This window comes from Macrotis lagotis, chromosome 1 (assembly GCF_037893015.1).
Source record: "Macrotis lagotis isolate mMagLag1 chromosome 1, bilby.v1.9.chrom.fasta, whole genome shotgun sequence".
NCBI classification, from domain to species: Eukaryota; Metazoa; Chordata; class Mammalia; order Peramelemorphia; family Peramelidae; genus Macrotis; species Macrotis lagotis.
Genome location: NC_133658.1, coordinates 2,450,516 through 2,520,677, shown reverse-complemented (window position 1 = coordinate 2,520,677; position 70,162 = coordinate 2,450,516). Strand labels below are relative to the sequence as shown.

At 51.6% G+C, this 70,162-nt stretch overlaps 1 protein-coding gene across 1 annotated transcript; it reads right to left on the bottom strand.

Moving 5' to 3' along the window:
• Positions 1-25,676: 25,676 nt before the first annotated feature.
• APOB (apolipoprotein B) lies at positions 25,677-55,474 on the bottom strand. Its single transcript, XM_074194849.1, has 29 exons — positions 55,289-55,474; positions 54,819-54,857; positions 54,067-54,182; positions 51,732-51,877; positions 51,380-51,533; positions 50,669-50,824; positions 49,256-49,380; positions 48,747-48,832; positions 48,011-48,236; positions 47,151-47,378; positions 46,815-46,932; positions 46,571-46,717; positions 46,130-46,341; positions 45,563-45,800; positions 45,096-45,272; positions 44,415-44,606; positions 43,793-43,960; positions 43,170-43,381; positions 42,650-42,835; positions 42,076-42,197; positions 41,555-41,765; positions 41,020-41,195; positions 40,756-40,931; positions 39,922-40,052; positions 39,264-39,646; positions 30,967-38,475; positions 29,917-30,031; positions 29,547-29,757; positions 25,677-27,663 (listed from the first exon to the last, which is right to left on the bottom strand). Exons 1-29 carry the CDS (start codon positions 55,338-55,340, stop codon positions 26,092-26,094), a joined length of 13,584 nt encoding a protein of 4,527 aa, XP_074050950.1. The 5' UTR covers positions 55,341-55,474; the 3' UTR covers positions 25,677-26,091.
• Between the last annotated feature and the right edge of the window lie 14,688 nt (positions 55,475-70,162).

The following is a 70,162-nucleotide window of genomic DNA, read 5'->3' as shown; positions in this document are numbered from 1 at the left end:
CCCCATGATTGTAAGCTCCCTGAGGGCAGGGACTTTCTTTGCCTTTCTTTGATACCCCTCCCCTAGCACTCAGCACCAGCTCCCAGTATATAGTTAGTGCTTAATAAATGTTGATGGTTGATTGACTGTCCTATGGAAGACTGTCTTGTCCCAGAGGGCAGATCCGGGAGGGGGAGGTCAAGAAAACCTTCTCAGCCTTAACATCTGGCCCCGACTCCCCGAACCCCCCAACACCACCTCAGATCAAATCATATCAACATTATCATGATGAGCTAGCCAGGCAACCAGTAGGGAAGGGAAGGGAAGGGAAGGGAAGGGAAGGGAAGGGAAAGGGGGAGGAAACAAGCATTTATTGAGCACCAATGGTGTACCAAGCACCATTATACTATTTGATCCTTACCACTGTGGGAGGGAGGGGTGGTTCTTATCCTCATTTTTACAGTTAAGGAAACTGAGGCAGGCAGCAGCTCAGTGACTTGCCCAGAGTCTCACAACTAGTCAATGTCTGAGGCCGGATTGGAACGCAGGTCTTCCTGCTTCCAGAAGCTTCTATCAGCAGCACTATCCACCTTTATTCAGCTCCTACAATGTGCCAAAAATAAAGGCAAACCCAGGCCCTGCCCTGAAGCAGCTCCCAGTCTGATGGGGAACCACCAAGTGGACAACAAGTGGGGGAAGGGGGGATGATGGGGGGGTGGAACTGGGGAGGGAGAGTGTTCCAGGGATTGGGAGATCCCTGGGAGAAGTTGTGATAAGGGACCAGGTGCAGGCTGGCATCAGTGCCAAAGAGTGATCCAGAGGAGGTCGGAGCTGAGAAGGGCCCTGGAACCCAGGCTGGGGGATGTCGGGGTGAGAGGGACCCTAGGACCCAGGACAGAGACCATCAGGGTGGCAGTGACCTTGGAACTTAGAATACAGGACGTTGGGGTGGAAAGGGACCTTGGAGACAGGATGGGATGTCCAGGTCAGGGGGCACAGGACATCAGCGTTGAGAAGGGCCTTGGAACATTGGACAGGGGGACATTGGGGTTGGGAGGGACCTTGGCCCCAGGATGGGGGTGTCAGGGTCAGGGGGACCTTGGAATTGGGGTGTCAGAATTCTCCTTCAGTGATGGCAAAGATCAGGTGATGGGGGCTCATCCCTCTGGAACCCCTTAGCTATGGGGACCTGGGGAGTCTCTGCCCAGGCTGGCCTCTTCCAAGGCCTGGATGCTCTGCCTCTCCCCTCCATTGGTGGGTGGGTGAGCGCCTCGTACCCCCTCTGGGGTCACACGCAGCATTGGAGGTGTCCCTGAGGGAACGCTGGGGTTGCCCTTCTCTGCTTCCTGGGGGCGAGGAGGGAATATCTTGGATGGGAGCTTTGGGAGGGATCAGAGCATCACAGAATGAGAGGGGGGCACCAATGAGGAAACTGAGGTGCAGGGAGATGGAACCTGCCCAAGGTCCCACGGGGTCAGTCCCAGGACTCGCTCGGTCGGTGCGGCTCCCTTGGGGGACACCCACTGGGAGGCAGCCTGGGACTGTGGGCAGAGCCCTGGACGGTCATTCTCCCCCGGGCTGCTGAACTTCAGATGGGTCTCAAGTTCTCATTTGTTGGCCAGTGGGCCTCCCTCCCCTTGCCCAGAGACGCTCCAGTGAGGACCACCCGGAGAAATGCCCGAAGGATGCTTTGGAAGGACAATGGAAGCGGGGAGGGGGCCAAGATTTGGTTCAGGGGGAGTTCCTCTCAGCCTCCGCCCCTTCAGAATGTGAACTATGGACCAATGAGGTGGACCAAGTCATTCCTTAGCCTTGCAGCAGCCAGGGACATCAGGATGCTGGGGATCCCCTGCCTCCTGGGCACCCCTAGAGAGCTGGGCAGCCCCTGCTTCCTGGGCTTGGAGATGGGCCCCCTCGAGGGGCAGGGTGGAGTCCTGAGCCTAGATGGAGGAGGGGCTTGGCCCACCCCCCCTTTGAGGAAAGGCTACCATGCCCCTCTGGGCTCTACAGAGAAAGGGCTCAGGCAACACCTTGCCCTCTTGGGCAGTCAGTCAATAGACATTTAACTGGACCTCAGTTTCTTCCCCTGTTAACAGACCTGCCAAGATATTCAAATGAGAGAATATCCTTAAACATGGGAAGAATGTAGAAGGTGCGATCAGCTGATGAGCCTGAGGCCGACTGAAAGGAGCGGCACCCTGGCAGCCCATGCCCACCCGGGGGCCCTCTCCTGGAGGCTTTGGCACCCTTGTTTCCCTTCAGCTGCTAATCCTCAGGGTCAGCCCCCGTGCATTCTCCCTACCCGGCACTATGGGAAAGGAAGGGGCCTTGCCCCAAGCCCCCCGGGCTCTGGGGGGACCCACCCTGACCACATTCCAGTACTGCAGATGGCAGTTGCCTGGAGGTCTGCTTCAGAATCCTGGAAAGGGCGTCATTAATCATGGACTCCCCGTAGGTCCCGGTCCCTGACCCTCGAGGCCATGGTGGATGTGTGGGGGTGTTGGCGGGGGATGTCTAGCTCTGGTGGGTGATGTAAGAGAGGTTTACAGAGAATTTTGGGGGGGATCCCCAACCTCCTGTCTCCTCTCTTGCTTCACCCCCCACAGATGCTGGCCAGCATTGCCTTCAAGGGAGCCAGTCTGAGAGGCCAGGAGACACTCGAGATGCCAAGTGCCTGTGCCATAGCGTATGGCACCCCTACCCCTTTAGGGAACCTTGAAGCTCCTCAGGCTTCTGGCCCCCTCCCTGCAATACCCAGTCTGCTACCCCCACCCCTTCCCCAGCCCTGGGCCAGGGTGCCAGCATCTACCCTGAGCAAGCCTGGATCTGGACTGAACCTGACTGCTCTCCGAGACTTGGACACCTCTGACCATGAGGTCAGGGTGGGAGATTCGAGGAGACCCCCTGGGGGGGAGAATTAGAGGAGGTTCCCCAAGGTAGGAGGATTAAGGAAGATCACCCAAAAGTGGGAGATTAGAGGAGACCACATGAAGGTGGTCAAGAAGAGATATTGGGCCTTAGGGATGTGGAGTAGCCCAGGGAACTGGGGACCCTGGGGAGACCAGACTTTGTAGCCCCCAAGGCATCCCTGACTATTTGGGGTCAACTCACAGGACCAGGGACTGAGTTGAAAGGACCTTCCAAGGTCACGATCCTGACACCTCATTTTACAGAGGAAAAAACTGAGAAGGGAGAAAAGAGGAAAGGAGGATGGAGGGAGGAAGGAGGGAGTGAGGGAGGCGGAAGGAAGGGAGGGAGGAGGACGCCTGGGAGTCCAGGAGGGATAAGGTCGTGGAGGACTGAGCCGGCCCGTGGCTGGTGGGCGGCTCCAGGTGCTGAGGGAATTTTAGAGAGGAGAGAGTGGCCCCAGAGCTCAGATCCAGGGGCTCTTTTTTTTTTCTGTGTGGTCTTAAGCTAGTTTCCTCAACTGCACAATGGGGACAGCAAGCCTGGGGTCTCCCCTCCCCACATCTGCTCCCTGGATGGTCCTTCCTTGAACAGGTGACCTCCCTGATGTTGGCACTGCCCATGCCTCCCAGCTGGCACCTATCTCAGCCCACCCTGACCTTGTCATCTGCTTCTGCCCACAACACCAGAGGCCTGGGCCCCACCATGGTCCCATCCAGAAGGACTCAGCTCCTTTATTCTTGGTGACTTTGGGGCAGATAGTGGGTGAGCCCAGCTTGCCCCTGACCATGGACTTGGCCCCTGGACTTGGGCTCCCGGAAGAGGAGGCCACCTGAGGCTTCCTGACTGAGCACCCCTCAGACTGTGGTCAACCAGACTGGGCAAAGACTTTGGGGTGCAGCTCCTTGGGTCCCCCTTCCAAATGAGCTCACATCCATGGGGAGGTGAGGGAGATGCCCCTGGAGGTGGCCAGCGGGCACTGAAGGGCTGGCTTGGGGCCTCTCCTGGCCAGCTGATCCCCTCCCCTCCCCTCCCCCTTGCCCTCAGTATTTCGACACTAATGTTTCTCCCACGTTTATTGTGAGTTTTCTTCATTTAGTGCCCGCTGGCTGGCAGCGGGGGGCCAGGCGAAGGCGGCATCCTCGAGGTGCGGAGGGAGGCCGGAGCAGCTGGCTGTGCCCCCACTTTATTAACTCCAGACCTTGGTGACTGAGAAATTTCATTAGCTCGAGTCAAAGGCCCCGGCTCCATGCGTGGCCCCGGAGCAGGCAGGCCCTTTGTGTGGGTCTGACCCATGTCCAAACGGATTACCGCCGCAAGGGAGCCCGGGCCTGACGTTCAGCCTGGCAGGCCCAGGGGCGGCGGCGACCCTGGACAGACGAGTGTGGGAAAGCCCTCCCCTGCCACACATTCTGGGGCTCGGGCAGCCCCTCTCCTAGCAACGCCAATGGGGGCCGGCCTGGAGGAGCCCCTACCCTCCCAGGGCCGGCGAGGCCCAAGAGGGAGGGTGGCCCCGAAGCTCGGGGGCCCCCTTGGAGGCCTGCACCAGAGGCTGGAGGGTGAGGCCCGGGCCCTGGACGAAGGGTCTGACGCCTGGCCTGCCTTGGCCCCTCGGCCTCCTCCTCTAGTCTAGGGACCCTCTCCCTCTTCACCCTTGGGCCTAAGCTTCTTCTTCTCCTGAGCCGCTTCCCTGCCCTCCTTCCCATGAGCTCGCAGACCCCCAGGCCCACCCCTACCTGAACGAGAGCCCCCCCATACATGGGCTAGGAGCTTCCATTGACGGACCCGGCCGGGCCCGAGGATGCAGATGGGGGAGGGGGCATCCCTGTCCTCAAGATGCTCCCCCTCTGTGGGGCCAAGGCAGGTCAAGAGAAAGCATAGAGGAGGGAGGTCCAGACCAGGGGCAGGGGGCAGGGGGCATGCTTCCTGACCCCTGGAGGCCCCCTCAGGAAGGACCTGCTCCAAGGTGGCTCCTTAGGCTGGGGGGGCTGGCGAGGGTGTCTTGGGGGGAGTACCAGCCTGGACAGAGCCACGGAGGGAGGAAAGAGGAGGCCCGCCCAGAAGTGACCCGATGGAGATCTGTGGGAGAGGGAGCCCTTGCCCGGGCCTGAGGAAATGCGGGGAGCCCCGGAGATTCTTGATCAAGGCAGTGAGGCGGTGGGATCGCTCCAAGGCTGAGCAAAAGCTCTGTGACCTGGGAAGGAAAGGGGGAGACTGAGGCAGGGAGACCATCAGGGGTCAACACACTGGGGCAGGAAGGAGGGAAGGAGACCCCACACCCATGTGGGGTGGCAACTATGAGAAAGGGGCTCCTAGGAGAGCTGCTGTGGCAGAGCACGAGACCTGGGGTCACAAGGGCCCGAGTTCGAATTTGACCTCCGACACTCTAGCCGTGTGACCTGGGTAAGCTTGCCTCGGTTTCCTGCTTTGTCAAATGAGCTGGAGAAGGAAACGGCAGAACCCTCCGGAGAGCAGCAGCCTTGACTGGTCGTCAAACCCATCTCTCTTGGCCTCCGTCTCCTCACCTGTAAGACAGAGCCAAGAATGGGGGTGCCCTGAGGTGGGCTGAGATGATTGGGAACAGCTTGGCCAACGCCGGGTCAACTGATCACCCCGCTCCAACCAGCACCAGCCTCTGCCTGAAGGGGAGCAGCCCCCCCCATGCCCCAGTGTTGGGAGATGGTTGGAGATGGGGGCAGAGAACCCAGAGGTGCTTCTGCTGGGGAGGGACCGGAGCTGGGGGTGACACAGGGAGAGGGCTGCAAGCAGGGGGGCCAGAAGTCACCCCAGGCCTGAGGGCCCTGGGTCAGATTATTTAGGGATAAGGCAGGAGGCATGTGGAGGAAGTGGGTGCTGGAGGATGGGGAGCTCTGTGGGGGGAGTGGAGGCTGGGGCGCCCTCTCCCCGCAGAGGGGACCTCCTGAGAGAATGCTGGGAAGAAAGGGAAGGATGACTGAGACACACATAGGAAGCAGACAGGCGAACCCAAATCAATGCGTTCAGTCTGACGCCAGGACCCCGTTTGGGGCTTGGACCCTGCAGTGCTTCTCCATTTCCTTCTGCCCATTTGTCAAATGAGGAAACTGAGGCAGGCAGGTGAAGAGGCTTGCCCAAGTAGGGCAGGCTTTGAACTCAGGGAGTTAAGTCTCTGCTTCCATCCCCAGGGTTCTGTGCCCCCCGCAAGAAAGAGAAGGCTCCCCATCCCCAGGGCTTGGGCAGGTTTGCCTAGAGACTAGCTGTCCTGGGGAGGAGGAGAGGCCAAGGGCAGAGCACCTGTTGGAGGCTGTGTCACCTTGAACCCATCCTGTCCCCTCCGGGCCTCACTGTCCCCATGGGTAAAGCCAGAAGGTTGGGCGAGGGAAGGTCTACCGACCCTCTCCATTCCGGGTGGAAGGAGCTGTCCAGCCCAGAGGGACTTTGTCTCCCCCCCACCAAGGCTGGGTTCCTCTGGACACTCCCATCGTGCCCCAGCAGCCTCTCCATCCAGGCAGATCATCTTGGCCTGGGACTCCACCTCAGAAGACCCTCTGCCCCCCATTGGAGTCCAAACTCTCCTATTCTGGGACGGTCTGTATCCTCCAGGCCAGGGCAGGCTTGAGAAGCAGGCAACGAGCATGAATTATGGACCTGCTGTGTACCAAGCTCTGTGTTAAAGCCCCAGACAGGATCCCTTGGAGCTGACTGAGCTTGAAGGGTCCCCCCCCCGAATCTGGGCCAAGTGGGAAGAGGCCCACTCATCCACCTCAGACCTCTCTGGCGGGCTCCTTAGGCCCTCCTCACCCAAACTTCTCTTTCTACTGAATCCCCCAGGGAGGCATTTGTTGAGTGGCAGGATCCCTGTGGAGGGGGCAGCTGCTGCCAGGCACCTGGGGTGGGGTTTGTTCCCGGGACCAACCGACAGGTGAATGGGGCCCGGCTCCTAATACACCCCCTCACACTCCCATCCTGCCTCCCTTGGCTCTTGGAGGCTCTGCTGGTGGAGTTCCCCTCCATTCACCTCAACCATATTCTAGACCCTCGGTGCATGACCCCAGCGGGGTCCACAGATGCATCACTGCCAAGGTGGCCCCAAGGTCAAGGCAAGCCAGTGCAAAGGTCGCATGGGGTGAGAGGGGAGTAGAGCATGCCTCTGTGGAAGCGACCCTCAGCCAAGGAGGCTGGGGCTTTCCCGAGCCCAAGACTAGGGCTCCTTCCATGCCGTCAAGCTGCCCAGGAAACAGTGGGTGAGGAACCAGCCAATCAGCTATTGTTTATTGCCTCCTCTCTGCAAAGGACAGAACTACCCCGTGCCCAGTGCCAGGATAAGTAAGGAGGCAGGCAGAGAGCCCTGAGCGGTCTGGGACAAGCCCGGGTGATCCAAGGCTTTCCTTGGATTTTTTTTTTGCAAGGCACATGGGGTTAAGTGACTTGCCCAAGGCCACACAGCTAAGTAATTATGAAGTGTCTGAGACTGGATTTGAACCCAAGTACTCCTGACTCCAGGGCCGGTGCTCTTTCCACCGCCCCACCTAGTTGTCATCTGGACTTTTAAGGAAGGAAAGTTGGGGCTTCATGTCAAAGGCCAGGGAGCTTGAGGCTCAGAAGCTGGTTGGCCAATATCCAGAAAAGGAAGCTGCCATTACCAGGTGCCAGCCTGGTGCCCTCGGGGACCAGTCCTGCAGACTAACCTTGCTTCCATTTTTGACAGGACTTGACCAGCCATCAAGAGCATGTGGTGGGGACTGTGAGGAGAAAAACGTGTGTCCACGTGTGTCCACATATGTGCATGTTGGGGACATGTGATTATGCATAGTGAATGTGGATCCGCCCCAAGCACTGAAGAGCATCTCCCACATTAAAGATGGCAGGAAAGATGGAGGGAGGTGGGCTAGGTGATAGAGCAGGTTCAGGACGGCTGAGTCTTCACTCAACAATTATTAAGCACTTACTGTATGCCAGCACCCAGACCCGCCCTCAAGGAGCTTACATTCCATTTCTGAGAAACGACTTGTGGAAGGGAAGTAGAGTCACGAAGGCCGCAGTCACCTTAAGCCTGCGGAGGACCCGCAAAGGCATAGCATAGGGGGCAGGATCCTCTGTACTCATCATTCCGAGGGGGGAGGGAATCAAAAATGTGCAAGCAGACCAAGGTGACCTAAGGCCCTCAAAGTCCCCTGGGATCCTCATGATGTTTGAAGATCATAAGGAAGGGCCCTGGCACCCCGATTTGGTGCCCAGAACACAAGGAACCGCCTGCCATGTTGGTCTGGCATCACTGGGGGGGTAGGGCAGGAGACGTGACCACCAAGTTTTGTAAGGGGTTGGGAAAGCTGAGACTGGTCCAGAGTCCCCTGGGGTGCAAATTAGAGAAAGGCACCCAGCTCCCCCCACCCCGGTTCAGTACCCTGTCTTCTGAGAGGGAAGGCTGGTTTTTCTCCGGTCACTGTCTGAGGGTGGCTGGGCCAGCGGGCGGCCTGGTGGGCAGGCATGTGGGGGTGGCTGCTCCCCTCACCCTGGGCTTTGGGCTCCAGGTAGCCGGGCGCTCTGCTGGGCCGGCGAGCTCGTTTCCCTGGTCAGAACACACGCTTCCTGTCAGTTTTTATGTCCGGCCCGGGCTTGCCTGGTCCAGGGGCATTCTGTTCTCGGAATCTCTTGTTAAACTATTTCATCTAATGAAGTTTTTACAACCAGATCTGCTTCGTGTCAGATGCTCCGGGCCTGGGCAGCCCGGCCTTTGTGGGAGGCCTCCAGCACAGACTCCGAGCTGGAGGGGCTCAGAACCCCTCCTGGCCCCGATGCCTTAGGAGGCTTCCTCCCCAGGGGATCTACCAATGGGTCACTCTGCTCCCTTTGAGTCCCTTCAGTGGCGAGCAGCTCACTACCTCTCCAGGCAGGGTGTAAGCCAGACTGAATCCTTCTCTTGTCCAATCGGTGACTGCAAGACAGATCTCATGTCTCTGAGCCGCTCACCAAGTGTCTGCACTTGTCTCATCGCACCTTTCTTCAGGTGCCCTTCCTGCTCCAGGCAGGCATCAGAGGCAGTGCCAGTGGGGTCCTTGGCATGGCCATTGAGCCAGTAACAGGCTCTCTGGGACACTGGCATCTCTGGGCAGATGGGGAGAACCAAGGGGGGCTCCTAGCATTATCTTCTCTAGTGTCACCAGCTTGGGGCAGGTGAGGGCGGGGGGGGGGGGGCAAGTTATTCTAAAGTTTTCAAAAAACTTTTCTCATGACTGACTGAAGAAGGGAGGCAGGGAGGGAGGGAGGGAGGAAGAGGTAGAAGTGAGGAAAGCAAAAAAGAGGGAAGGAAAAAGGGGAGAGAGAGAGAAGAAGGAGGCGAGAAGAAAGAAGGGAGGAATGAAGGTTCTTTAAACAGGACCTACTATAAGACAAGAACTGTGCCAGGTGTCTACAAATATGATCTCATTTGATCCTCCCAGTAACCCTGGGAGGCAGGTGCTATTCTTATCTCCATTTTACAGTGGAGGAAACTGAGGCAGATTGTGATTCAGTGAGTCAGTGAGTCGTCCATGTATAAACTAGTAAGTATTTAAGGTCAAATTTGAACTCGGGTTTCCCTGACTCCAGGTTCAGAACTCTATCCATCGGGTCACCTAGCTGCCTCTTAACCTCATTTACAGGTCAGGAAACTGAGGGTGGGGGTGATATCAACCAGCTGGCTCAGGGATGTACTATGAGTGGCAAAGGTACGACGGGCTCGTCCTCCCACCCCTGCACCCCCCTTTAGCCTTCTCCTGGAGAGGGCAGCAGCCTTCCACAGACTCCCCACCAAGGAGCCATTCTGGACTCCTCACTCCACTCATGGTGCCGAGGCCTGTTGATTCTCCCTTGACAACAATCTCTTCACTCCGCCGATGTCCCCCCACTACCCCCACCCCCAGGCTGGTCTCATCACCTCACCCTTGGACCATTGCAATAAACAGTCAGGTGTTTCAGTGGATAGAAGCCTGGATCTGGAGTCAGGAAGACCTGACTTCAAATTTGAACACATATGTATGACCCTGGATAAGCCATTTCCCTCTACCAGCCTCAGTTTCCTCATCTATAAAATGGAGAAAATAACAGCACCTACTTCCCAGGATGGTTGTAAGGAACAAATGAAGATCTTATTTGGAAAGCTCTTTGCGATCCTTAAGGTCCCCCAGAAATGGGGGTTGTTCCCCTTTGGCCTTGGCTTCAGGGCTTCCCTTCCTATTACTGTTCTATTATGCTTTTCCCATAAAATCAAATACAAACTTTTCCGTCTGGAGTTTCCCTTCCCAACTTTGATCCAATCTGATCTTTTCTCCACACAGGTCATGTTTCAGTCAACCTTGTCAAATGGGTTCTGCCCCTTGCACAGAAGATGCCGTCTCCCATCTCCAGGCCTTTGCTCATACACTTCTTCATGTCTGGAATGGCACTTCAAAGGCAACTTTCCTGAGCACCGCCAAGGGGAGGTTTCCTCCGTCCATCTGTCTGTCTCTGTCTGTCTCTCTGGTGCACACACACACGTGCTCGCTCTTGCCCTTGTTCTCTCTCTCTGGCTGTCTCTGTCTCTGTCTCTGTGTCTCTGTCTGTGTCTCTGTCTCTCTCCCTTTTCTTCTCTCTTATATCTCTCTCTCTCCTGGTTCCTCACTGGTCCTTGCCGGCAGAGACTGTCTCCTTTTTGACCTTTTGTCCCTGTATGGAGCCCAGGCTCTAGAACACTGAGGAAGGCAGGAGGGAGCCAGTATTTCTAGATTATTAAGGAATTTACAATTATGACTTCACTGGATCTTCCCAACAGCCCTTGGCAAATTGGAGTTATTAAAAACCCCATTTTACGAATGAGCAAACGGAGATGAGAAAGACAGGTTAAGTGACTTATCCAGGGTCCCACAGTCAGGGACCATCTGAGGCTGGGTTTGAACTCAGGTTTTCCTGATTCCAGGTCTGACCCTCCCATCATTGTCCCCTCTTCCTGACTGCCCTTGGCTCTTTCTCACTAGCTCAGAGACCCCTCCCCAGACCCTGCCTCTACTCCATCCCTCCCATGTGTCCCAAGGACAGGAATGGACTTGCCGGGCGACCCCAATGGCTAGGTGTGATGACCAAGGGAGAACTCCAGGGTTTCTCCCCTCTCCTGAGGTTCTTGAACTTCTGGGGTTGCAGAGCTCCTGCCAGAGGGAGGGACCTTGGACATCATCGAGGACACCCCGTTCTCACTAGCCAAACAGGAAGCTGTGGTCCTAGTAGAACAAGGGACTTGTCCAGAACATGCAGTGATGTGGGTCTGAGGCAGAATTGGGATCCAGTTCTTTCCCACTCCAAACTCTGTGCTGGGAATCTGAGAATGTAACTGGGACCAATGGACTCCTCTGGATGCAATAAACACTTGCTCAGAGATGGTGGCAGGGTCCTGGAGGTGCACTGGGGGAGGGGCACAGGGATGGAGAACCTGTCACCCTGCCCCCCCAACTCACCAGCCAATAGGAGAGTGACCATAGACCACAACCACAGGCCACAGGCCACAGGCCTTGGTCTATGGGAGCCAGGGCAGAGGGATCGGAAAAGCTAGCTGGGGCATCAAGGCAGCCCCTTGGGGGAGGGGATCCTGGAGAGGCCCCTGGGGGATGGCAGCATGAGAACTGGGACCCCAGGCCCAGAGGCAGGTTGGAGGCCTCCAGAGCTCCACAGGAAAGACCAAGAATAGGCGGCAGAACCACCAGAAAAGGGAAGTATGCACTGTCCCAAAGATTTGTTAGAGGGCCTGCTGGCCACTCCCTCTTGGGGGCCTGCTCTCAACCACCTCCATCTAATGCACAAGAATCTCGTGAAGCCCCCAGGAGGGTGAGGAGGGGCCTGGGCTGGAGCAGCTGGCACCTCCAACTCAAGGAGTTGAAGATGGGCAGAGATGGACATGCGTGAGAACAAAAGGAAGGAGCCACCTGATGGGAGACCTGAAGCACCAGGGCAGGCCCCACTCTCCTGGGGCAGGCGATATGTGTCCAGAGGAGCCAGCCTGCCCTCTCCCTTCCCCCACCAGCAGAAGGATGAACTCATCTGGCCAGTCAGACAGCTCAGGGGAGGCTAGGCAGGAGCCAGCAGAGCTTTGGGAGAAGGCCCCAAAAGAGAGGATTCCTCTGGCAGCTGGCTGAGGGGTGGTGGGAGAGATGAGCAGGGCAGGGGAGCTCCTGCACCCATCAAGTGAGAGGAGACGTGAGCAGGTTCTCTGTTTGTGAGGGGGGAAGCAGCAGCATCTGGCAGGTGAATGGGGAGAGAAGAGCCCAGAGGACATTACCTGGAGCTAAGCCTCCGAGCACCTGGATGGAGCCAGGGAACGTTTCCAGCCATTTCTGGACCCCTCCCTGTTGTTACTCCTCTGCACTTGTGCCTGAACACCCAGGAGGTTCTCCTCCACCCTGGAAGCCTGTCCCAGTGACTATTCCTTATTTTTTGTTGTGTGAGTGGGATTTACAAGGCTTGCGCAAGGTCATAAGTGTGTGAGGTCAGATTTGATCTCTGGTCTTCTTGACTCCAGGGCCAGTGCTCTATCCACTGTGTTACCTGGCTACCCTCCCAGTGACTTCTCACATCCCCTTGGTCAGGACAGCCCATGCCTCAGCAGACTTTCTCAGTCACCTTTGGCAAGAGAGTTCATCTGGATCCCTGACCCCACTTCTGACCTTGGAAGCATCCTGGCTTGAGAGGCTGGGCAGGTAATGAAGCAACAGGCAGGAGAGTGGTGTTGTTGGCCTGCTGTGACCACTGCCCAGTGTGGAGACTCAGTTTCCTCATTTGTAAAAGGACAAGATTCCCCACCCCCAATAGGCTGGAGGCTCACCCTCTGTTCTAAGGATGAGGTTTGATTCTGCTTTTTAGGTCTGCTTTCACTGAGAACCTTTCAGGCAAGGTGAGAGAGGGGAGTGTTAGAGACCAGGACCCAGTCAGAAAGGAGAAGTGGTTCCAGGGCCTCACTTCCCCAGGAGCATTCATAGGACAGCAGGCGATTACTGTTAAGTGCCTGGTGGGTGCCTGATGCTATGGTAAGCTTGGGGGATAGAGAGGAAAACAAAAGACAGTCCCAGCCTTCAAGGACTCACAATCTAATGGGGGAGACAGATAGAAGATAGATGGAGAGATGGTAGATGATATGCAGGTAGGTGGATGGATGGATGGATGGATCAAGAGACATGTATAAATAAACCAACTGTATGTAGGACAAACTGTCAATCAACAGAGGGAAATCACTGGAAGTAAGAAGGATTGGAAAGATTTCCAGTTGAAGATGGGATTTTACTTTGACCTTGAAGGAATCTGGAGAAATTAGGAGTCAGTGCAGAGAAAGGAGAGCACTCCAGACAGGGAGGATGCCAGAGAGAATGCCAGGAGCTCAGAGATGGAGGCTCTTGTGGTTGGGATAATTAGAAAATAGTGTTTGTCACTTGACTGAAGAGATGGGAGGGCCTAGAGTTTTTTAAGGCAATAGGAGCACACAGTGTCCAAGGCCACACAGCCAGGAAATTATTGTCTGGGTCACATTTGAACTTGGGTCCTCCTGACTCCAGGGCTGTGCTCTATCCACTGTGACACCCAGCCATCCCTAAAATGGAGGAAATCTAGGTTTGGAAGGACTTTAAATGCCAAATATTTCACCCTGAAGACAACAGGAGCTACTGAAATTTATTGAGCAGGAGGTGACCCGGGGGAGATGAGCTTTGGGAGAAGACTTTGAGGACTGAATGCAGGATGTGTGTGTGTGTGTGTGCACATATGTAGATAGACAGTGTGTGTATCCAGTCACTTCTCTGATTTCACCACTGGATTGCAAATCCCTTGGGGGTGGGGACTGTTTTCGGCTTCTTTTTGTATCTTCAGTACTTAGCACAGTGACTGGCACACAGCAGGCGCTTAAAGGTATCAATTGTTTGATCACACTGGACTGGGGTGTGGAGAGACTGGAGGCAGGTAGAGCCCTCCTCCAAGGTCAGGTATGAGGAAGCCATGAGGGCCTGCCACAGGGTGGAGGCAGGGACAGAGGAGAGAGGGGGGATTGCAATACAGTGTGAGGCGGAAAGGACAGAGATGACCTGGAAGTGAAGCTGCCCGGAGAGGGCGGAAGGGAAACTGACCAGAGAGGCCAGAAGAGAAACTGACCAAGGAGTCCGCAGAGGTGAAATGGACCAGAGATGCAGGAGGTGAAACGGACCAGAGATGCAGGAGGTGAAACGGACCAGAGATGCAGGAGGTGAAACGGACCAGAGATGCAGGAGGTGAAACGGACCAGAGATGCAGGAGGTGAAATGGACCAGAGATGCAGGAGGTGAAACGGACCAGAGATGCAGGAGGTGAAACGGACCAGAGATGCAGGAGGTGAAATGGACCAGAGATGAGGGAAGTGAAATGGACCAGAGATGCAGGAGGTGAAACGGACCAGAGATGCAGGAGGTGAAATGGACCAGAGATGCAGGAGGTGAAATGGACCAGAGATGCAGGAGGTGAAATGGACCAGAGATGCAGGAGGTGAAATCCACCAGGTGACATCGACAGCACTACTGGGCAGGGCGTGTGTGTGTAATAACACTGTGTCCAGAGTCACTTCTGGGTTGGGACTGGGAGGTTTTGTAGGAAGTCATTTTGGGGAAAATATCATGAATTCAGAGCAGCTTCCTGAACTCTCCAGACTTCTAGTGTCCCAACAAGCCCTGCCTTGGTTCCTGACAGTTGAGTAGTGGCTTTCTCAAAGCATAGTCTCTAGGGTTTTACATAGAATAGGCAGCAATGAGCAGAGTGTTGCCTCCTTGGAAGGAAGCTCTCCCTCAGAGGACCTCACCCCAGAACTCCCAAGTGCTTAGTTGTCATCACTGGCTGTCCAAGAATTTGGTTCCCTGCTTATAATATGGAAATTAATAGCCTCCCTAGTAATTGGTTCATGCCCATGCCACCTCCTCCATTGACTGATGCTTCCTCTCCCACATCCAGGCTTCAGTGGGGTCCATGCCTGTGACCTGGGCAGGTGTCTCTCTCTTGAAGGGCTACTCTGAATTTCATGACAATTCTCCAAGTTCTTGTGGTCTTGCCAGAGGCAGACTGTTGTTTGGAGTGGGCTGAGCTGGGCCCTGCCTGAACAGTGACCCTTTAGGTGAAGAAGAACTCCAGCTCAGTCCCTGCCAGTGCACCTAGCCTCCTGGCTTTTATGAACTGGGCAGTCTTACTCGTTTGTGAGTGTGTGAGTGGCCTCCCACCAGGGGCTCCAATGTACTGAAGGGAGTGTTGACCTCTTAATGGGAAACAGCAGGGAAGGAGATGAGCTAAGAGGTAGGCTCTGGCGCTGCCCATTCGTCTTTGGTTATTGGACACTTTTAGAGGGAACATCTGTCTGTCTGCTCACTCCCCTCGGTGCAGGCACCATTGGAGGGCTGGCTCAGCCCGCACCCCGACAGAATCATCAATCAGAGACTGTGGAACACACCAAGGACAGATGTCAGCATGACTGCGGGGGCATCAATGACAGCCAGCTGCCCTGTAATGTGGCACAGCCTGCCACAAGGGATGCCCATGGCTTTTTCAGGGTAATAGCCCCCCAAATCACAAAGGGACTTAGAAATCAAGGATCCTCCTCCCTTGAAACATTGATTGTCCCTGCGTATTGATGCCTTGGTTGCTTGCCTTTGAAGGATGAGCACATCCTTAGCCTTGCCCAGGCCATGGGAGGTGAGAATTCAGAACCAGACCCCCCATGACAGGTCAGAAAACCAGAGATCACAGCCCAGAGAAGATCCCAAAGGGGCCAACACATGGGTCTCCTCCCTCATCCTCTCTTTCTTTCCTTCAGTTTTAAACTTCAGACTCTCATTTTATTAAAGGAATAATCATGTTTATAGGAGGGCATGCCTGTCCCTGAGCTCATAGATCCTTGGGGAGGGATGTGAAGAAAGATTTTGGCTCACTAGGGGAACTAATGGGTAAAGACCATACAAGGGGAAAAGCTAGCTTCTGGTTGTTGTTAATGGTACTTCTATGGCAATTGATGCCATCAGACAATCAGCAAACCTTCAGGGCTTCCCTTGGGTTCTCACATCTGCTGCCTTTCCATACCTCCCCTCCCCCCACCAGCCCCCCTCAGCCTGGAGCCTCCAGGGGCTCTCCCAGCTTCTCTGTCTCTAATAGACCTCCCCCTCTACCCCAAACCAGTACCTCCTCTGAGTGTCTTCATTCAATCACCAAGCTTCAGATCCATCAGTCTGTTCCATAGCCATCCTTTCATCCCTCTTTTCTTCCTCAAGTCCTCTCTCATCCTGAGGCCTCCAGGGGTCCTCCCAAACCATACAGTCCTAGTAGTCTCTATCTCCAACAGACTTCATTGTGTCCTCCTCCCCCCATCCCAAAGCAGTGCATCCTCCAAGCATCTCCATGCTATTCAATGAGCAGTGACCAATCTCTGGGTCCACTACCCTATCCACTAGACATCCTTCCATCTGTCCTTCTTTCCTTCCATTGCTATCACCTCCAGGCATAGCCTTGGTTGGCTTCCTATGCATTCTCCATGCTGCTGCCATTCTCCACTCGAATCCCATATAGGAGTATCTATAGCCCGCTTGTTTAAAGATACAGTAAAACTCCAGCACATGGGTGAAAAAGTCTGAAGTCCTTATCCTGGTATTGGGTTGACCTTTCCAAATATCTTTCTCCACTTGTACAGACATGCCCTCCCTTTCAGTCAAACTGGTAGTCTCCCTGATCTGCAAGTGTTTGGCATATTCCTGTTGCCACATCTTTGCATAGGGCAGTCCCCTCATCTGGAGCACCTATTCTTCTGCTCCATCCCATCCTTCACTCCTCTCTGAAGCCTTCTTTGTCTACCTCAGCCCACAACAAGCTCTCCTTCCTCTGAGATGCCATAGAATATCCTCTGGGCCCTGGACCCAGACAGTCTTGTTTGGCAAGTATCCTGGGGATGTTTCTTTTTTCTCCTCAGTGAGAATCCACATTCCTTAAGGAGTGGGTCTCCTTGATACTGAGACTCTGAAAAGGGAACGTTGGACTTCAGGCATCAAGTGATCTAGGCAGACCATGCCAGAACATACAAAAACAAGATGGAGACAGTATGAAATCATTGAGAGAACAAGGAGCCCAGAGGCTGAAGGAACTGAGCTTTAAGCCTGACTCTGACCCTTCCTAGCTATGAGACACTGGCCCAGTCACTTCGGGTTTCAGTTTCCTGATAGGCAAAATGAGGTGCCTGGGTCCATGTCCTCAAGTCCCCTTCCACCTCCTGATCTAGGTCTGTGTAAGATCAGTTCTCATCCGGATCCCTATTGTAGAGTAGCTAAAAAGGAGATTCAGACTTTTTTATCCCTGAAGCAGCCCCAGTCCTCTGGGAGCCTCCATTCTAAGACTGAAGATAACTCATCAAAATATTGTTTTTATTCCACCTTTGTTTTAAAGAAGACCAATGACTTCATGGCTAGTGACTTGACTTCCTTGTGAATTAGATTGAAGTGAAGCGGAGTTGAACAAAGTTGTCGGCCTCACTTTCTCTTTCAGAGTAATCAGAGTCTAGTAGCAGGACAAAAGTCAGAATGCCTAGTAATGGACCGGGTTGCAGTGGGTGACCTTGGGGCCTTCCGAGACTGTGGCCTTCCACAGCAGCTGCTTCAGCCACTTTTGTGGGTATTGGGAGAAATTGCTCTCATTTGCCTATTTGGGCATGTGAATTCTTCTCATACTTGGGGTGGACACCTCCCTAATTCTCCTATGGGTTTGAGGCCTGTTGGTTGCTTTTAATCTGGTCTGTGGAGAGAGTTTTACCAGGATGTAACTGCTGCATATATTACAGTTTAATTAAGCCACAGGCAAGAGGTGGGTAGCAGGTGGACCCCAAAGTTGGTTAGGTAATTCTAAAAAAGATTTGGCAAGCTCTCATATCACAGATGCTAGTCCTCCCTTAACACCCTATAGACTGCACCATCAAAATTTAAAAGGGAACTGACAAGGGGAGGTGATGAACAGACCCAAAGTGGAGCTTGGTGTGGAAGTCTGAGAAAACATGAGAAAAGGGAGGAGGGGAATACGGGTCGGCCCTCCACAAAATGGATGGAGCTTCCCAATGGGAGAAGAGGATAGCTTGGTAGAGAGGTGTTACAGTGTGGGGGAGACTGCAAGTAGAGTGGGATGTTCCAGAAGGAGGAGGTCCTAGGGGCTGAAGGAAGTTCCAAGATGAGACGAGACATGACTTTGAAATCCAGAAAGTATTAGAGGTGTTTCCTCCCCCTGGGGGCTTCAAGCACAGGCTAATTGCTCACCCACGAGGTTTATTAGAGTGAGGATTCTTGTCCACCTGCAGAAGGATTACACACCTTCTCACAAGGCTGATACTTATTGACTGACTGCTAAGTGACTTTCATCTCTTTCTTCTTGTGAACCCCTTAGCTTCCTTTTAAGGACAATTCTTAATGGACTCCAACTACCTGATTTCCTTCATCTCCCCCTCTTACTCTGCAACTCCCTTAGAGAAAGTCTAAAAGGCTAAGTCCTCTGGGCAGCCTGCTAAAGGTCACACCAGTCCTCACCACAGAGCTCTTTTTTTTTCTAAGGTTTTTGCAAGGCAAATGGAGTTAAGTGGTTTGTCCAAGGCTACACAGCTAGGTCATTAAGTGTCTGAGGTCAAATTTGAATTCAGGTCCTCCTGACTCCAGGGCCGGTGCTCCATCTACTGCGCCACCTAGCTGCCCCATGCCTCAGAGCTCTTTGTAGAGGTCATCCATTAAACATTTATTAGATATTTTTTTGGGGGGGTCTTGTTTTACTCCTGAATTTGTATTGCTTAGTTCCTGGCATTGGGTTTCAAGGACCCAAGAAGAAATGCAGAATTGAAAACCAAATTGAATCTAATCCAGTTCCCTGCTAAAAAGACTTGATCTCCTCTGCTATATTCTGAACAGAATTTATTGTATCTTTTTTTGTTTTGGTTTTTGCAAGGCAAATGGGGTTATTGGCTTGCCCAAGGCCACATAGTTAGGTAATTATTAAGTGTCTGAGGACAGATTTGAACTCAGGTCCTCCTGACTCTAGGGTCATTACTTTATCCACTGTGCCACCTAGCTGTCCCAATTTATTGTATGCTTGAACATCTCCAGGATGGGGAGCATACTAGCTCATGAGGTAGTCCATTTCATTATTGGAAATGTCTGAGTGACTGGGGTGAAATCTCTTGCCTATGACTATTTTTTTCCTTTGCTCTAAGTTCTACCTTCTAGAGCAGTGATGTCGAACTGAAATAGAAATGAGGTTTCACTTTATTCTACATGAGGATCCCTAAAATCCTCACATTAACTTAGAGATTCTCCCATTAATGTTATTTATGTTCTATTAATTTTGGTTTTGTCTGTATTTACCAATTATATTTTCATCCTATTTGGGTTAAACTTGTGAGTTTTTCCTGCTTCAAGGACTTGGGAGTATGATGCCTCTTGTCTAGAGCTGCTGAGAACAAAAAAAACTGAGGGATTTAAAAGACAAACCTGAGTTGAGGCTCATTGATTGGGGAATGGCTAGATGAGCTGTGCTGTGTGATTTTGCTGGGTTATTAGATAATGTAAAACAATGAGGAGCTCCAAAAGCTCAATGAGTCAATGCAGAGAAGAGGAAGCAGAAGCTAACATGGTGTTTGCTTCCTAACAACTCCAGGAAAAAATGGCAGAGTAGAACTGAAGTCTATATCTAATGTTTGTAGATTTGAACAAGGTGTTTGATGCCATCAGGCATGAGGGCTTTTGGAAAATTATGTCAGAGTTTGGTTACCTGGAGAAGTTAATCAATCTCATGATGATGTGCTTTCCTGGGTTCCGGATAGTGGATGATGCTCTTGAGGTTTCCTGGTCACCAATGGAGTGAAAGAAGGTTGTGTCCTTGCTCCCATGACTTTTAGCATGATGTTTTTAGTTGTGTTGTCAAACACCTTCACTGAGGATGAACATGGGCTCAAGGTCAGCCACCATACTGATAAGAAATTCTTTAACCTGAAAAGACTGCAACCCAAGACCAAAGTGGAGAGATTTTTGGTGCATGATCATCTGTTGGTAGATGATGGTGCCCTCATTGCAGCCTCTGAAGCTGAGATATCATAAAGTATGAATGGATTCTCTGCTGTTTATGTTCATTTTGGTCTAACAATTAGCACCAAGGAAACCCAGGTGCTCCAGCTATCCAGTATCATACCATCCGTATGTGGAACCATCAATTACAGCAAATTTAGAAGTTTTGAAGAGAGTGGATAAGCTTACTTGCCTTGGCACTGTCCTTTTCAGGGAGGTACACATTGATAATGAGGTTGACACATGCATTGCCAGAGCTAGCTCAGTGTTTTGGAGGTTCCAAAAGGAAAGTGGTATTAGACTGGCCACCAAAGGTCTTAGACTGTGGTATTAGACTGATCACCAAACTGAAGGTCCACGGAGCCAATGTGCTGACCTCATTGCTGTATGCCATGAAACTTGGACAGTCTACCAGTCCCAGGTCAGGAAAATGAATTGCTTCCATTTGAATAGTCTTAGAAAGATTCTGAAGATCACCTAACAGGAGAAGATACCAGACACTGAGGTCCTTTCTCCAGGTAAACTGCTAAGCAATAAAACATTACTACAGAGAGGCAGATATGCCAAATGTAAACTTGCCAAAAAGACTATTTTATGGAAAACTCACATAGGGCAAGTGCTCACAGGGTAGGTCAGAAGAAGCAATACAAGGACACTCTGAAGGTCTCTCTCAAGAACCTAGGAATTGATTATTAAGCATAGGAGACACTGGCACAGGACTATCCAGTATGGAGTGACTTCATCAGAGTGCTGATGAAGTCTAGGAGCAATACAGAATGGAAGTAGCTCAAAGGACATGTGAGATGCCTAAGTTTAGAGAGCTATACCCAGGTGTTCACATGAACTGTTTGTGCCTGACTTGTGGCAGAGCATTTTGAGTTAGTATTGCTTGATCAACCACATTCAGATGGACAGTTGTTTTGGTGACAATTTCAAAAACAAAGGACAAGAAGCAACCAACCAGGGTGCTTAATAAATGCTTCTTCTTCTCTCCCCTACTCAGTCTCCTTGGCTGGATCCTCCTCCAGATCTTAGGACTCTTTCTTGGGCCCTCTTCTCTTTTTCCTCTAGAGTGCTTCAGTATGTATTTCATTGGATTTAATTATCCACCGGATTTAATTACCCATCTAAATCCCATTAATTTAATTACTATTTCGAGGCTAGGGATTATCAAATCTACTTATCCTGCCCCAATATCTCTGCAGACATACAATCTCACTCTTCAACTTACCTATTAGACATCTCAGGAAATTCACTGGACATCTTATACTCAATATTTTCAAAACTAACTCATTTTCTTTTCTCCTAGCTCCTCTCACACCCCTGACCTTCCCTGTTACTGTGGAGGTAATAACATCTTTCCAGTCCCCAAGGCTATGAAGGACCCAAGTGTCAACAAGTGCTCCACACTTTCAGGACTGACAACTGCTATGGGGCCCAGGCCTGCAGCATCTCCTGTGGATTTCACTCCCGCAGCATCTCTGGTCTGTTTCACTCCCGCAGCATCTCTGGGCTGTTTCACTCCCACATCTCTGGCCTGTTTCACTCCCGCAGCATCTCTGGGCTGTTTCACTCCCGCAGCATCTCTGGGCTGTTTCACTCCCGCATCTCTGGGCTGTTTCACTCCCGCATCTCTGGTCTGTTCACCTACAGCATCTCTGGGCTGTTTCACTCCCGCATCTCTGGGCTGTTTCATTCCCACATCTCTGGTCTGTTCACCTACAGCATCTCTGGGCTGTTTCACTCCCGCATCTCTGGTCTGTTTCACTCCTGCATCTCTGGTCTGTTTCACTCCCGCATCTCTGGGCTGTTTCACTCCTGCAGCATCTCTGGGCTGTTTCACTCCCGCAGCATCTCTGGTCTATTCACCCGCAGCATCCCTGGGCTGTTCACCTACAGCATCTCTGGGCTGTTCACCTACAGCATCTCTGGGCTGTTTCACTCCCGCAGCATCTCTGGTCTGTTTCACTCCCGCATCTCTGGGCTGTTTCACTCCCGCAGCATCTCTGGGCTGTTTCACTCCCGCAGCATCTCTGGTCTATTCACCCGCAGCATCCCTGGGCTGTTCACCCGCAGCATCCCTGGGCTGTTCACCTACAGCATCTCTGGTCTGTTTCACTCCTGCATCTCTGGGCTGTTTCACTCCCGCAGCATCTCTGGGCTGTTTCACTCCCGCAGCATCCCTGGGCTGTTCACCCGCAGCATCCCTGGGCTGTTCACCCGCAGCATCTCTCCTCTTTGTCCCCTTTTCTCCCCTGACATAGCACCCCCACTTGGTACAAGCACATCATCCTTGGGTGCCTCTGGGAGCTCTTCTAGTCTTGATTCTCCTTTAGTTCTTTGTTGTTATTACTGACTTGTTTTCAGCTGGGCCTCAGTCTTCATGACCTCATTTTGGGTTTACTTGGTAAAGATACTGGAGTGATTTGCCATTTGTTTTTCTAGCACGTTTTACAGATGAGGAAACCAAGGCAAGCAGTATTAAATAAGTTGCCCAAGATTACAAAACTAGTCAGTGTCTGAAGTCACATTTGAACTCAGGAAGATGAGTCCTTCCAACTCCAGGCCTTGTGTTCTATCCAAGTGGTTCCATCTCATAACCAAAGGAAAAAAGGACTTATAATTCCTAGGAGATTGTATTTAAGAGCACCAACAATAAAAGTCATGGATTATTTTATATATGTTAAAAATCACAAAGCATGGGCAATGAACTTGTGTGAATCAGAGATCCTGATGCAAGGGATTGGATTTGATGTCATAGGGATCAATGAGACTTGGTGGGTGGAAACTGTGATTGGAAAATGATTCTGGAAGGGTCTTCATTATTCACAAGTAAAAATAACAGAGAAAAGAATTAACAAGGAGAATCTTTTCAGAAGATCCACTCCTGTAAGTAAATCCAGGAATCAGAAGGGAAAAGATGGTGGACAGTATTTGGTTCAAGGCCAGCAGAAGGAGAAACAGGAGCAATCTTGTTCTCAGAGAAGGTTACAGACTACTTGGACTGAGGAAGAAATGAGAGGAGGGTGGGAAAGGAGACCCCAAACTTGGCCTAGACCCGGAACTATAACATTCACTAACTAGAGCAACTGAGAAACCTATGATTTCTCTTAATGGTAACATCATCCTTCAATGTGGGAAGGGAGCTGAAAAGGAAATCATTCTTCTGATCCTTCTAACTAACAAAGGGGGGGCTGATTGTTGACATAGAGAGAACTGAAAGTTTGGGAGCAGGGAAGGGCAACTACTCCATTGCTTGGGATAAAGGAAAGGGAATATGTTCATTGCTTGACTTGCACTTTAGATTTTGGAAGAACAGATTTTATAGGGTTCAGAGGGAAAGGATATGATGGCCTTATAGCTTGCAAAAGAAGTTAACCCAGGAGGAAGGGGAAAATCTCAAGAATGAAATTTCTGGAGACACAAAACAGAAATGTGACTGCACAAGGAACTCATTAATCACTTCATAGTTTAAAAGGTATTTGCTGTTATTTTACCTTAGTTTTTAGAGGACTGATGAAATCTCAGGCTGATGACTTGTGGGAAAATTATATTTCAGTGAGTCAGAGCTACACAAAGTCTTAGCTTCACTCTCTCTTTCACAGAGCCACTGAAGAAAAAAACCTCAGAATTCAGTGGATGACCTTGGGTCCTCAATGTCTGAACTGGCTCTAAGAGATCTCCAGAGTCTACTTCAGCTGCCTGCATGGCTGTTGTTCTCATCTATCTAATCCACTGGTGGGGGTCTTAATATTCTGGGGTGGACACCTCTCCAACTCACCACCTGGTTTAGCCCATTGTCCACCATGATGGTTTCCTTGGAGGTGGCCATTGCACATGCTATGGTTTCTTGGAGCTACAGGGGAGAGGAGAGTCTGACAAGTGGGTACTAAAGGGGAATGGGCAGCCTTGAAAAGGGCAAAACTACACTCATCCCAGAGGAGCTGGTCTTCTTTGGATACCCCATACACCCCATAGATAGGCTGACAACTGAGAATAAATCATCATCATCATCATCAATCATCATTATAATAATAATTAACATTTATATATATTTATGTATTATATACTTAACATTTATATACTATGAACCAGGTATTGTATTAAGCACCTTATAGACATCTCATTTTATTTCTTTGTATTATTTATTTTTATACAAAACCTTAGTATGGTCCTCTAAAAAGAATGTTAGGAACACAAAAGCCTAGAATGAATTGTGACTAGTAATGGCTGCTAATAGCAAAAAAAAGAGGAGTTTATTATTGCATTGCTTTGTTTGTTGTGCTGAGGGTGAGGGACGGATCAAAGAAGGAGTGATTCATTATAATGGAAGGAGTAATGATAACAGAATCTGGTAAGGAATGTGAATAGAGTGCTTCACATGGTGTCTGTTACATAGGAAGCACTGTGTAAATACTTATTCTCTCCTTTTCTTCCCTCCTCTCCCCTCCCCTCTCCTCCCTCTCCTCCCTTCCCCTTCCCTCCATCTCACTAATTTTTCTTTTTTTTTATTTACTGAATGGAAAGACAGCACAAAAATGGTCAACAGGGAGTTTGAAAGTGAGTGTAAGTGAGGAGATGAGTGCATCTAGCTCCCTTGGATGAGTTCAGTCCTGTTACTCAGCCTTGGTGTATTGAAAGAGCTGGCAGGCGTGATTGCAGAGCAGGTGATGGTGATCTTTGAAAGATCTTGGAGCTCAGGTTGAGGCTGCTCGTTGAGCGAGAAACAAGAGAGGAGTCTGAAAGCTTTAAGTCAGTGAGTTGACCAAAATGGTTCGTGAGCCTTTAGGAAAGGAAGCAATGATCACAAAAAGCCAAGTGGGCTTCTTCAAGAATAGGTCATGACAGACTATCCCCATTTCCTTTCCTGGTAGAGGAGGGGAATGATGAAAGCATATTCTAAAGAGTTCCTGGCCAAGCTTTTAACAAAGTCTCTGGTGCTTGTGGATACAGGAGAGCCATTACTGTATTAACTAGGGTTGGCTAGGTGCTGCAGTGAATAGAGCACTGATCTAAGTAAGGAGGATGGGAGTGCTAATCAAATCCAGCCTCAGACACTTGATTCTTACTAGCTGTGTGACCTTAGGCAAGTCACTAAACCCTGATTGCTTTGCATCCAATCATCTTGATTTCTATCTGGCCACTGGTCCTGGATGACTCTGGAGGAGAAAATAAGGCTGGTGACTTAGCACAATCCCCCTCGATTAAATCCAAATTTCTGGAATATTTCTAGAAAATCTCATCAAGGGTCGATGTAAGGAAACTGGGCTGCCCCAAGAAATCAAACACCAATTTTCACTGGCAGTCTTCTAGTCAAAACCCAGTGTGGTCTTTTGGAGTGACATGGAGGATAAGGTCTAGGTTGGAACAGATAATTGCTGAAGGTCCTTTTGCCTCTATGGAGACAACAATGATGACTGAGAGGAGAGAACATGATGCTTGCAAAAGTATTTTCTCATCCAGGAGTGGTGAGACACCCTACTGATATTGCTATAATAGGTACCAGTCTGGGTTCTAGTCAAGAGTCTTCCTCTCCTAGGGGCCTCAATATTTTTATCTGGGAAAAGCAGGGTCAAGATTAGAGGGTCTCTCTGGTCTCCTCCACTTCTGATCTAGAAGATGGTTCTAAGCTCCCATGACTAGAGTTGGAAGGCTGTGTCAATGCTCCCTGTGGCCTCTCCAGGAGAGAGCTCTGGATAGTTTATGAGAGAGTGGTCACTCAGCTTAAGAAGATGTAATAAACAATTCATTTATTCATATTTTTAAGTCCACAAAGTAACTCAGATTATAATTTTCATTCCCCCCCCCCTTTACAAAGCCGTAGTTCCACAAAGGTCAGATCCCTTGAGGATGTAGCCATTCCAATTCCATAGCCTTGAATTTTATGCCCTTGAATGAAAAGAGCTCTTCTTAAGGAGAAAGCTCTCCCAGGTGAATGGTACCATCTTTGAAAGCACCACAAGAGCACAGGGGCCTCGGGCCTTGATTTGCTTCTTCATTTGCTGGTCATGAGCTGCCCCAGGAGCTGGCTGCTGGCAAGGGGTAGAGCAACAACACTCTCCAGGTCTCCTTGGAGTTGTCTTGTGAGTCCCTTGAAGGTTTTCCCCAAGGGGTAATCCTTTAGTTTGGGCTCTTTGGTGAATTCATATTAGTGAAAAGAGTAGGGCACATTGACTGTCAGTTGCCCTGGCTGGGTCTGCACTTGGATATTGGCTGTGGCCCACTGCAGGCTGCGCAGAAGGTCAGTCACATAACTGAGGAGAGCTTGGTAGCCTCGGATGGAGAGACTGATGAGCCTTGCGGCCCTGTCAGTGGCCCACTGGATAGCCTGAGAGAACCCATCCGAGGCTCCTTGCATCTGGACTGTGAACTGCTCTTGATACTCAGCCGCCTTCCTCTTGGCTGCTGTGGCCCAGATGCTAATCCTTTCCTGGGCTGCCATGGAAACCTCCTGTAGCCTTTCTTTTCCTTTTCCATCAGCATCAAGGAGGAGGTCAAGGTACTTCTGGACATTTGAATTCTTAATTCTTTCCACTTCCTCCATCAGTTTGGAAGCCCAGGTGAGAAAGCTCTGGAAGGCTTTAGATTGGAAATCCTTCAGGGCATCAAGGACTTTTCTGGCCAAATGGATTAATTTGTCTTCAATTTCATAGTATTTCACTGTCCATCCAATGACATTTGGGTCAAAATATTCTTCCCGAAGAGTCTTGATGTAGTCATGGAACTGGCTTAGTTTTCTAGAAATTTCTTGAAATAGGGTCTGCACAATTGAGTTCAGGTCCTCAAGATTTTGTCCCAGGTACAAAAGTACCTTTTGGGGGAGATCAGAAATGAAGCGAACCATGTCTTGGAATTCATTTTTGAGAGAAGCAAAAGATTTATCCTTTAAGATTTGAATACTTTTTTCTACTTGTTGGAAAACACTGTCAGTGAATGACTGCAGTGAAATCAGAATTTCAGAAAATTTGGCTGCCTGAAACTCATTCAGTTGGCCTTGGATTCTCTCGGAAAAACTCTTCAGACTCTCCCCAAGTTCCATGAGCCCCTTTTGGAGGGCCAGGAAGCCTGCATTCTCCTCCAGATTCTTGATATAGGAAAGCAGGGCTTCCAAGGCTTGGTGGACTCTGGAATAAGCCCCGGCCAAGGCCTTGGAGACTTCGTTCAGGACCATGGAGCAGAGCTCATCCCCGGTGTGCCCATTTGCCCACCCCGGGAGCTGGAATCGGCTGACCTTCAGGAGTTCAATGCCTGAGTCCAACATGCCCTGAACTATTCTATGATATTCCTTTGTGAGCCTCAAGGTCCTGTCCAAGCCTTTGTTCTTCAGATCCTGGAAGTCTGCTTGTTCTCTCTGGTAGAGCTGCTGGGCATCATCCTGCCACTGCTGGTAGGTGTTGGCAACCTCGCCTGCCGCCCGGCGGAGCCTCACATCGGCCGCATCTATCTGGCTCAGGGTCTGGCGGTAAGCTTCGTCAGCTTGCTTCTGGAGGAGCCTCCGCAGCTTGGCAGAGGCACTGCTGAAGTCCAGGCCAGTCTGTTCATGGTGACACCTGTCTGCATAGAGATAGAGTGTTTCTGTGGCCCGGTGCAGGGCGATGCCCAGGGTTCGGACCAGTCCAGAGATCGCCTCATCGTTCCAGTTGATGCTCAGCTGAAGGATGGCTGGGCTCTTCTGCAATATGGTGGCCTCCACCAGGTCCAGTGTCTTTTCAGGAGAGGCCTAGAGCAAAACAGACAGGGCAAAGGAATCTTCCTGTTAGTCGGATCAGCACACCTCTGGGATTCCTAGTGCTCTCCAGAGAGGTGCCACTCCTTTCTAGCTTCCATTGGGGTTTGTAGGGGTCTCTATTCATTTTCAAACAGGTCTCATCTCCCTGATTATGGGCACCAGAGACCCTTTGTCTAGAAATCACAAGGTGCTGCTACAGAGGGTCTCCCCTGACACAGCCTCCCCTGATGCAGGCCCTTCTCCTCTCCTGCCCAGCCCCCTCCTCTCCTCTAATCCTACCACCCCCTGGTACAGGCCCTCATCTCCTCAGGCTTGAACTATGGCAGTAACTATTTGGGAGGGGGGACTGCCAGCCTTGGCTCCCTCTTCCTTCCATCCCTCCTATATTCAGCCACCAAAGTGATTTTCTAAAATACAGCTCTGGTTCTGTCACCCTCACCACTTAATAAACCCCAGTAACTCTCATCACTGGCCCCTTCCATCTTCTTCCATCTGCTTTTCCAACATCTCTATTCTTCTGGGATGGCAGCCTTCTTGAAGACTACATCTCTCCTCCCTGCCACTTCTTGTGCCTGCTGTGCCCTCCTTCCTCCCCTCCCCTTCCCAGGAGTCTCACTTCATCTAGAGTTAGCACAAACAACCCCAGGGCAGGCTGGTGGTCCTCTCTGGTCTCTACAGCTGCCAGTGTCCTCCTTCGAAAATGATTTTTTATTTATACTTCTCTGGGGATCTAAATGGAGAGAAGCCCATAGGGGATGGTCCAGCTTGCCTTCCTATCCTGGTCTCTGGTGCTTGCCCAAAGCCTGGAACCTCAGAGGTACCATAATAAATGCATACTGATGTCTAACCCTGTCTGAGAACCTGGCAGCCCATTTCCTCCCCAAATTCTCCCTTGCAAAGAAGAAGATGCTCAGGGAGCAGAAACTTGAGTTCATCTGAAGGGAAATGACTCTACCAGGACCCCACAAGAAGTCAGCCACCAAGGTGGGGTGGATGCTCAGACCCTGACCCCTCTCTCTCTTACATCACATTCCCCTATGAGCCTGGCACACCTTGCATTATGCTGGGAGAGATGTAATAGGGGCCCAAATGAAGGTGCTGGAGGAGAGTATGATAGAGAAGTAGACCAAGAAGTAGACCAATGTGTTCTATTGCACACATGAGAAAACTGAGGCGTTGGAGGCCTGCCCTATGTCCCTGGAGCCAAGAGCCCACCCAGGCTTGACCCTTCCCACCTCTGCTAAATACAGGGAGGGCCAAAGGACAGCTGGCAAAGGAGGGGAAGGGAGCAGTCAGAGATGGGAAAGGGGGAGAGGCTGAGGAAGGAGGAAGGATCTTGTTCTGATGAGCTTCAGAACTCCGCTGGCTATCAAGGGTCCATGATCTCTCTTCAGCTAATTCCTCCTGGCCCTGTTTGGTACCAGTGAAGGTGGGGTGGTGGGAGCGGGTCGGAGACCCTAGGTTTGAATTCTGTCCTGTTTCTTTACTAGCTGTAAAACCGTAACTATTTTCTTGGTGGCCTGAGTTTCCTCATAAGTGAAATTGGGAAGGAAGTCACCAGACTAGATGATGTTTGGGGTATTTCCTCCTTTCCATTAGGTCAGAAATCTGGCAATTCCCTGTTTGCTTCTGTTGGGAATGGGGCTTTGGAACCTGGAACTTAATTGGAGTGACCATCCTGGAGGCCTAAAGTCAACCCCTATTTGGTTTCATCAATAACAAATGACACCTGATCCCAAAGCAATTGGACCGGCCTCCATTTCCAGAAAGCAGCCCTTTGGGTCCCTTGGTAACTTCCAGGGGCACTATGCCCACTACTCAGCTGGGCAGGCTCCTTCTGCCTCCCCGGGACCCAGGGGCCCTCGGGCCCTCACCTGGGGACGGTGGTACATCTTCCATTGGAAAAGACATTGGTACAATGAGAGATATAGGCAGATGGGGCTGTCCTTGCCTTCCAGGCCCAGGGTGCCGATGGGTGGAGAGGACACTGTCAGGGAGAAGCTGTTCATGTTGTCCTGGTAGTTTATGAGGATGTTGGTGAATGTGGGACTTAAGACTTGGAGGGTCACAGTTTCCTCCAAGATTCTGAAAAGTAATGGTCCATTCTCAGCCATTTGTGGTGATGAGACCCAGCCCACTCCCCTCCACAGACCGTCCCCCCAGACACCCCCACCTGGAAATGCTTGGATCTCCATTGGATGAATGTCCTTCATGGCCCCCTTCTCCACAAGAGACCATACTTACTCAAAGAATTGAGCCTTGAAGTTTCCTTTATACTCCACATTCATTTCTTTGTGGGAGAATGTGCCTGTTGCCTTCCCCACCAAGAGAAGGTCTTCAAAAGTGTACGTGGCCCCATCTGTGGGAGAGAGATTGTGTGGCTTGCCAGGTTATCAAGGGAGACCCCTGAACATGCATGAGCCCAACAGCTATAAAATCAGTGTGGGGCATCCCATGGAGCAGATGGCTGAGCCCGGAGTCAGGTCTGAATTCAAATCTAACCTCAAACACTTGCTCCTTCACTCTTGTCTCCCTGTTTCCTCGGTTGCCAAATGAGGGCAATGGCCTCCTTCACAGTGTGGTAGTGAAGACAAATGAGCCAATATTTGTAAAGTGTTTTACAAACTTTAAAGCCCTGTGTAAATGGCCACCAGCCATATAATTATTAGCATTTTTCTGAATTTCTAGCTAGTGATAAATGAAACCATCACCAATTTGGAAAAAATGAAGGATTATTTACAAAAAGTCATGGGTTGAATATTTCCAGACCTGGTCTGAGAACTGGTTTGTACAGGCTCTGGTCTCTCAGAGGAGAACCCTTGTTGGGTTGTCCACTACCTGACTCTGTGCCTCTGAAGAGACACCACCCCTGAAGGAGAGTTACACAGGGAGGAGGAGACAACTTCTTAGTGCCAATTCCTGCCATCAGGGACCCATGAACTCCTGCTTTTTGTTTTAGAAGCTGAGTTGTCCTTATAAAGTTAATTGTTTTTTTCATTCACTAAAATAGGATTGTGAAAAAAAACCCTATTTTTATTCCATTGCAACTAGGCAGAGGTGCAGTGCACGAGACAGACACTGCAAGTCTGCATCTCACATAAACATCTAGGGAATGTTTATTCTTACAAAAACCAAGCTGCCCACAAGATTTCTTTTGACCTTGTACTTTTTCAATGACTTTTGTGAGGGACTGTTTTTAGTTCTGAGCTGCTGCTACCTGTGGACATCCTTCTTTTTTGGCTCACCCTGTGGGGACCCCTAGCTCAGAGGAGAGAGAGGAAAACTTGTCCTTACAGGTGAGATCGTACTCCAGGAACTGAAGTGGGCTGCTGCTTGTGGCCTCAAGTGTTGTCTCCACATGGTCGTCTTTCTTCTTCAGGTTGGCACTCCAGGTGGTGTTGTAGACTGGTGAAGCCACTCGAAAGTCTCCAGACAGTGCTCCAAAGAAAGGCACAAAGATTCCGGTGGGCAGCCAGAAGGTCAGAGTTGGAACCCTGATGTTCTGCTCAGATATGGTGAAGCTTGGCAGGTCAAAGTCTGCAATTTTGTTAGCCACCTCATTCAGATCTAGGACAGATCCAGCAAGGGAAAGCTTTTTGGGAAGAGTGAATGGAGACAAAGTTACCTGGAACTCATGCAAAGTCACCCCAATGAAGGGAAGGGTAGACTCTTCTGGGGCAGAGTAGTCTGTGGACACTTCAACTCTGGGGAATTTTACTTGGGGCAGTGATGGTAAACTGAGGGCAAATGGTGCCGTGCTGGTCTTTTTGGCTAATCTTATATAGTCACTCTCCAGACTTGAGGATGATGCAACCAAAGACTGCAGGTCTGGTCTAGGAATGATGAATTCCTCAGCTGTCTCTTTCACAGGAATGGAAAACTGGGAGCCGGTGTGGCTTTTGGTATAAACAAGGACACTAGAGATGTTGAGATACTGTTTTTTGTCAGCACTGGTGGTCACATCTAGTTTCAGGATGTCCCACAGACTACTGTCATAAACTGGCAGGAGAGTGTCTTTAAGGAAGGACATGTAACCTTCTAAAGAACTGGCCATATCCAGACGGATTTCAGTTGGGTCATTGGATAGTTGCATATTGTGATTGAGGGACACCGTCTGGATGTGACCCTCCCCTTTCCAACTGATGCGCTGGTCCTTGAGACTGGCAGTCAGGGTTGCCACCTGGTCAAGGAAGGCCTTTTTGAAGAAAGAACAGGGCTGGCTGGCATGAACCTGAATCACACTGGACACTGTCCAAGGAGCCAGCTCTAATGTCACCTTGCTACTCTGTTCCCCATTTGTTGAAAAACCCCTCCTCAGCTGTAAATGGTTTTTCCCAGTGTGTTCCCAGACAGTGTAGATGTGCCCCACAGAAGCCTCCCCAGCAAAGTTTTCCTTTGCTTCCACATTCCAGATACCATCCATCTTGGAGGTCCCTTCGAGCTTCACTGAAGAGCGTGTGCTCTTCATATCCAAGTAAGAATTGGCCTCACTGGAGATGGCCCCGAAATACTTTTGGGACAGGATTGAGCCAGTGATGCCACTTTTGGTGGCTGTCTCAACAGACAGGTAAGGGGTTAAGCTTTCTGATGTGAAACTTTCTAAGGTGAGCTTGTGGTCCACACTCCCTTTGGCACTGCTGTGCAATCGGGAAGAGACAAAGTCATACTTGAGGCTGATGGAGGAAGAGATGGTGGGCTTGCGCTTCATGGTCCCAGTGAGATCCTGCCGGAAATTTGCTTTGAGGACTGGGCACTGGACTTTGACCACGGTGGCCACAGAGGCTTCCATATTCCTCTTGGTCAGACTGATGGTGCTGTCATGATTCCCCTCCACAAATTTGTTATTTAGGGACAGAGCTGTGGCTAGCTTCAGACCCCTTTTCCTGGTCAAGCTAGTTGTTCCATCTAACTTATAATGTAAGGCATCAATGACAGAGAAAGAGGATGACTTGAAATGAGCTACAATATCAGACTGGTTGTACAGGCCTGCATTTGTGTTCAGTGTGATAACACTTGACTTGAAGGAGAAATCATAAGTGAGATTGCCCATGGCTGGGATTGGGATGTAGTCTGGTGGCCGCAGAATCTTGATGACTGGGAGAGTGAGCTTTCGGAGGCTCCTGGGCACATGAAGGACTGGAAACTGGAGGGATGGCAGGACAAGGGTATAAGATGGCATGGAGAAGCCAATGCCGGGAATGGTGAAACCAGGGGTGCTCATCTCCTTGGGTATCACATAGCCAAATGCTGGCAACTCAGCTGTGAATGGAGAGACTTCAATATTGAGCATTGGGATATAGAAACCCGGAATCCTCAAGGTCCTAGGGAGCTTGTTGATGGAGGTTTCCACTTTGTACTTTTCAAACTCAACCTTTGCTTCATTGTATGACTTGGTTAAGAAATCGAATGTCTTGTCCCTGCCTTTCTCAAAGCGTTGACGGAGAGTGTTGAGATCTGGGCTTAGGATATCATAAATAGCTCCCAAGGGGAATGAGATGGTGTGCCTGTCTTTATTCTTTTTGTACTGAGCATTGACCCCCATGTCAAAGGATTGCTTGGTAGTCTTTAGGAAGTCCTTCAGGCCAGTTCTTTCCCACAGGGAGAAGTCCCTCAGTGGGGGAGTTGTGATCTTGGTATAAGGCAGAGTCATTTCAGGAATTGTAAGAGGGATGTTTAAGAAATCCAGATTGGCTTCCCCGTTAATGCTCACGTGAGCTTCAAGGCTGTTCTCGTTGTTCCCTGCAGAGAAATTCTGACTGTACCTGTACTGATTGAATCTGGCCCCTGATTGCCAACTGACCTGCTGGACATTGCAGCTCAGGACCAGAGCATAGTTGTTGAGGAAGTCGATCTTTCCAGTCAGTTTCAGTGGGAAGCTGACCTTCATATTCCCTTCATTGTTCATTTCTACACCAATGTCAAATGGCTCTGCCAAAAGGGACAGAGAGTTTTTCAAGGTCCCAGTAACTCTCCCATTTAAGTGAGCATCATGGGTGCCCGTGAGCTCTACCTTCATTTCTGTCAGCAACCCTGAGCCTCGAACTGTCAACACACTCTGGCCCACGTGCTGGGACTCAACTTCTGACTGGATTTCAAATTTGGCAAAGTTGAGAAAGCCAGATTCAGAGGCCAGTTTTTGGTTCACTTTTACATGTTTGCTGTTGATCTTATTGGACATGACCAATGAAGCTATTGCTCCTTCCACAGTGAGCTTGAGTAGAGACTCATGCATCCCCTCATCAGAGAAGTGAGGGCAGGCCCATTTCCAAGACCCTGTTCCAGTGGAAGTCACTGCCACGTGCCCTGTCTCCAGCAGTGCCCCCAGTTCATGGCGAAGTTCCGACTGGCTTGAAAAGTCCATTTGAGGAAGGTTCAATTTGTGAGAATATTTTGTGTTACTCTCAAAAGTTATTTGTTTTTGTAGTTTGACAGACAGGCTGTTGTCCAACTCCACTGTATTCTTGTTTGTGGAGACAGCCATCAGTGTGTTCGCTTTGCCAAGGATGGAGGTTCCCAAGAACATCAACTCGCTGTCATGCTCGGACTTTAGGTACTTGCTGGAAAACTTCAGAGATTCCTTCAAAATCAGCCTTTCCATTTCAGGGGCTGAAATGTGTGCATGAGCTTCAAAAGTGAAATCCAGGAAGTCGATTTCGAATTGTCCTTCAGCAGTCATGGAGGCCATAATCTCTGGGCTCTGTTCTGAGGTTGTTGTGTTCTCAACATTCCCACTGGCATCCAGGGTGAAAAAAGGAGATGTAATTTTTAAAACAGCAGACATTTTACCAAAGGTTGGTACAACAACTTTGTGGGGGATATGAGGAAGTTGAAATTCTGGAATCTGAATATCAGGAATTTGAAATTCATTTAGGTTGAGTTTTGGAATTACGATTTCTGGGATGGTCATCTCTGGTAGATGGAAGTCTGGGAGGATGATGGCGGCCAGAAGTGTGTCCTTTACCTTCACATTCTGCAGAGATATTTCTGGCAGGGGCCACCGAAATTCACTGGACATCATCTGGTCAATGGTCCTAATGATCTTGAGTTTGATTTCTATGAGGTCAATTGTAAAGGATGGAACCACAAAGATATTGAGGATGGAAAATTCTGGGGTCGTAAACTGGGATGGAACCCTGATTTCTTTCAATTTCTTCATGTTGATCTGAACAGAAGGGATCTGTAAGTCAGTCAAGGGAACGATGAAATCAGGAGTCTGAAAGGTGGCTTCTTGGAGAGCTCGGAGACTGACCTCGAAGGCAGGCAGGGTGCCAAAGACTGTTTTGATCTCAGGGACAGTAAAGCCATGCTCTACCAATCTTTTCACACCCTCAGCCCAATCTTTGATGTGGTACTGCTCTGCAAAGTCAGTTAGCTCTTTGGCAACCAGCACCCACCAGTCCGAGATATAGGTGACAAGGGTGTTGTAAACCTGACTGAGCGTCTGGAGGCGTTGTTGGATTTCCTTCTGAATGTCCAGTTTGTAGAGTCGGTCTCGTGTGTCTTCAAGGATTTCCTGAAATCTCTCTCTGATATCATCTACAGAGGAATAGCTCATGACATCCCAGAACCAGTCAATGATCACTGTGAGCTGTGTGTCTTTGATCTTCTCCAGGTATTCGGACAGTGTGACTCTGACTTCTGTTGCATACAATTTGGCGGCCTCAATTTTCTGTGGGAGCTCCAGAGCCTGGATTTCCTCATTGATTTTCTGGATCAGTTCACGGATCGTCTTGTTGGCTTCATCCACAAACTGGTTATAATCAAAAGATCTCAACGACTTGACTAAGAGGTCAAGGAATTTGTTCACTTCATCAATCAGTTGCTCAAATTTAGCTGTCTGGGCTTTCCGGACAGCCTTATCAACAAGAGTACGCAGTTTCTCAAAATAGTTTTTGATTTCCATTTTTTTCAGGGAGTTAGTCAGTTTCTGAGTGGTTTCTTTCAACTTGTATTGATTGGCCAATTGAACTAGTCTATCCATTAATACCTGGACCCGTTTGTGTACCTCATACTTTTGAGTGAGCTCATGGATTTTAGCTCGAAAGCCATTGATCTTCTCAGTCACCTCATAATCTTCTAAAAGATTCATGACAACCTCTTTGATATACTCAATGATATTGTTTAATTCTCGGATTGGTAATGAAGTTCTCAAGAATTCTATATACACTCTGACATCAATGTTCTCAATTTGCCCTTTCAACCAATCGGCCCAGTACTGCAAATCAATATTCTGTATCTGCTGGTTTAGCTGCTGCAACTTCTCAAGGATCTGAGTTTGAATCCAGACCATGACATGGATTTTATTGACATTCATTTTTTCAACAAATTCATACACATTTTGGATTGATCTCATCACATAAGAATGGATTTGATAATTTTCCTCAAAAACCTTTAATTCTTTAACTTTTTTATTGATTAGTTCTTTAATAAAGTCTTTTAATTTATGTAGGTCATAATTATCTTTAATATACTGATCAAATTGTATCAAATAAGTCTGTAACTGAGATGTGATTTCATTAAGCCTGATTTTGGCATTATCTAATGTAATTTGCAGATCATCAACTGTTATCTTATAATTTTCCATAAAAGCAATTAGTTTCTCTTTTGCATTTATAACTTTTCCTTCAAAATCAAAGTTAGTGAGAAAGTCATTAACAAGTTGTGGAAACTTGTCTAAGGCTGCTCGGTACCGCTTCACACATTGGTCAATATTGATGCTTTTCAGGTACTTCTGGAGGGACTGGAGGGTGGTGAGGATGGCCCCTCGCACCCTTTCAAAATAAGCCGGCAGGCTCTCCAAGAAAGGAAGGTTGATCACATGAACATTCAAGTTCTTGTCATACTTGATGCTACCAGTGAGACTGAATTCCTGAGGTTTGCCCACCATAGACCTCCATTCAAATGCATCAATGATATTAATGGGCTCCTTGAACAAATATGGCAGATAGATAGGTGAGTCAAGCACTGAAAGGTCACCCATGGCTCCACCCCTGAGTTCCACACCCATTTTGTTCTTGGTGTTGTAGGTCTGAAGGTCATGGTTATATTCATTCTTGTTGGCCAGGGTCTTGAGCTTCCAGGTGGTGGACTGCTCAGCTGGAGTGAACAGAGCACTGACTTTGTGATCCAAGGCAGTCTCTATGTTCCTTTTGGAGCGGAGCTGGTGGCCTGAAGATGCTTTGTAATCATGGGAGAATGTGAGGGCCAGAGGCTCTGCTTTCAGCAAGAATTTGCTGTAGAGCTGACCTGTGTGCTCCCCACCCAGGATCAGGCGCCCATTGCCCGTGGTGTGAGCATCCATGGCCAACTTGAATGGCTCCATCATGGCATGGAAGACATTGCTAAAACGCAGGGACTCTGAGTTGTAGTTAGTGTTGATGTCGATGGAAGAAGCCAACCCGGCGACGTTGGCATTGACCCGGTGGGTCAGTTCCGTGCCCCACATCTTGCCCAGGGTGTCTGTCTTGTAACTTGCAGACAAGTCAGCATAAGTTAGGGTATAGATATGCTTGATTTCCTCATTCCTATAAGTGCCTTTCATGTTACCCCCCAGACTTAGCTTTAGTGGCTCTAGGCTCCACTTCCCTGTGTGGATGAGATCCAGGGCATTATACTTGAGGTTGTTGTTCAAGGTAGCTAAGAAAGAATAAGGCTGAAGCTGAAAGTTGAAATTGTGCTGATAAAGTTTGTTTGGACTTAGGATGTTCTCCATTTTTGAGGCGAAATCCAAGGACCATCCGGCAAGAACCAGGCTATTCACATGCTCCAGCTTCATTTCTTTATAGGAGCCCATCATGTCATTTGACAGTGTCAGTCCATCTTTGTTAATTCGGAAGTTGAAGATGTTTTTGCTGTCGGTACCCAGAACCGTGGCCTGGTACACACTTCCCAAGGCCATCTCTGTGAGAGCTACTTTTCCATCCAGAGTGTATTTTGCACTGTGTTCCTGATAGCGTGCATTTGCGGTGGCCTTCAGAGATGCTCCCAAAGGTCCCAGGGCAGCATTCAACTCATTTTCGAATATCAGTGGAAGCATCTTGAGGTTGGTGGTGGCACTGGTTGACACACCATCTTGTCCAATCCTTAGTGTTGCCTTGTGAGCTCCGCTGCTACTTCGATCGGTGCCCAGAAGGTCAGCGTTCAATTCGAGGCCACGGGAATTCAGGGACCCTGAGAGCAGGGTGAAGATCTTCAAGGTCTTGAAATTCACCTGGTACTCAGATCGGAGCAGTGCACTCTGTTGTGCCAAGGTCAGGTCCAACTTGTTGGCAGCCACAAGGTCGGAATACTTTCCGTTGGTATCTGATTTCAGAGTCAGTTGACTATTCTCATATGTCAAGGAAGCAGTGTTTCTTAGAGTGCCATCTTGGAGGTTGGAGGCAGAGGTGACAGAAAGACTGCCATCCCTGTATGTGCCTGTGATCTGGTTGGTGGCCTGGAAGAAGGAGGAATCCAACCTCAGATTGGACTCTCCATTGATCTGGCCTGTGCTGATATCTCTCTGGTAGGTCAGAGCATAGGTGCTCTTAGCGCTGAAGGGAGAAGCCATGAGTTGACCGTCTGCTTTGATTTCTTTGACATACAACTGAAGTTTCCTCTCTGAATCTATGTGGACTGAAAAGGACACTTGTGGCCCCAGGTCACTGGAAGCATCAAAATTTAGGAAACCTTTGGAAGCTGGATTGTTCCCAAATTTTTCAACGTGGCTGAACTTGATATTTGAATCCAGAAATTTGTGGTGAAGAGATCCATCATAGGAAAAAGTAAATGTGGTCCAGTCGTTATAAGTTGCTTCTCTGGATTCTAAGATAAGAAAAGAAATGATATTGATTAAATAAACTAAGTGCAATCTGATCCAGGGCAACGAGATTAGGGCAGTGGATAGAGTACTATACTTGAAGTTAGGAAGACCTGAGTTCAAATCAGACCTCAGACTAATGGTGTGATCTTGGGTAGAACACTTCACCCTGTTTGCCTCCATTTCCTCATCTGTAAAATGGAGACAGAGATGGCAAACCACTCTAGTATCTTTGTCAAGAAAGCCCCAAAGGAGGTCATGAAGATTTGAACATGGCTGAATAATAACAAAGAGATAAAACAGACATTTTATGGGCAAACCCAATGCTACCTAACATGTTTTTGTTTCAAATCTAACCAAGAACCTTAAGTTTGTAAAAGAAGTCAGAAGCCCAGATATTGAGCCCATTCCCCTCCTATTTTCTAGAGAGTTTACCTCTGTGGCACCACAGTCAGTGTCTAGCACAATGAAGCCAACAGAAGACCCCTCTGGATGTCTGCCGGGGCTAGCCCATCTTAGCCTAGCTTCTGCCTCCAGTCACACAGAACAGGGTGATCTTGTCTGTGAGTGACTCATGCCAACCCTAAGCCTTTTCCTCTCCAGGAGGAATCCCTTCCAGGAATGCAAATCCTCTTGGTGGTTCCCTCTTCAGGGTCCCAGGCCAGGCAGAAGGCATAGGCACCCTGCCGTCATCACCTCAGAAGTCACACCCAATCACCCAGGGCATGGGTGCAGCAGTTGCTTCCTAACTCTCCCCTTCCCCCCCCCCCCCTATATGGGGCCCTGGGTTCACCTTGCAAACTGTAGGAAAAGAGACTGAGGGCTGAATCGGCTTTCATGTGATACCGGGACTGGAAGGTGACGTGCTCGGCCATTGGGCTGGTGGTGTTTCCACCCGTGAAGGAAACCGACCAGTTGTACAGGTTGCTGTAGACATTGGTGGAGAGGTCCAGGACACCCAGGAGGGGGACCCGGAGGGAATAGGACTTGGGGATAGTCAAAGGCGGCAGCCTGAATGCTTGCTCTGGCCACTTGAGCCCAATGGCCTGGAGGTCCAGGGCTGGCATCCGAATGACCCGGCTCAGCTGAAGCTGTTCCAGAGAATTCCCACCAAAAAGCAAAGGGATATCAACCTTCACGTGATTCTTGTTCGGTGTGTATCTGACCCGGCCGTCACTGAAACCAATCAGGGAAGGATGACGTGAACAATGAGAGCCCATTGGAATGGCTCTGAACTAAGGAGCAGGCTCTGCTACTGGCTCTGCCATTAACTTGCTAGCTATGGGACTTTAGACCAGTCACTTTCTTCATCTATAGAATGAGGAGAATGGTCTCTGTCCTCCCTTGCCCAGGAACCACTTCCTATTTTCCTCTTGACCCACCCATGCCCTTCGGTCTGGATGCCCACCCCCTGCAGCTCCCTAGATCCTCTCTGCCCCTTCCTTCTTTACCTTTTCAGAAAGAGGTTGTCAGGGACTTGAAATTCTGGCATTTCCCATTCCTGGAGGTCTTGGAGCTTCCTCTGTAGGGTCTCACTGTAAGGAAGGCCCTGGGACACCTTCTGGAGCCATGTATTGGTTGCCTAGAGGAGGGGGAAGAGAAGGGACCATGTTGAAGACCTTCACCAGCATCATCAGGATAAGATGTTCTGTGCTCAGGTGAATAACACAGGTTTGGGGCCAGGGCATTGGGACAAAGTGGGGATGAGGGTGCCCAATGGGAGACATTCTCATGGGCCATGATATGTGACTGCCCTATCTGTCTAATGGCCTCTGTACCAGGAGCTAGGGGGCTGGGGTTCCATAGCCTCTGAAGAACATAATAGAGAGGTTCTTGCCTGGGGTCCTCTTCTCTCCTTCACTCCAAAGGAAAGGAGGAGGAAAGGACCTCATTGGGGATGGTGGGTGGTCTCAGACTGCCACTCTGCTGGGGTCTTGTTTCAGGAAGAAGAGAGCAAGGCCTTCAGGACACTGGGAAAATTAGGGCAGAGTGCCCAGGATGGTGTGGGAAGAAGGGACTTTTGGAGGCACCCCCAAAGTAGCAAGATCCCAGATGCCCTAAATCTACTCCCCCCACTGCCCAGAGGTCTTCATTTTGTGATGTGTAGGGATGCCAGGCTCCCCTGAAGGCTCACAGCTTCCACTGGCCTACAGCTCCAGGAGGGCCATGTGCTGAAGGAAGGTTTGTCCATCCAGCCTCCCTTGGTTACTGCAGCCCGGCACCCACATCTGCATTCCTTCATCAGCCCCAGGAGACCAAACAATGACCAGTCAGACTTGACTCACCGCTATCAGTTTGGAGCCCATGTGGCGGATGGTCATGTCTGTGTGGGTGACCTTGCGGTCCAGCCAGTCCTGTGAATAGCGGTGCAAGCTCTCCTTGTAACCGGAGAGTTGGGATGCCAGCTTCTTGGTTTCCGTGTTCGTGCCCAACTTCCATTCAAATTCAAGCTTCTTATCATCTGAAAATACCGCAGAGTTAGCAGGGGTGTTCCCTGATGGTGCCCACACAGTACCAGAGGGCACCAGGACCCACCACATCATCCCTACCATAAAACCAGGTCGCTCTCTTGGAGATGGTTGTGCCATGGGCGGTTGCGGAGCTCTCTATCTGAAGCTGAAGCTTCTCGGGGGACCGGTGGATCAGCACCTCACTCAGGACCTCGGCCTGCAGGAGGGGCACTGAGAGGACAGCCCTGATCATGCCCTGCTCCTTCCGGTCACACCTGTGAAGAGCCACACAGGACCATAATGCACTTCAGCAAAAGCCACAGGTGGGAAAGTCCTGCCTGGATGGTGGGGTGGTAGCTGAAAACCCCTTGAGTCTAGAAGAGGGTTTCAGATGTGTTTGTGGGAGCCAGCCAAAGTGTGGCCCAGAGCTGTGGACAGGTGGGGGTAGTACCAACAATAGCCAAAGTTATCTCAGGCAAACAGAAGAGAAGTGGTTCATCTAGGGTCCCCCAGCTAGTAAGAGTCTGAGGCTGGATTTGAACTCAGGCCTTTCTGATTCTCTTGCTTGCTGGATCCTATTTGGGCTGGCAGGGGCAGAGACCCCTCACTTGGTCAGGGAGTTGGGTATGGGTACCTGATGTGGCCAGAAAAGGTCATTTCTGTGGTCTTTTTGTTTTGGACATCCAAGGTCAGGGTGTGGAACACATTGTCTTCATTTGACACATCTCGGACTTTCAGGATGGCACCCAGGTCCACCTCCAAGTCCGGCACCTGGAGGTCACTGGTCAGGGTCATGTGACTTCGATGGTATTTGAATGTCAGCGTGGCTTCACTGGACTCTGGGCCTGAAAGAATGTCCCCTCCTATTGCTCTGTCCTTGCCCCATAGCACCACTCATACTGCCAATCCCTGGGGAGCCTCAGGGAGTCTTGGGGAGCTCTGCTGAGCCCTGCTGAGACCCCATGGAGCCTTGGGGAGTTCTGCCAAGCCTTGCAGAGCCCCAGGGAGTCCCACAAGGGCCCAGGGAGTCATGCCAGGATGCTGTTCCAGGCTTTGGAGAACCCTATCTCTGGGGCTGTTGACTTTTCTGGGCCCCAGGCCTCTTTCTGTCTTCCTCAACATGACCCCTGCTCGGAGGCGGTGGGGCAGGCTCACCCTCTGCCTGTAGAGCGAACCTCAGCTGATCAACCAAGTCTCTCCCTTGGCCTTGCAGCTCATAGTTGACACTGGCTGTGTAGTCCTTGACTGTCCCAGTTGGCCGCAGCTCCAGTTCAAACCTGGGGAGGGAAGGAGGGGCAGGCTCTGGTTCTCCACTGTGGCAGAGAGACTCCCTCTAGGCCCCAAGAGACCCAGGGTGGTCACCTCCCTGAGGCCTGTATAGACCTCACCTATGAGGGTCAGGCCTTCCCACAGCTGGAGCAGGGCCAGTGAGGGTCCAGAGACCCTCCTCTTAAGAGCTCCCCGGTCACTCGAGGAGAGACTGGCCTAGGGTGGGAGGACGTGAGGTCCCCCAGAGAGGTCCCAGCCCCTCCGGAGACAGACACCTCCACTGGAGTTCAGCTTGGTCAAGCCTAGAGATGATCACCTTGAAGAAAGGCAGAACTGGGGTGTCCCACCCCTCATGAACCAGCTGAATGGGGGGACTTACTTGGAACTCCCCTCCCCTCCCCATGAAAGAGGGAAGAGGAGACCCTGTGGGGCCACCCAGGGCTGGGCGGGGGTGTAGCACCTGCTGTCCCCGGTGAGCGGGTAGTAAGGGGCAGCCTCAATGGAGCTGGCGTTGGAGTAGGTGAGGGTGGAGCAGAAGCTGAGGCCCCTGAAGAAGTCTCTGCAGTTGGACCAGGACTTCCTGTTCTCCATCAAGGGTGGGATCACCTTGGAGTACGTGGTGGTGGAGACCAGGTGGAGGCTGTTACTGAAAGGGGAGGCAATGCCTGGTGAGTGGGGGACCCGGGAAAGACCCCCCAGGAGGCCCTGGACCTGGGATCCCATTCCCCCAGTCTGTCTAGGCTTTTGGGGTGTCTCCTGGAGGGGTTAGCCTGTGGGAGACCTCCACTTCATGCAGGTGGGCCCAGACCCTCCCTCTCTCCCTGCAAAGAATGGAGGGGGGGCAGGCAGAAGGGGCATCTCCAGGACCTCTCCCCAGAGTCTCTGCTTTGGGCAGTCTGGCAGGAGTCAGGTCTTGAATCTCCTGGGGGTCTCTCCCCAGGGCCACCCCAGGGTGCAGTGCCCCAACCAGGGGAACCTACCTGGCTTTGAAGAGTTTGATGGGGCCATTGGGAGCGGGGATGGCAAACTTGAGCTGGCCCTTGGTCAGAGCCAAGCGAGCCTCCAGGCTAGACTCGGAGTAGAGGTTGGAGCTCATCTGGACCCCGCTCCAGGCAAAGTCTGGGATGGTGACCCCCAGGTGGGTTCGAAACTCCACTGACATGGAGGGCTTGGCTACCAGCTCGGCTTTTCTCTGGTGGGGGAAGAGCAGAGGGGAACTGGGTGGAACTCAGGTTTCCTAGAAGACCTCAGTTCCCACCAGTGCCCAGGCAGTGGGCAGGGGCCTGGCACTCCAGAACTCTCTGAGTCTGATGCCCTTGCAGAAAAAGAAGCCGAGGCTTCTCTGGCCCTTGACCCCCAGACTAAACTGACCAGCTGACCTCTGTCCTTAGGGGACCCCAGGCCTGCTTTGGCCGTGTGACCCCAGTTGAGTCTTCGAACCACTCTGGTCTTCTGTGATCTCATCTACCAATGGAAAGGTCCTTCCCCTACCCCCTGCAGCCCACAGAGAGGCCCGTCCACCCTCAGTCATGCGGGCAGGAAGCTGCAGTTGTGCCTCAGTCTCTGCAGGCCCTGCCTCCTCCCTTCTTGCCCCAGGACTCACATCTGCCACTTGAAGCTTCACCCCAGCCTTGACTCCAGGAATGAGCAGGCCAGATGTGGACAGCTGGAGGGGCAGCCCAACGCTGGTGGGGAGCTCAATGGTGTTGTCCATGAAGATGTAGTGAATGAAGAGGTCACTTGTGGTGCCTTTGGTGAGGGCCTCTGAGATCTGAGGGACACCAAGAAGTGGGGTAAGTAGGCTGTGGCCTGGGCTCCCACAAAGCCCCTTTCCCCCAATGACTGCCCAGGGGGTGGTTGGGAGGTTCAGCAGATAGAGCCCAGGCTTGGAGTCAGGAAAACCTGAGTTCAAATCCAGCCTCAGCCACTCACCAGCTGGGGAAACTTCCACTCATCCTCCCCTCCTTCTTCCCCTCCTCCCCCCTTCTTCTTCCTCACCCTCCTCCTCCCTCTCACCTCCCATCTCCCTGGCTTCCTCTGAGCCCAGTTGAAAGCTCACCCTGGGCAGGAAGCCCCCCCCCCCCACCAGAGCCTTTTCTCTGAGATCATCCCCAGGACCTCCCTCTGGGCAGACCCATGAGGGCCTGGGAAGAGCCTGATGGCCCTTAGAGAGGCCAGTGGGCCAGGCCTGGGGACCAGAGGAGCTGAGGGGGTCGGGTTCTCACCATCAGAGGAAGGCCCCGGAAGGACTTTGCCATCTGGACCAGTGCTGTGGTCAGGATCCTGAGGTCCTCCACCTTAACATAGCCCAACTCCTCACCCAGAATACGCAGGTAGGCCTGGGCCTCGGGGGCTTCCCTGGACCCCAAGTCCTTGATGAGCTTCTGAAAATTGAGCAGGAGGCCATTCACCATGTCCTGCAGATTTGGGGGGGAGAAGGCAGAAGTTGGTGACTGAAGGCGTCCAGCCGCTGCCACCAGGATGCCACTGTCCTGGCAGTTGCAGAACCAGCAAATTTGTCAGTTGTGGCGGATGCAGGCCTAGAGAGACCTGGAACATCCCAGGAAGGAGCCAAAAACAGGGTATCCTGAGAGGAGGAAGGGGACCCCAAAATAACAGACAGCAAGAGGAGGCTGGAGCTCCTCCCTGGGTCTGTGGAGAGAATTCCTGCCCAGACCCCTTGTGGTTCCCAGAGTCTGGGTCCAACTGCCCACCCAGAGGCCCAGCCCCCCCTCAGACCAGCCGTGCTGAAGGGACCTTCCTCCAACTGAAGGGAAATGAGTTTTTTTCCCAGAATCCTTAGGACTGGGGGACCCCAACTTTAAATCACCTGGAAATTGACCCAGCATCCCTTTGGAGAGAAGCACCAAGAATTCTGGGGTGTGGGGCAGGGTGGGGCCACGTACCTGCTCCCGCCTCTCTTCCCTGCTATAGCCAAAGTGGTCCACTAGGACCTGGGAGACTGGGCCAGGCACGCGGCTGTCCACCCAGTACAAGGCCTTGGTCGTGCTGTCTGGGAAGAAGCCCTGCTTTCCAAAGAGGGCCTCCACGATAGGTTCATAACCCTTCCCCTCCAGGCCAACCTGCGGAGAGAAGAGCCGGTCAGCCAGACCCCAGGAAAGAGACCCCCGAGACTCCTGCCCAGACCCACCTGAGCCGACTCCCTGAGGCAGGCCCACGCCTCCTGACCTGGCCTTGGGTAGAAGGGGGCCACCTTTCCCTGGGCTCACCTCTGCTCTACTCGTCCTCTGTCTAGAGGTGAGTTCCTGACAGCAGCTGGGAATGGAGGGAACTTCTGGGGCAGGAGGAGCCCCTCCCCCACCCTCCCTGGCTCCCCTAGGGCACCAGCAGAGAAATTCTGCCTAGGACATACCTCAAAGAAGTCAACAGATGGGTAGCCAAAGATGGAGAGGGTGGTCTTCAGCATGGTCTCCTTAGGAAGGTAATTGTGGGGGTCAAACAGAAGGTTCCCCTCTACTTTGGCTGAGAAGGGGTCAGACAAAGGAGTAGAAAAAGCCTTGGAGAACTTATAGTTCTGAGAAAACCTCCTGAAGTCCATGGCCGTTGGGAGCTGGGCGCCTTGGAGTGCTGCTTCCACCTGTCTCCGGATGCTGAAGGAAAGGAAAGGCAGGTTGCCCAGGGGCCGGGCTGGGGGTTCTGACCCAGAGTTGAGCTGCCCCAGGGGCTGTCAGAGACCCCTCCTCAACCCTGACAACCCTCAGGTCCCCCTCCTACCACTGCCTCAATTCTCATCCCCTCCCCCCTCCTAGACCCCCCCCATTAGATCACAGGGACTGGGGCTCTACCTGACAGACACAGGTTCTGCCCTGCCCGTGTCTAGCCTGAGGGCCTGTACCCCAGAGGCCTCAAGGGGAAAGGAATCTTGGCCCATGACCAGGGGGCCCTCTCCGGGCAGCAGGTGGGGCCCTCTCTTCCTTACCCTTGGACACTAAGATCCTCAGGGTCCAAGATGTTGGCCAGGTGAGATGCCACAAAGCTCCTCACTTGTTCACTCTTCTCGGTCTGCAGCGTGTGGATCACCTGGCGGATGCCCTGGGGGGTGGGCTGCATCATCATCACAAGGTAGGCCGACAGTCGCTTGTCCTCGGGAGAGGCAGTGTCCAGGTAGGTCTGGAGAAGGAGACTCTCCACCTGTCCTCAAAGAGAAGGGGCAGAAGTTGGTCAGCACCTTCGGCTGCTCGGTGGTCTCGCTAGCTCCATCACCAAGGGCAGCCTCAGACAAGCCCTGGGGTCTCCATGTCTCTTCTGAACCACTGCCCTCCGAAGGTGGGTGTGTTGGAAGTCAGAGCCTAGGTCAGCCCTCTGCCCCCCCATCCAGGCTGGGCCTCAGGCCCCAGGCTGGTCCTCAGCCAGGCTTCACCTCCTCTGTCAGCTCCATATTCCGCAGGGCCTGGATGGCAGCCTTCTGCACGGCCAGAGCTGGTGCTGGGCTCTGGATGCATTTCAGGAGGGTAGCCTTCAGCTGCGGCTGGGCCTCATCCAGGGCTCTGCCCATGTTTCCGATGACCTGCAGGGGGAGGAAGGACAGGGCGCCCCATTAGCAGGAGGCAGGAACCACTGTGGCTGCCGGGGGTGGGCACCTGCTCAGGGTGTGTCTCCAGTACCCGCAGAGTCAGGTAGGTGTCCTCCTCACTGCCCGCACACTCAGACCCAAGTCGGGCCAACAGGTAGTCGACGACCTCCTTCAGCTCCTGGGATTCTGGGAAGACTTGTGGGTGGAATCTGGGGAGCAGAGAGCAGAGTTAGCAGGAGCTGCCAGCCTCTGGTCAGTGCTGTGCCGCTTCCAGACTTAGTTTCCTCCCCTGTCACATGCTTGATACCAACCGGGATGTCTGTATCAGGGGCTGTTGGGAGGAGGTGGCTCTCAACCCCTGTGAGCACCTGGGGGAGCCCACGGACTGGGCAGCACCCCCCGCCCCCGTCCCAGCAGGGGCACTCACCTGTTCACCACGTGGCTCAGGGCGTAAAGACTGAGGCGGCTCGGCCGCTCCTGGGCCACTTTGAAGACATGGCGCAGCCTCTGAGCAGAGGGGTTGGGCAGCAGCGCCATGGCATAGGAGGCGACCTCCATCAGCAAAGGGTTGGTTTGCTGGGACTTCAGCCAGTGCAGGATGGGTTCGTAGCACTGGGGCTGCCCACACTGGGCCAGGGCCTGCAGGGCCAGGGGGCTGTGGGGTGGGATGATGGACCTGGCTCAGCCATTCCTCTTGAAGGGGCCTGGGGAGTGCTCCTCTCCCCTCCCCCCCACTGATACCCAGTGGGGATGCCCACCAAACATCTTCCCCACCCTCCTGCCAGTCAGGACCTCCCCTCTGAGCCCCTCACTCATGCCTGCAGGATGGAATGCCAGGGAGCCGAGAAGACAGCGGCTTCCTCTGAGCCCCCAAAGCTGGACCCAGGCCCAACTAATCCACCGCCATGGCCATGGTCACTGGAGAACCTCATTCTGACCTTTGGCCAACGTTGCCCTGCTCTTCCTCCCTGTTTTTCCTCTCTGGTCCTTCCCACCCTTCCTGGCCCTGCTCAAATCCCAAGCCTTCCCTGATCCCCCCCACCATGTGGGAATCATCCATACCTAAGCCTTCCCTGACCCCCCAGTGTGAGGACCACCCTCATGCCTAAGGCTTCCTTAACCCCCCCCCCCCCAGGTCAGGGCTCACCCCACACCAAAGGCTTCCCCTCTGAATTTCCCAGGTCTGCCAGCCCCAGGCCAGCCCCTGGCCCCACCAGGCCTCCCAGGCTGGTCCCTGCCCCCCCCCCCCCCCCGGGCCTCCTGGGCCTAGGACCCTGCCAACGTTACCTGGAGACTTCTAGAAGCTTGGGCCAAAGGGAAGTGATGGCGTCCTGGCTGAGGCCTCTGAGGCCCATGACCAGCCTGCTGAAGAGGTTGGCCCGCTGCTCGTTCTGCCCGGAGGCCGCCAGCGCCTGCAGCTCCTGGAGGGTCTGCAGAACCAGCTCCCCGCCCTCTTTGGTGGGTGCCAAGGCCTCAGTGCTCTCCAAGGCCAGGCCCCTCTTCTGAAAAGCACCTGGAATGTGGGCAGATCAAGGCCAGGAGGTCAGACCAAGGCTGCAGCCCCACCTCCCACCAGGAGAGGAAGATCCTCTGGGGGTTCCTGGGCAGAGTCACTGGGCCCCTGCTGGGTTCCTTCTAGTCACAGGGAGCTCACCACCCTCAGGGCAGGTCGGCAGAGACTGGGCTGAATTTCAGCCCTGGGACAGCTCCGTCCCCATTGGCTGAGTTCCTTTCTTGCCCCAGGCCTCCCTCTCCGAATCCATCAATGAGAGGCTCTCTCCAGGCCCCCCAGCTCTGAACTGGGGCACCCCATCCCATGGCTGATGCCAGCTAGATGAGGGGGCAGGACGGGACAGGGACCGGCCCCCTGGTCCAGTCATCCTCAGAGGGCATCACTGGGAATGGCCTTCAGTGCCTTGCTAAGACCCCCCCCCCCAAGAGTGAGGCCCAGACAGAATCCCCATGCCTTAACTCCAAATCCTGGCTTGTCCCCTCTGCCCAGCCCCACCTCTCCCTTGCCCACCTTCATCAAAGAAGCGGCTGTTGATCTTGGGAGTGTCTTCAAGTTTGAGGGTCTGGGTGATGTGGGCCATCATGCCGTATTGATCCCTGGAAGGTAGAACACGACTCTGGGACCCTCAGTTGCCACATCGGGTCTCCTGGCCTTCACTGGACCTTAGAGCCTGCTGCCTCATGCCCAGGGTCCTCAAGCAGACTCCAGCCTCCCAGCCACCTAGGGATCCCCATGGAAGCCAGCCAATTGACTGGCAAAGACCCCACTGGCCAGCCTAGGCTAGGCCTCCTTCATTCTGACAAGCACCCACGACCCTCAGAACCCTCTCCCCTGACTCTTCTAGGCCAAACTCTGGCTCTGCTTCTGGCCTCAGTGGACTTGGCCAGACGGTCTTGTTCACTTGGACTTCCCTACCTGCCCCCCCCCGCCCCCAAGACAGGATTGGGCACAGTGAAAGCCAGGGAAGGGGTGGAGGGGTGGAGGGGTGGGGTCATGGACTGGGGGCCTGGACAGCGTACTTGTGGGAGAAGGGAAGAAAGAGGTGGCGCTCCTTGCAGATGCCTTTCATCACGTGCTTTGTCCGAGGGTCCAGGGTGTACTGGCACTCTTGCTGGCTACTGAGCAGCTTTGACAAGGGGCCGTTCTGGGAAGGATGATAGGGAAGGGATGTCCATTCTGGGGCCCTGGCCCCTTCCCTTCTCCATGGCCAGGGAAGGCAAAGGGGGAGAGCCAGGAGTGCCCAGGGGACCAAGCTCAGCCAGAACAAGGTGCCTGCCTGGTCTGGGCCAAAGCCTCCCTCCCAGAGCCTTCCCTGGACTTGAAGAATCCTTGTATTCTCACACTTATCATCATCATCACCACCACCACCATCATCATCATCACACCATCTTTAATGGCATCATAATTTTTCTATTTCAGGTCTTCTCATCTCTCCAGCCAGACTGGCAGTGTCCAGAACACCCCTGGGGATGCCCCCAGCCCAGGCAAGGCCAGCAGCCCCAGGATGCTCAGAGTTGGCACAGTGAAGTCAGTGCCCACACAAGCCTCGCCAATCAATCACTCCCCATGAAACTCCCCTTATCTTCTGCTTTTCCTTGGGTCCCTCTGCCTAGGCTCCACTGCTGGGGTCTGAGAACTTTAGCCTTCCTCTCCTGCCTCCCTGCTGTCTTCCTCAATCTGGGGTAGTCCCCAAGAGAAGAGATGTCAGTATTTCTATTTTTTTATCTGCCAGCATCACAGTCGACATTTAATACTTCATCCCTCCCTCCATCCATGCATTCACTCATTCATTCATTCATTCATGCATTTGTTCATTTCCTTCTTCTTCATTCATTTGCTCAGTCAGACTATGTGGTGGATACTGAGCTAGGTGGGTCCTGGGCAAACAAAGGTAGAGGCCTCTGCCCTCCAGATGGGAAAGAAAGACACGGAGCAATAGAAATGGAGCCTATGGCAGGAGAACTAGTCCATGGGCCAGGAGTCAGCCTGAAACTGGGCTGCCCCTGCCCAACCCAGTCTCCCCTCAAGGAATCACAACTCGGGGTGGGGGGCAAACCTATGCTCCTCTTGCCCAAGCCCAGAGAGATGTTTATAGAGACTCCTAAGGGGCAGGCTGATTCCTCAGATCAGGTTGATGAAGGCCCAAGGGCTGTCAGACGGAATGATGCCCGGGCTGGGGCCGGATCAATCAGGTCTTCCCCTGAAACCTGGACACAGCTTCCCACTTCCTCTAAGGGCCAGTGGGCATTGCTGCTCTGATGCTCCCCATGCAGAGAGTCCTGGGCTGGCAGGGGGCAGCAGGGTATCCTGGTGCCACTGTGTGGTCATGGCCGAATACCTCCCCTTCTTGGAGCCTCAGGGTTAGATCTGAGGTTTGGAGGTTTTGTGATCATGACTCTGGACCCCAAGGACCATCAAGGATGAGCACTCACCAGGCCTTTGATGAGGGCAATTGGACTGGTAGTCTTGCTGATGGCCTTGAACCCATCACATTGTTTCAGGTCTCGGTTGATCGACATTTCCGTTACCAAATTTCCTTCCTTTGCCCGGACTCTGATGTCACTGGAGCAGTTCCCGTACACAGTGTCCTGGTCAGGAGAGGAGAAAGCCCATTGGGGGTCAATGCTCATGGTGGGGGACAGAGCAGCAAAGGGTGGGCAACCTCTCCCTGCCAAGGTAGTGGGAGGGGAAGGGCTGCCATCTATAATTTTTGGAAGATTTTGTTTTTGACACAATTTCAGTTTTCTGGAAATGAAGAGGAGGCTGTTCCCCTGAGGCCCGGGCTCCTCTCCGGCCCATCCCTCCAGCCGGCCTCTGTCCCTCCCGCCTGCCATCCCTCTGGGCGGAGGGGATCTGCCAGGCCGGGCTGTCTCCCTCCCTAGGGGCAGGGTAGCCAGGAGGGCAGGGTAGGACCCTGGGAGCCGCCAGACACTGGTTATGTTGGGGCCAATCTCATTTTCCTGCTTGGCTTGGGCAGTGGTGTTGGGCATGGTGGGCAGAGCCCAGGACCTGGAGTCAGGAAGCCTGGAGCTGGGTGACCTGGGACAAGTCACTTTCCCCTCTGCCTTAGTTTCCTTAACTGTAAAATGGGTCAGCGGGAGGCTCAGAGGAGGAAAGGCCTCCGCGCGGGTGGCCGCACTCACCAGGATCAGCGTCTGCTTTTCCTCCTCCGTGTCCATGGGCACCAGCAGGGCGGAGACCACGCCTCTCTTGATGTTGAGAATGTGCACGGCTTCTTCCTTCTCAGGGGCCAGGAGCACCTGCTTCCCATCGGGGATGCTGAGCCGGAGCTCAAACCTGCCCCGAGAGAGGGGTCAGGCCGGGCCTGCCCTCCACCTCCCCTCTGATGTGAGTTCCAATCCCGCTTTGACGCCTCTCCCATGAGACTCCCACAGACCCCCACTCTCCCTGGCCTCGACGTCCTCTGTGGTCGCTGGGAGACTGCCAGCTACTGCCAGGATCAGCCCCCTGGAGAGCGAGACTCAAACTCCTCACCTGGCCATGGCGGCGGCAAATTCATCAGAATTCTTGGTCTTCCTCAGCAGAGCCTTGCCCTCTGGGTCAAAGCCATAAACCTCCTTCAGGGTACACTGAGTCGTCTTCAGGATGAAGCTGCACAGCTGCGGGACCTCCAGCTCCACCTGAGAAAGGAGACCCCCACGAGTGGCTCGTCAGAGCCCGGCCCCCGCGGCCAGTGCCCTGGCAGCCTCTGCTGCCTGTTTCCTCATCTGCCTCCCAGAGGGGCTGAGCAGTGTGGAAATGCCTCCTCATCCTCCATCGTAGGGCTCCATGGGGCAGCCAGTCACCAGCCCCACCGAGTCTCCCCAAGTATTGTGGGAGACGCCTCACAGGTCTGTTAGCCAATTGACTGATGGCTATTCCCAAGAATGAGTATGAGGTGATGGGCTGGACTGAATGTGGGGGGCATCTGTAGGGAGGGGGCAGTGCCCACCTTGCTGAGCATTGGCTAAGCCTTTCTGGGGTCTCTGGGGGGCAGGAGGCAGACTAGGGGCTAGGAAGGTGCTTCATCCAAGCTCCACCTGCAGCCTTTCCCTCTCCTTCCCAGAAGAGACTTTGCCTGAGTCCCAGAATGGATGCACGCTGCCTCCCTCCTCTGCTGACCACTCCCAGAGTGTCACCTCTGCTCAGGTGCCAACTCCATTCAAATGCCACCCCTACCCAGGTGCTACCTCCACTCAGGTGCCACTTCTGCTCAGGTGCCCATTCAGATGCCACCTCTACTTAGGTGCCACTTCTCTCAGGCGCCCATTCAGATGCCACCTCTATTTGTGCCACCTCCATTCAGAGGCCACTTCCCCTCAGGTGCCACCTCTGCCTCCCATGCATGGGCTCCAGTGGTCCCCACCTCCCCCCTCTCCAGACTTGCCTGCCAGCGGCCTCCTGGATGGCTCTGGTCAAGTGGCCTGCCCCAGTCTCTACCCTACTGCCCCCCCAGAGCCCCTCTTTCTCGGACCTTTGGCCTCCTTCTGGTCTTCCCTCTCAGGGGTCAATTTCTCTCGCTCCACTAACTTAATGACAATGATAAGGAAGATGGCAGCAAAGAAGGGGGACAGCCACCTCCTCCCTCACCGGCTGCAGTGAGACCCCTGGGGCCAGTATACCTGCAGTGGCCCCACCCCCACCCTTTACATCATCAAAGCGTCTGAAGTACAGCTGGGATCCCCACACTCCCCTCATCAAGGGGCCCCTATCCCCCCAGCTTCAAGCTCCCCCACCCCCAAGAGAGCTCAGACTCACTTTCCCACCAGAATCTCTGGGCCTTGGCTCCCATTCTGAACTCCCCAGGGTGTCACCCCTCCCAATCCCCTGTTGGAAGCTCCCCTTCCTTTCCAGACTCCTCCAACTTGCCCCTCTCCAGAAGGCCATCCCTAATTGCCCCAGGCCAGAAGTGACCCTTCCTCAGCCAGCTTCTCCCTTTGCCCCTTCTTCTTTATATGCGTCTTTTCCTTCCTTCCTGGACCAGAAGCTTCTCAAGGTCAGGGCCATCTCTGGTTTGCCTTAGTGTCCCGTGCCCATGGGATGGTTAACTTAGGGCATCTCAGAGGGGAGGGCATTTCCAGGTCATGCCTTTCACCCCCTCCCCCCAGTCTACTTAATCCTTTCCTCCTCCTCCACCTCCCAAATTTCTTTTGAAGCCTTCCTGGGCTGGGAGCCTCAGTGGACCTGAAGTCCATGAGGACGGCCAGCTGGGTCATGGGTGAACACCTGGGTTCTAAAGCCACCACAAACTTGGCCCAGTTCAAATGTTGCTGGATTCTGCCCACATCCTCAGTGGTTGGCAAAGCTGGCAGAGCTCCTGTCATGGGGCTTCTTCCAGGCTGCCCCCCCTGAACCCCCCAGGCAGGGAGGAGGCTCAAGGCTCTAGAACCCCCAAAGGGAGGAAGATTTTCTGTTTCAAATGGAAACAACAAAGTGGCACCCTCCCCACAGTCCATGCCCAACTTCAGTCTCAGGACCTCCCCTATCTCTGGGACAATGTCCCAGGCTCCATCAGTCTCTGGAGACCCTTCTGGGCTGGTAAGGGCCATAGAGCAAAGCAGATAGCATACTTCCTCTGCCCACCCCAAAGGCTTGACCTGGTGGCCCCTGAGGGCCCTCCTGTGGGGAGACAAAAGGACCCAGCGGGAGCTTCCCTAGACAGCTGGTGGATGGTCAGGCAGACAATGGGCATTTATTAGGCACCTTCTCTGCTAAGACCTGACTAGCAAAGGCCTGGCCCTCCAGGTGGGGCAGTAGCCTAGAGACCTCCCCCTAGAGATACCCTTCCCTCCTGTGTGGGCACAGGGCCCTTCCTGTGGCACCTACAGACCTTGCAGTTGATTTTGGTGGCACTGTAAGAGTCTGCAGTGCCAACCACACTGTTGGCACTCTCAGCTTCATAGCTGTAGACATATTTCCTGAGGTGCTTGAAGCGGGTAGTGTCTTCTGTAAGGAGAAGATGGGTGTTAGCAAGACTCCAAAGGGGCTGGGGGGCTGGGGGACCCCAGACTGGACTTTGGTGGGCACACTCACTAAGAGAGATGGGAGAACACAAGATCTGACCAGCCTGTCCGAGTGTGGCACAGATCTTGTGCCAGGGGCTACCCATCCTGATTGGGTCAGAGGCCTGGGCTGGGGGGGGTGTAATCCTCCGCCCTGTACCCACAAACTTGCAGTGAAAGGGCTACTGAGGATGCTGGGACTGGGCAAGCCAGGGGGGCCTAGCCTCAGGGTCAGTGACCTGGGGGAGGGGGTGTCTAGCACAGGCAAGGCGCCAGCCACTAGTCGAGCCTGCGGGCAGAGGGGGTGTGGCCAGCAGGTGGCGCCAGGGCCCCACAAAGGAAGGTGACCCTCATCATTTGACTAGGCTTGGCCGCCCACAGTTGGCTCCAAAGGTCCCGGGGAGCCACAGTTGGGGGGGGCTCTGGCTCCCCGGCTCAGCTGATCAATGATTAATTCCCCACCCGACAGCAACTTAGTGTTGCCTTAGAGGGACAATGGGGGAGGACGCGGTGGGGGGGCCTCAGCCTCCCCTAGAAGCAGGTCTGGACAGCCCAAATCCCAGACCCTCCCCAGACTTACTGGGACAGCTGGGGCTCTGCCTGTCCGCCCCCTCCTCTTCTGGAAAGAAAGAAGAGACAGAGGCCCTGGTGAATCGATCCGCCTCCCCTCGCCCGAGGACCCAGGCTGACCTCCCAGCTTGCCCACTTCCCAAGGTGTCCTCCGGAGCCTGGTTCACCTGCACTTGAGGCAGGGGTGCTGCCCGGAGACCCACCCCTGCAGCGACTGGCACCAAGCCCCCGGTCATCTCTCAGGGGAATTCCCGGACTCTTTCCCCCTGGCCCCCTGCCTCTGCCAATACCGGACCCCAAGTCCAGAGCCACCCCTGGGCTCCCTCCTTTAGAGGGCCACCTCTGGTATCCTCACTGTCACCCAGCAGGGAGGCACCCTCAGAGAAGGGAAGGCGACCCTTGCCCACCCCAGCGACTTGTCTTCAGATTGCTTGACCAGGGTTTCTGCCCGGTGTCCTTGCCCATGGGCTCGGCACTTACGGGAGGAGCGGCCAACCAGAAGCAGGAGTAGGAGAGTACCCCAGAGAGCCATGACGGCTCGCTGGGGAGGGGGCCTCCCGCGAGCTCCTGGCCCCGTCTCTCGAGTGGCCGGACTGGTGGGCTAGTGGGCTGGTACTGACTCTGCCTTGTCCTCTCGGTGACTGCCGGCTGGAGAAAATGAGCCTCCAGATCTGGAAGCCGCCTTATATAGCTCAGCTCCCAGAAGATTGCAAAAGGTCCAAAGGGCAGAGTCCTGGGGCCTCCCTGTTTTCACATTAGCTTTGCCTGCACCCAGGGCCCCAGCAGGACAGGCAGGGGAGCAGGGAGGGCAGGGAGAAAGGAGGACGCAAAAGCTAGCAAGCAAGGCCCAGTGCCCACCCACCTACCCACCCACCCGCCATTTCTCTGAAGGGGCTTCTCTTGTCCAAGGGGTTCTGAAGGGACTTGGCCACGGAGGACCAGTCTGAGAGATCACAGGGCCATGGAAGGGACTTTTAGGGATGCTCTCATCTTTCTCATGAACAGAGAAGGAAACTAAGGCCCAGTCAGGGAAAAGGATTTCTACGTTTTTCTAGAGAAAAGAAAAAAATAACCCCTGGGGGGCTCTGACTCCCCACTGGGAGTGGCTCACTCTCTCCAATGCTCCCTTTACAATTTGCTTAGGTATATAATAGGTCTGTGTACCCCCAAATTGATTTGGAGGGACTTCTGCTCTGGGAGGTCTTTGAGGGATCTTGAAACTGCATCCTCAAAGGTAACTTGGAGGAACTGGGGCTGTTCCGCTTGGACAAGAGAAGCCTTGGGGGCACGCCTTCTCTGTCTTCCATGACCTAAAGATCTGGCCTGGGATCGGAATGACCATTCAGCTTCCTGTGGCTGGCCTACGTGGGGGGCGGGGGGGAGTTGCCAAGGGACCACTCTGGCTTCAGCACAGGTTGAAGGACCCCTGACCATCAGGGACTCTCCAAAGCAGACGAAGGCTGTCGGCTAAAGAAGGAACACCCCCTCCCCGGAGGTCTTGGGGCAGTGGCCGGTGACCTCTGCTAGGAGACCAGGGAGGGGTCGAGAGGATTGACCATCAGAGCTTCTGGAGTCCCCCCCGACTCTGGGAGACTGGACTGCCTGGGCCCTTGAGGGGAAAAGAAGAAGCAAAGGGACAGCTAACTGGTCAGGAACCTGAGACCAAAGGCCCTGGGCAGGGGTTGGGGAACCTGGTGCCCGGGTCAGCTCCCCCCAGGCCACTGACCATCCGTGCAGAGCCCGGCTAACGAGTCCTGCTGCTGAGGTAAACACACACAGGTCAACCCTTCAGGAGTCCTGGTCTGCCGGGGAGAAGAGACCCTGCAGGGTCTCTTGCCTCAAGGCCTTCCCTTCAGGATCCCCAGGAGCCTGTATATAGGTGGCCCCTGTATTCATACCTGAGCATTTGGAGAGTGTTTAGGAAAAGTCTTAGAGGGGCATAAGAAGTCCTGTTCAGGCACCTAGCTATGGCTCCTTTGGGCAAGAACCCTGGCCCCTACACCAACTGTGGAGATGGGTGACCCTGGGCACTGAGTCTTAAAATGGCAATGCCTATCATTGGCCAACTTTTCTTACAGGGTTGTGGTGCGGAATGTGCCCCGAAAACCTAAAAATGGCAGGCCCCAAGCACAGATGTCCCGGGTGGCATCTGAAGCCGAGTCTTCCGTTCAAATCCAACATTTCTCCCCATCCATCCTGTGTGTGCCCATCTTACAGATGAGCCGTTCTAATGCCTCCCCTTGAAGAGTCTTCTGGCCTGGTCATCCCAGGCACGAGGAGGGATAGAGCCCCTGCTGGGAGTCAGCTTGGCCCCGACAGGAACAATCCAAGATGTGGCTCTCAGCCGGGCCCAAGTCAAAGCAGGGGGCAGCTGGGAAGGAGAGATCGGCCAGGGAGGAGGGGAGTCAGGAAGGCCGTCAGAGCTGGCCATTGAGGGACGAGGTCAGAAGCGGGAGGCGGGGAGAGCCAGCTGCCAGGGTGGCTGTGGTAAGGAAGCAGTGGGTAGGAAGAGAATGAGAAAATGGGTCCAGTGAGAGAGCAATCTGCTGGGGTAGGTGGGAGGTCTGGGGTCAAGGGCCACACCGAGGGTCAGTATTGGTAAATAGTCACAGGAGAATGCAGGGAGGGGACCCCAAAGAGCTTGCAGCCTAGAGAGCGGTAGGTGCTGGGGCATTACACTCAGTGATGTCAGCCCATGATGGGGAGAGCTTCAAGTTGAGGGGATCAGGGGAACACCTCTGAGGAAGGGATGTTGACCTGAGTCACCATGGGAGTGAGGAATTCTGAAGCCAAGTAAGGAGAGAGGGACCCCTGGACTAGAGGAGAGGGCATCCTGTGCCAACCCTCGGAACTGGACAAGGACCATCACACCAGGGGAAGCCCCAAACAGGCTGATATGACTGAGATGGAAACAACTGAAGGCCGTGGCGTGGTGAGGACGGAGCTGATCCAGTCTATGGGGTGGGGCATGCCCTCTGACAGCTGTGTGGGGGTCAACTCTCGGAGAAGGGCCTGGAAGCAGAGAGGAGAGAGCAGACAATCTTGGGGGGCATCTAGGAGGGCTGATACTGGTAGGGAGAAGGGGATGGAGGGCAGGGATCTTAGGATTGGCCACAGACTGGAATGAAGGGTAGGGGAGAGGAGAGGATGGGGGCACAACTGAAGACTGAGGACCCCCCCCAATCAGAGACCACCTCAGTGACCCCCACATTCCTGGGCACCTCTGTGTTTATTAGTTTAGGATCAAAGCTGCTTGATAACAGAACTCTTAGAAAAGTGGATGACCTTTGACCATCTCCCCAGGTCACTTATCACCTCACAGGAAGAACAGCCCTCCCACCTTCCTCCAGTTCCCCACTTCGGCTTTGTCTCTGGGCCTTCGCTGCTCTGCCTGGAAGCCACAGATCTGGGGGCCTGGGGAGGAGAGCCTGGCCCCACCCCGAACTGGGTCACTTTAGGAAATACCCTTTCTGTTCCTGAGCTGCTGTCCTTTTGCTGCCAACCTCATGAGGTTGTTGTAAGATGAGTGCTTGGTGACCCCCAAAATGTGCCAGAAGCTGCCTCTTGGGAACTTCCTTTGCCTTCTCATCAGGAGCTCCCCATTTGGAGACCTGGCTCAAGCCTCAACTCTGATGCTCCTGCCCGGGGGCCCCCTGATGGACTGCTTCAGTCCCCTAGGCTTCTCACCTTTCCAAGCTCTGAGCCACCTTCTGCCTGTTAGCCAGGTCTGGAGGCCAGTGGCTGGAAGCCACAAAGGAGAGGATTTTGGTGAAACCAAGGAGAGTTGCACCAGCCAGATCCTAGGACCCTTCCCCTAATTGTCTGAGCTGGACGTGTCCACCCTCCACTGAGGCTCCAGACACCTCTTGGGCAGGGAACAACCCATCTTGTACCCAGATCTTATCACGGCTACTCGTCTGTGGGCTGGGTGGGCGAGTGAGCCCAGAAGTGGGTGACTTTCCCTCTTTGAGGGATCCTCCTCCAAAAGTCTGGCAGTTGACTCACATGGGGGGCTCTAAAACCCTGGGATCTCCCAGGGCAGGGGCAACCTCTTTAGGACCCAGAAGAGGGCCCCAGTTGACTCCAGCCATGCCAAGGCCAGTACAAACAGGGATGGCTTTACTCTAGATTCTTTGCTGACTGCTACCAGTCCAGAACTGACCTGTCCCTGGTCAGCCTTCTCTCTCCAAGGGCCTGTGACCTGTTCCCTCTGAAGAGGGCATCAGTCCCATTGCTCAATCCTTGGGGTCACTGCCTGTAAGGGCTTTGCAAATTGATGAGGGCCCAAGATCTAAGAGGCACCAATCCTGGCTGGCAGCCACATGTCTCTGGACACTTGCAGAAGGAAAAATGAAAAATGTCCCTCATTGGAAATCCCAATTCTCTCTCTTCAAGGCAGACAAGTGAAAAGAACCAGAAGTCAGGAAGATGCATATCCTCTCCCAGCTCATCCATCGACTTGCTATGTTGACCTCTCTTGGTCTCGGTCTCCCCCTCTGTAAAGTGAGGAGGTCAGGTAGGGTAAAACCATGTCTATGGTCCTTTAGAGACCTAATAGTCTATGGAGAAGGGTCTGGAACAGTTCTCAAACTTGGGGACCAAGTAGGTATCAAGTTAGGGAGGTGAAGAATCTATCTTTTCCTTTCTCTCTCTCTCTCTCTCTCTCTCTCTCTCTCTCTCTCTCTCTCTCTCTCTCTCTCTCTCTCTCTCGATTTTCATGAGGCAACAGGTAAAATGACTTACCTGAGGTCACACAGCTAGGTAATTATTAAGTGTCTGAGGTTGTATTTAAACTTCTCCTGACTCCAGGGTTGGTGCTCTATTCACTACACCACCTAGCTGCCTCTACCATTTCCTTCCAGGGTTTTAGCCTTCCCCTGCCTGTTTCTGAGCCTTGTAACAAATGAGAAGCCCTAGAGACAAGAGTTTCTGGGTAATTTATAATCAATTTATTATGATAAGCAAATAATAAATTGAGGTCAGTGGTTCTCACCAAAGATGAATGCTTATAAAGCTTTTGGAAAAGGGGGTGTCCTTGATGGAAATCAATTCCGATTGGATCAATGGTCCATGGGGAAGGGGGTAGACTTATTAAGGAAGAGGTGGGCAAAAAGTCTTTAGCAACTTGGGCTGAGAACCTGATCTCCACATAACTCAGTTGCCTCCAGGAGACTGAATCAAAGGCTCCATCTCTACCCAGATCTCCCCAGTTGGTTTTTCCCCTTCTGACATGGGATCAATCAAATTCTGATAGAAGGTTCCAAAGACAAGACCTCATTTCCCAAGAGTAAGAGCTTGCTGAGACTAGATTCTGCTTGTGTTCTAGTTGGGTGGGGTCCCACTCAAGATCCCAGAATTTGGGCAATCTCACCCATCACCTATGTCCTTCAAAGACGAACTGAATAACCTATAGAGGCTGCATTCTGAACCTGAAGGGAAAACCAGAATCCTAAATTAATTATTGGTATGAACACTTTTAGAGTTATTGTTTTGTAAAACAGTTCTTATAAACATCTCCTTTTTCCCAACCTGAGCTGAGGAGCTGATCATCAAATTGGGCCAATTTTGTGGGTGGCTCAGAGCAGAGGCGGGCATAATCTCCCAACTGTGACCGGCTGGCCTCTGAGATCTTGGCCACACCCAGTGAATACTTCATGAATGAGTTGGTCCATGAATCAGTCCTTCCAACACAGGATCAATGAGGACATGACCACCTACCTCTCCACCAAGGATCTTGACAATGAACCCCTGATGGACCACTCATCCTAAAGTTACTTTGGTAGGGCAAGGGAACAGCAATCCTGGACCCTCAAGCTGACTCTCTCCTCCATGTTGACTTCATTATCTGCAAATTTTGGTGAAGGGAACCTGTGTGAGCTGATTAATTATTCAATTTCAGATTTGGAGAGAGAGAGAGAGAGAGAGAGAGAGAGAGAGAGAGAGAGAGAGAGAGGAGAGGAGAGAGGAGAGGAGAGAAGAGAGGAGAGGAGAGGAGAGGAGAGGAGAGGAGAGGAGAGGAGAGGAGAGGAGAGGAGAGGAGAGGAGAGGAGAGGAGAGGAGGAGGAGGAGGAAGAGAGAGGAGAGGAGAGAGAGAGAGAGAGAGAGAGAGAGAGAGAGAGAGAGGAGAGAGAGAAGGGAAATGAAGAGAAAAGAAGAGGAGACTGAAGAGAGGAAAGGAGAGAGGAATAGATGAAAAGACAGAGATAGAGACCCTGAGTCAGTATTTATCAGGACTTGCTATGTGCTGAACACTGTGCTCAGTGTTAGTGAGACAAATAAGAGAGAAAGAAGGACCAATAAGGTGGCCCCAACTCTCAAGGGGCTTACACTCTAACAGGAGAAGACAATACAGATTGGAGTATGGATAAAGGAGGAGAGGGATCCACGGGAGGCAAGGATATGGGTAAGGAGGGGAGTTGGGCCTGGATGAAGTGCCCATGGTGGGGGCCCTTTGCAAAGGAGGATGAAGATGAGAAGATGAGAAGGGGAGCTGACCTTCTTTCTGGAGAGGAGACCCGCTACTTCTTCACCTCCCTTCTCATTCTTTTCAGATTCTCTAAGGACCCCGAGAACTATGTCCTGCCCCCATTTCCAAGCATCTGCCCTGGTGTACAGTAACAATGGGACACCTTTTCTGCTTCATCAAAGACATTTCCTGGGTTCTGGCGGTTCAATCATCTGACTTCCCTGGGCTCACTTTTCAATGGGCAACTCTAGGTTTTTCTATTTCTAGACACTGACATGGTTGGACAGTTCAGGGTTTTTTCCAGGTGGAGTATTAGGAGGAGAAATGACCCCTCCCTCTAATCATGCGTGTCCCTCAGGGCTCTGTCCTGGTTCTCTGGTCTTCCCATTTGAGACCATTTTACTTGGTGACTTCATTAACTCCCTTGAATTTTGTCGCCATTTCTATGCTGATGATTCTTCGATCTCCTTATCCTGCCCCAAACTCTTTATCTCCAATCTTACATATGCAGTTGCCTTTGGGACATCTCAAACTGGATATCATACAGACATCTTAAACTCAACATGTCTAAAACATACTTATTTTCCCCTTAAGCCCTCCTTGGTCCATCTCCACCTGTCCCAAGATTGTCTACTGCAGCAAGCCCACCCCAGTCCCTCAGGCTCCCAGTCTCGGAGTCAGCCTGGATCTCTCCCTAGCTCTCACCTTCCATGTCCAATATGGCACCAATGTGCGACCTTTGTACCATCTCTTATATGCCTTTCTCTCCTCTTCCTCTCCAGGAACCTTTCTAGTTCAGGCGCCATCCCCTCCCATTTGGACAACTGCAATAGCTATTGGAGGGGTGGGAGTTGGGGGAGGGATTTTGCCTGCTTCAAGTCTCTCCCTATTTCAATCCTTCTTCCATTCATCCACTAGAGTGATTTATTAAAGTGCAGGTCAGAACATAGACCCCCTCCTCTCCTCTGCCCTCCCCCCCAATAAACTCCAGTGATTCCCTATCACTTCCAGGATCAAGTACAAAATGCTCTGTTTGGCATTCAAAGCCCTTAATCACCCACCTTCTTTAACCCTTCCAGTCTTCTTAACACTTCACTCCCCTCCATGGACCTCCAGGGATCCCAGTCTCCTGGCTGTTTCATGAACCAGTCCCTCCATCCCACCTCCTCCAGGAAGGCTTCCCCATTCCCCAATTCATTCCAGCACCTTCTCTTTGTTAATTCTGTAGGAGACCTTTTTAGCTCCTATCTATTCTGTGTCTATTGATTTGCATGCCACCTTCCCCATCAGCTGGGAAGACCCCTGAAGACAGAATGCTTTGGGAATTATAGGTAGAGAAGATATGAATGCTATTTGCCCCACTCCCTAGGCAAGTAGTCAGTTTTATACCTGAAGGATTTTCCCTTTCAATGTCTCTAATGTTTAGCTCATCTTCCTGAGTTTCATCTGTAAAATGAGCTGGAGGAGGAAATGAAAAATGACCCCAGTATCTTTGCTAAGAAAACTCCAAATGGGGCCTTGAAAAGTTAGATGTGACTAAAAACAACTGAACAAATTTTTAGCTCCTCACCTATGGCCTTTGCTGAAATCTCATTGAAGAACCACCCCCCCCCTACAGAAATGATTTCATTTTCCCCCCCTTTTTTCAGTGGGGTTAAGTGACTTGTCCAAGGCCACACAGCTAGGTCATTATTGTGTCTGAGGTCGGATTTGAACTCAGATCCTCCTGACTCCAGGGCCAGTATTCTGTTCACTGCACAACCTAGCTGCCTCACAGAAATGATTTCAATGAATATGAAAATGGGAAGTTGTTTAAAGAGACAGGGTTATCTATCAGCAGACTTTAAAAAATTAGAAAATGGAAACAAGAGCATGTGGTAGAGACTGAATTTGAAAGGCACCCCACTTTGGTAAGAACGCTATCTGAGGCAAAGAGTGGATGAGATGGATGACATTCACCAAGGTGGACAGAATGATGAGGATGAAGAGAAACCAGAGTGACTCACTTTTGTTTGTTTATATTTTCCAGAGAGAAGGAACTTTGGTCTTGAGAAGATAGAATGAAAATGATTAATAGAGACTTGAAACCTAAGATAAGTAGAAGGACAATAAAAGATTCCCTCTGTCTCTTGCTGGGTTCACATTATTTTTTTTTAACTTAATGCAATGGGGTTAAGTGACTCGCCAAAGATTCCACAGCTAGGTAATTATTAAGTGTCTGAGGTTGGATTTGAACTCAGGTACTCCTGACTCCGGGGTTGGTGCTCTACCCACTGTGCCACCTAGCTGCCCCTTGATTCACATTCTTAAAGAAGGCTCATATAGAAACTACATTCCAGAATTCCTCAAGATCTGCTCTATGATAAGTGAGTTCAGCAGCCTCACTCTCTCCTCTGGAGATGGCCCCAAAGCAAGACCCTAATAAATGCCCCAAGCTTGCCTTTCTTCTATTTGTGGTCGGCATTCTTTTTTTTTAGGTTTTTGCAAGGCAAACAGGGTTAAGTGGCTTGCCCAAGGCCACACAGCTAGGTAATTATTAAGTGTCTGAGACCGGATTGGAACCCAGGTATTCCTGACTCCAGGGCCAGTGCTCTATCCACTACACCACCTAGCCACTCCCATGGTTGGCATTCTTACCTTTGATTCTGTCTGTCCTTGTCTGCACTGTTCTTCTGGCTCCCCCCTGCATCTGTCCTCAGAGATTTTCACTGAGACCTTCCCATACTTTTCTGTATTTCTTTCAGTACAGTCATATTCCATCCATCACAGCCATCTATTGTACTTTTTTTAGTCACTTCTCGATCAAGGGTGAATACTTGGTTCCTGCTATCAATGTTGTACTGACTATGGAGCCTTCCTTTTTATCAATGACTTCCTTGGGGTCAAAACCCAGCACAGATTCTTGGGATCAGAGGGAACAGTCATCTGAGTCACAGATTTGTGGAATCACAGAATCCAGCCCTTATATTCAAGGAGCTCTCCCAGCTCTTCCCCCCAAAGTACTAAATAATTAGTTATCCAGCTTCTGCTGGAAGAAAAAAGGGAGCCACAGTGACTTCACTTGGAGCACTCATTCCTTCCTTGCATACCCCTCATTGGCAAGAAGTTTTCCCTGACAATTTTCCCATTGGCAGATGGTCTTGGCTCTTCTTTCATAGCATTCTCACTGATATAAAGCAAAAATTGACCTCTTGGTCACTTCATCTGCTCCTGATTCTGCCTGGCGGGATCAAAGAGGACAAGATGAATCCACCCAGCCCATGACAGCCCTTTCCACACTTGAAGGGAGTTCTCCCCTGCATTCCTTGCTTCCTTCTTTTTTCCAAGTGAGCCATGTGCAGTGTTTCCAGCTAATCTTCTTATGTTATGAACTCGAGATTCATTGTCTGGATACTCATCAGTGTCCATGGTGCCCAGAACTGGACATGATTCTCCAGATGATTTCAGAGAATAGCAGAGAAGGACAAGATTGTCTCCTATTTTCTAGAAGTGACACCTCTCTTAATGTATCCAAGATTGCATTAACTTTTGTGCCTTCTACATTTTTCTGCTGACCTGTATTGAGCTTGCAATCCCCTTCAAACTCCAGATCTTTTTCAGGACAACTGCTTCTACCCAGGCCTCTCCCTTTTTGTAGTTATGAAGTGGATGACTTGTCAATGATCCCTATTCAATTGCCATCTAAATAGATTCAGGTCATGTTCTAGACCAGTGAAACAACTGTTCTTGTCTCAGGAACACTTTACACACTTAAAATGATCGAGAACCTAAAGAGTTTGCTTGTGTACATAATTACAATATGAAAAGTTAAAACATCTTAGTATTAGTTTGAAAATCAATTTGATTATTGGGCCTCCAAAAGAGTAGGGGGGAGGTTCTAGAGGCCTCAGCACTATGAAAACTTCTACTCTAGCCTATTGCTCATCTCTGTGTTAATCCTCCCAGCTTGCTATCAACTGCAGTGGGATATACAGCCAATGGTTGCCTTCATCTAAGTCATCAAAAAAGATGGCAAGCCCAGATCTCAGGGGCAGTCCACTGGAGACCTCTGGCCATGTTGACATTGAACCATTAATGAGGTTTCTTTCAGTGTGACCATCTAACCAGTTCTGAATCCAAAATGCTTAGGTTATTGTCTGACAGAGGCAGCTGGGTATAGAATCAGAAAGATCTGAGGTCAAATCTAGCCTCCAATACTTACTAGCTCTGTGATTCTGGGCAAGTCACTTCCCCCATTTGCCTCTGTTTTCTCTTCTGTAAAATGGGATAGGGATAGAGGTTAATACCTCTCACCCAGGGCTGTTTTGAAGATTTGTAAATCCTGCCTGCTTCCCTCACCCCACATTAGTTTTGGAATCTTGTCCCCAAAATAAATGCAGTCCCTCGCACAGTCTAGTTTGAATGTGACTGAGCCAGCTCCTAACAATTGCTGCTTCCTTTTCTAACTCTTTGTCAACCAACCACCTCTTTAATGATCTGCTATGTGTGGGCACATGCTGGCTTCCCAGATGAAAACAAAGATGCTACATTGACTGGGGAGCAGTGGGGCTGAGACTGCCTGGCTGCTACATTTCCAGGGAAAAGACAAAGAGAGATAAAGTCAGAGAGAAAAACAGAGAACAGAGAGGAAAAGGGAGAGAGGGAGGAGGAGAGAAAGAGAAAGAGACAATTAGAGAGTGAGAGACAAAGAGAAAATGAAAGGAGAAGGTAGGGGGAAGAGAAACAGAGAGAAGGGAAGAGAGGGAGGGAGAGAGAAAAGGATGAAGGGAGAAAGAAAGAAGGGAGGGGTAGGGGTGGATAGACAAAGAGAGACAGACAAAGAGGGGTAAGGAATGGAGGGAGAGGGAAAGAAGGGGGGAGAGACACAGAAATGCAAAATTGGTGAGAGTGACAGGGGAGGACAGACAGAGACATGAAGCCTTCTTTCACATGACTGTTGATAATCTGCAATTCTTTTGAGAATTCTTTATATTCTTTGACCACAACTCTTTTAGAAAATGGTTTCTCATCTGATGTATGGTACCTATCTCACTAATAGATGACTGATTCTTAGCAGAGATGTTTGAGATGAACTCTTCCCAGGTGATCACATCTCTTCTTCTGTCATTGCATTACCTTCACTTATACTCAGACTTTTCCATTACATATAATCTAAATCATCTGAGTTGTCTTTTGGAATTGCTTCTTTTTCCTTAGAGCAGAAGTCAAGTAATGAAGTCTCTAGGTTAAATGGCCATTGTAATGACTTTATTTGCATAATTCCAAACTGCTCTCCAAAATGGCTGAAGCTCTTCCCAGCTCCACCAACAATGTATTAATGTGCCTACCATTCTCTCCACCTGTTCCCATCTTTCATCATCTTTTCTGGTTGGCAGTGTTAGATGAAACCTTAGAATTATTTTGATTTGTATTTCTCTTATTGTGATGATGTTATAGAAGATTCTTTGTTATAATTTTTTTAAATTCAGAGTTCTTTTGGGAACAACTATTAATGTCTATGCATACACACACACACATATCAATATTTATTAAGCACCTACTATGTGTTGGACATTCTGTTAAGTGGTGGGGACTTAAAGAAAGGGAAAAGGCAGTGCCTGTCCCCAGGCAGCTCATGTCTGATGGGGAGACTGCAAACTTGCAACAAATAAATACAAAGCAAGGATTATTAGGACATAATGTAGAGAGGGAAGATGTAGAAATGGAGAGGGGGGGTGGAGTGGCTTCCTATAGAAGATGGGGCTTTGGTTGAAACTTAAAGGAAGCCAAAGAGGTCAGTAGTCACAGAGGAGGAGGGAGAGTACTTCAGGCCTGGGGTGGGGGCAGATGACATGCTTGGAGAAGAGAGATGGTGCATCTTGTTTGTGGAACAGCCAGGAAAGTCAGGCCACTAGGCTGAAGAGAATGTGTTGGGGAGTCAGGCGGAAGGAGACTGGGAAGGTCAAAGTGGGGCAGGCTAGGGAGGGCTTTGAATGCAAAACAGGATATATCATATACAGGATAGGGAGTCACTGGAGTTTGTTGAGTAGGAATGATGTGATCAGACCTGCAAAATGATTTAGGAAAATCACTTTTGTGACTGACTGAAGGATGGACTAGAGTAGGGGGAGCCCTGAGAGGCAGGAAGACCCACCAGCAGCTACTGCGAAAGTCTAGATATGAGTTGAGGAGGGTCTGCACTTGTGTGGGGGCAGGATCAGAGGAGAGAAGGGGGGTATCCAAGAGATGCTGCAGAGGTGCAATCCACCAGAGATGATGTAATGGTGAAGTCCACCAGAGATGATGCAATGGTGAAATCCACCAGAGATAGGGGGAGGGGATGAATGGACAGACTTTGGTGCCATATGGGATGGGGGGGGGTGGGATACTGAGGACCCAGGATGACTCTTTGGTGGGAATCCTGAGTCTAGGAGGAGGGTGCTGCTCTCCACAGAAATAAAGAGGATAGTGGGAGGGGATAGTTTAGGGGGAAAGATCATGAGTTCCATTTTGGACAGGATGAGTTTAAGACATTTGCTGCACATCCAGATTGAGATCTAGGAAGGGCAATTGGAGATGCCAGATTGGTTCTTAGTCCTTAGTAGTCTGCTTCATTTTTGAAAATGTTTCAATGAAAACAATCATGGTCTGTTCATCATAATAGGAACACACACACACACAGAGTTAGGGAGAATAACTAACTTGATCATTTACTGAGTTGAGATTGAAAAAGATCTCAAGTTACAATGCTAGAGAGAAAATTTGATAGAGATAAATGTAAAAACTGACTCTTAGGTTGAAAAATTCAAATTTACAGGGGAAAGAAGTGAGAGGGAGGCATGCCCAGAAAGCATTGTCTGAAAAAGATCTGAGAATTTTAAAAACTTCATCATGAGTCAGCAGTGATAGACAGTGTGCTCCTGGCCTGTATTAAGAGGGACACACTCTCTTAAAGATGGAAGGTGAATAGCCCTCAATGACTTTCCCTGGTAAGAAAGCACCTGAGCACATTTTAGGATGGTCATTTATGCTTGAATCTGTCTGGAAGACTAAGACAGTATGGGGCAGGGCTTCAAGAATATGATACAGAAGGAAGAGTTGAAGAAATGGTGGGCATTTATCCAGAGAAAGTCTGAAAGACTATGTGGGGAAAGTCATCCTGTTTGCATCCTGTTATGAGCCATGCCTCTAAAGTCAAGAGAGGGAGAGAGAGAGAGAGAGAGAGAGAGACAGAGACAGAGACAGAGACAGAGACAGAGAGAGAGAGAGAGAGATTATACTTAATAACAGGAAAATCTTCCTTCTGATAAGAAATGCTTGACTATAGAAATGGGATATATCAGGAGGTAATGGGCTTCTGATCACTGGAATTCCAGCCTGAATGGAGCCAAATGGCATGAGAGGAACAGATCAAAGCTGAGATGGTGCCCAGGTAAAGATAACTATGCCCATTATAGAGATGGGGAAGCTGAGGCTTAAAGAGGAGATGGAGAGCCAATGGAGCCCTTAGAAATCCCCTAATTCAGATTCTTCATTTTACAGCCCAGAGGGAGAAGGCCCATCTCTTCATTCCTGACATACTTACCTCAGAACAGAAGGACTGACACTGTGGGAGGGACCCAGAGAATTAATTCCCTCTTCTTAGAGAATCCAAGAGACCAATGTTTGAAGCGACAACAAGGCCCCATGGGAGGAAGGAGGGCAGTCTTAGGTGCTCTGAGAGTCCCAAATAGGTGTTTGTTTTAGGAAAGAGGAAGGAATGTTGTTTGCTGGGCCAGGAGTGATCATTAGGGTCAGAGAGGAGATAAGAGATGAATTCTGCCATCTGCTGCCATATAGTCACCCCCAGCTCAGTCCCAACATTCTCTGAACATATTCTTTGGACAATGAAGGAGGTCTATAAAAAACCCTGACCTCTGGCCCTCTCCTTCAAAGGGCTTCAAAGGGCCCTGGGGGGTGGCTCTCAGACCCCCAGAACCCCCATTTCTGGGATGAGGAAATGGAGGTACAAGAGGGACTTGCCCAAGGTTACCCAGTTGGACGGTGCCAGGTCCCAAAGCCACAACTCCTGCCTTCCAACCCACTGGAGTGCAATGCCTCTGTCCCTGCCCTAACTTGACGGTCTGTAGTTTCAGGTCTGGAGGCCTCCTCTGAGAGAGCAGGAGGAGGAGGATTCCAGTAGGCTTTCCCTAACCCAGCAGGCTCACCCAGATGTGGGGCCTGAAGACCTGCCAGTCTCTTGCCCTGTCTTTCCTCAGTTTCCCCCTGCTCTGGCCAGTGACCTTCCAGGGTTACTGGGGGAAGGCCATTTGGAAGTCAGTAGATTCCTACAGACACGTGAGCTGTGCTTTTTACTTTGGTGCTCTACCTTATCTCTGACCGCACTGACCTTTCCCAGATCTCATCTGCCTGCTGATCCGAAGGAGATCAAGGTGTTTGTATTATTCAAGCAGAAGGCTAAGATTAGGGGCAGGGCCAGGGAGACTGGGCTTGGGCCCCTCCCAGCCCTACCCAGAGATCCTGATGGGACTCAGGGCTGGCCTTGATTGTCTATACTCCTAGTTGGAAAGCTCCCCCACATCCTCCAACCTCCCATCCCAGAAAGGCTGGGTGCAAATACTGGCCTCTGTTCAGCTATGGGATTGGGGAGGAGGTGTTCCTCCCATAAGCTCTCTCATGCTTGCTGCATTATGGATGTCCATCATTTCTCTTCCATGTTCCTGTGAACTTCCCTGCCCCATCTCCCTGCAGATATAGGAAGAATAAAAAGGCCTGTCCTGTGAGGGAGGGGGTCAGCCTTTCTCAGCTGGCCCCCTCCCCTCACCCACCCCAAGGGCTCCAGGTGGAATAGGGAGGGAGTAGCCAAGAGACAAAACAAGGCCTGACAGCCTCAGGGGAGGCTCCCTCCA

Coding starts and splice junctions, on each gene's coding strand:
- APOB (XM_074194849.1), bottom strand. CDS start 55,340: ATGGCTCTCTGGGGTACTCTCCTACTCCTGCTTCTGGTTGGCCGCTCC. Junction 45,273..45,562: donor CATCTGTTGACTTCTTTGAG/GTATGTCCTAGG, acceptor TTCTCTCCGCAG/GTTGGCCTGGAGGGGAAGGG. Junction 29,758..29,916: donor TTCAAGGCTCAATTCTTTGA/GTAAGTATGGTC, acceptor ATTACTTTTCAG/AATCTTGGAGGAAACTGTGA.